Genomic DNA, 72,089 nt, shown 5'->3' with positions numbered 1-72,089 from the left:
TGGCCATCACGCACTCTTCCCATTTTCCGCGTGACAAGGGGGCGGCGGCGGTGTGGAGATGGTCATCACGCGTGATGGTGTTCCCATCACGCACCACCCCGTCCCCTCTAATCATACAACTTTAAAATATCTCTTTTCAACGTAACACAATCAAAATATTCATTTATTACAGGATACATAGACGTTGTTTATAGAGAAAGCTGTTTTTGAGAAATTTTAATAATTTTGGGTTTTTGTGCGAGAAAAAAACAAAGGGCCTCTAAACATAAGCTCGATAATTCAATATCTCATATATAATTTAGACAAATTAGATAAACGACAATAATAAAGAAAACAAAAGTGTTTGTACCAAAATGATATAATTTAAACACTTAATGAATCGTGAGACTCTCATAACATTTTTGGAAGCAAAATTCTTGATCAACTCTTTGTAACCCGTATTGTCTCGCTTTCAATAACTATAATTGTCAACCCGTTAAGTTTTTATCTGGGCATTTTGGATCGTAAGAAAACTTTAGTTTATGAAATATTTCTTTTTATTGAGAAACTCTCCTAGCAATTTTGAAAACAACGTGGATGATCAAATCTTCAGTATTATATAAAAATACAAAAACCTTTTACAAAACCAAAAGTTTGTTTGTTTTTGAAAAAAAAAACCTACTTGGTTTTTTTGATAAAGTTTATGTTGAAATGTTCAGAAGAAAAGACATTGTGTATTTTGTTTTTTCTAAAGTTAAGGAGTATAAGTTATTTTAATAAAATTAAATATAAAATAAAATATTATAAAACATGAAACAGAAAATAGTCGTTTTGATATAAACCGTAGAAATAATATCCAAAATAGAAGTTTGCTGTTTAAAATAAATAATAACGTTCAAAATGCTAATTAATCATTTTAATCCTGTATCTTTGATGGAGTATGCTTAAATAAATTAAAATTATTACTTATAAGTATGCTTAAATAAATAGAAAAAAAGCTTAAAAATGTTTTTTTATAAAAAAAAAGCTTAATTTGTTTATTTCTTATATATACACACATACAATGAGAGAAACATATAACTTTTTGGGCCCTAAAAAATCTGGGCCATTAGCGATGGCCCACCTGCATACCCTTTGGGCTGGCCCTGTTCCCAGAGAGACTTCCGACTCCAAACCATATCCAAAGATAAAAAATTGACAAGAGTTCTTGCATAAACCCGAACACGCCACGCTCATTCAAAAATGGCGTTTGGAAAGATAAAAAATTGACAAGAGTTTTTGCATAAACCCAAACACGCCACGCTCATTCAAAAATGGTGTGTGATACGATCGATATATTATTCTTGATTGTATGTAAACAACACAATCATGTGTCTATATATATCTAGTGTAAACCAAAACTAAGAACATTAACAGCCAACAATGTGACCTTTGATTCCAATTCTTAAATGGGTCATATATCTTAATATCTTAACTCAAATCATATGTTTATAAATCAATGACAAATTAAGCCAATTTCACGGTCTCAATACTCAAAATTCCATGCTCTACTTGTTGCGCAAGTACAAAAATGTGACAACCACCGATATGCCAACAGCCGCCACCGGAGCCGCCCAGTATTGCTTACTCAGGTCAACCAATTTCTCAGGGATGTAACCTTTTTGTTTCTCTGAAACAACTTTAAGTTGAGGGGTGTCTGTCGGGTCAAGCTCGCCAACACAAAAAGTCTCCAGAAGTTCCCTAGCAGTCTTGCTATGGCCCGCGTCTTCAAATTCATCTGTCGCGTCTTTCCCTTCAAAATATAAAGTTTGTGTTAAGACTTGAGAATGCAGTTGAAGCAGAATGTGTTTCATTGTTTCCATGTCATTTAATAATACTTTTATATGATTCTAACTTAATAGGATTAGTGTTTCATTGTTTCTTGAACATAGAGTTGATATATGCATACACTCGACAACAAATACACCTAACTATGGCACCCACGTGCTTATGATGGTCTTTTAAAAGAATAATCGATCTAAATGCACGTGATGTACCTATGTTAGTTAGTACCAGTTTTGATTTATTGGAAAGTAGTCATATTTTCACGGTTCGGTGACTTCGGTCATGATTGTATAACTTTGCTAGGTGGAGTAATGATAACCGATCCCCGAAAATTTAACACAACCCCTGATTATCTAAATCAATAATTCTTGAGCATGTGATATTCACCTGCTAACATGTTTATATGTCATATGTGTGTATATATTCAATGATGTCGATCCCGTTCGAAAGTCATTTCTTAAATACAAGAGTAATATCAGTAGTGTCGTAACACCTCGGAATTGTGATTCATTATATTGTAAAAATAATAATAATAATAATAATAAATATGAAGTAATAATCATAATAATAAAGTTGTTATATAGTAGTATCATTTATCTTTAAAAATTTTTAGACAACTAAATGAAACTTGATGCATTTAAATTTATCAAAATAACAAAGAAAAAGTGAAAAATGAAACTTCACCCATGTTCTGAACCAACAACTTCTTCCGGTATTTAGTATTCGGTTTCAAACTGAATAAACCGAAAATGAAACCGAATTTCGTAAACAAAATATACCACCTCTAAAACTCTTCAATAATAACAAAACAAAACATCTTGTAAACCAATTATACCATCTCTAAGGCTGACAAGTGATCCTAACTTAAGAGAGTGTAAAAATAATGATGCAATTACCTGTAGCCTGTAGAATGACATCATCACCACCAGGGTGTTCATCCAGATACGAAGACACGTCATAGACCTGCCAGGTAAAGTGGTAATGCAAACACTAATGTTATTTCCGTTTCAGAAACAGTACATATAGATGTATCCATACTAATTATTAACTTGTATCAACAAAGCAATCCATTCAGTGAGTAAACAACTCTCTTATTAATTATTGTGAATTGCATATGTAATCAAACAACCGCAACTACTTATATAAGCATTACTAACATTATTTTAGAATCCAGGGGTTAAATAAGTATACAATAGTGTATTGCATAACTTCTTACTATGGATCATCAATGTTATAGCTATTAGCTTCTTCCTACTATCCAGAACTACTACTTCATATATTCTTTATGAACCATAACTAGGGGTGCAAACAACACAAGCCAATCACAAGCTACTTGAAACGAGACGAGCCTAGCATTATCGAGTCTGAGCTGAGCTCAAGCCTCACATAAAGCTCGTTTAGTTATTGAGTCTGAGCTCGAGCTCGAGCCTTGTATGAGAAGGTCATTTAGGATCGTCGAGCCTTGTATACTTTCAAAATTTAGCTCTTTCAAACTTTATGTATTAATTTCACATTGTATAGCTGGCTCGTTTAAGATACTACGCACAAGCTCAAGCTAAGCTCATGGCTGTGGAAATAGCTTCTAGACGCTGATTAAAAACCAATTAATCACTAATCAGTACCCCTTGACTAGTTGCCAGTTAATCACTATTTGGTCAAAATCGGTCAAAATTAAAAATTTTAATAGTACAACACGGCGAGCTTAGGCTCGTCTAAGGTTTTTGTCAACATAAAAGAATAATAAAAATGATTATAAAACAATTAATATATAATAAACAAATCAAGCTCGAGCTTTAGAAAAGAGCTCAAAACAAGCCAAGGTTGAGCCTAGTCAAGCTCGAGCCTTGTAAACTTTCAAGTTTAAACCTTTTGAACTTTTATGTGTTAATTTCACACCGTACAGACAAGCTTTGGCTCGTTTAAAGTACTAAGCACGAGCTCGAGCCGAGCTTAGGCTCGTCTCAACAAATAAAAATAGTAAAAAATGTTAATAAATTAAGTAATAAATAATAAACTAGCCGAGCTCGAGCTTGAAAGACGACTCGTGAGCCGAGCTCGATCCTTTAGGATCGTTGAGCCTTATATACTTTAAATTTTTTTCAACTCTTCTAAAATGTTATGTATTAATTTCACACTGTACAACTAACTCGTTTAAAGTACCATACACGAGCTCGAACCAACCTTAACCTCACCTAAAGTTTTTCTCAACATACAAAAATAATTGTAAAAAAAATGTTTACAAAACAATTAACAAAAAATAAACTAGCCAATCCCGAGCCGAGCTCGAGCTTTTGAAAAATAATCTCAAAACAAGCCAATTTCGAGCTCTCGAAAGTCAAAATTCAAACTCTTCTCTAAACTAGAACAACTTCACAATCATAATATATTAATATTATATAAATTATATAATAAATAGACCTATATAATTATATATCAACAGCATATATCAATTGAGATATAAGATAATAACCTTGCCGTCGATAACGATCCAGCAATCACCGGCGGAATTGTGCTCGGAAGCTTCTTTCATCGAGTACAGCTTCGTTAAAGTCGGCATTTGTTCAATTAAACAAACCAGATAATAATAATTGAAGGATTGAGATGATGAAGTATTTGATTTGATTATTAGTATAACTCGTTCTCAATCCTTCAATTGTGGAATGAATTTGGACTTTTGTTGACTTGCAGGTGACGATAAATTGGGGATAAAAGCCCTAATTTTGAAAGTCAAAAGACTTGGGCAACAAGAATACAGATTTGACTGTTTTGTTAAGATGGGCTCACTAGGCCCATTTATCTCAATAATAATAAGCCCAAACATATAAAATCAAAAATGAAAAAAAAATCAACTAGTGAAATTTAGAGGTGCACAAAAAACCTGAACCGGACCCGAAATAAAAACCCAAAACCGGTTTTTTTTAATACCAGAGTTTTTTATACCCGACCCTACCCGTAGGGTACGAATAGGGTATGCCTATCGGCACTAAAACCCGACCCGAATCGGACCCGATTTATATCCGGTAATACACAAAAACCCGAACCGGTTCCATACCCGAAACCGGATTTTTCCAATACCCGAAATCGGGTATTTTGAATACCCGATGTATACCCGAAAAATACCCTCTAAAAAGTGCAATCTTTTAAAAAATTCAATCTATACCCGGAAAAAAAAACCCGAAAACCCCACAAATAGGTTTTTCAATACCCGAAAATAGGGTATTCAAATACCCATACCCGGTTTTAGTATACCTGGTTCTACACCCTACCCGAACCCGATGCATATGGTATGGTTTTTAGAGGCAATACCCGGACCCGAACCTGACCCGGTTTTTACCAATACCCGATTTTCTAATACCCGATCATACCCGAACCCGGTTCCATACCCGAACCCGAGTATTTGAAACACTCGATTTGTGCACCTCTAGTGAAATTAACCTGATCCGGTTAGCCGGTTAGTAACGGGTTTTAGTTCTAAAATGTATAACAAGTTCCTAAGTCCTAACCATCGGTTTCAATCAATTACTAACCGGTTTCTAGTATACCGGTTAATAACCTGTTTCGGTTCGGTTTCGGGTTTCTGTTTGTAGCTCTACCAAAGATAGTGACTGGTTTCAAATATATACGGTATAGTCATATTTCGGTTTTGTTGGTTTGACATAGGGATGAGCTCAAGTCCGGTACTGAAAATGAGATGCATGCAATTACTTACAGATAGATGTTTCTTTTTATTTATATGATTTGGACATCATTCCAAAAGTGGAGTTTGGATTTGTTAAATCCGGATTTCTCAAAGTTTACCTTTGTTACTATGCAACAGAAGTACAGAACATATAGATCACAAAATAATCACAAAAACATAATTGTCACATTAACTTAACCATTCACTTCTAACTATTCTAGAATGCATGACCTATGGCCTATGGTATGTCACACCTTAAATTAAATTAATTATTTTTTGTGATAATCATATGTTTCTCAAAATTCAGCATTGTATCAAGAAATTACATTTATTCCTACAATTAGCAATTAGAACAAAACATGGTAGCTATTAATGATATTGGTAGATGATATTGGTAGATAAATAATAATAATAATAATAATAATAATAATAATAATAATAATAATAATAATAATAATAATAATAATAATATAGAACTAGACAATAACCGAAGAAACTATAAGTATCATGAAAATTTATGAGGTGACATATTACTAAAAATCAATCATCCAAATCTTCTTGTTCTTCTTGATCTTACGGTTCGTGCATTCTCTAAAAGGCACGTCCAGACTGTAACATCAGGAACAACTTTAACATTAGGAACAACACGGTGTTGGTTCACACCATACTGAACCTGTTGCTGTCGTTGTCGTATAACAAAAGCTCTTCCAAATCCCTTTTCTTCATCCATCATAACAACATTTACGTTCTCTTCATGGTCCCCCCTTCGTTACTCACCGGCTCGCTTTCAACACGAACATTATTCTCACCACCTCTTCGACGTTGATCCCATACTCCCGCTTTTCAACTGATCCACGACTAGTCACTCGAGTACTCGAAACGTTAAGAAAAGGCCAATCTTCAACCGATAGCTCACTTTGAACATGAAGAGTAACACATTCTTGAACATCCATTAATTCTCAACCTTAATGTCAACAAGCAAACAAAAGAATAGATATTATAGAAGTGAAGTAAGGTGTAAGGTTATAATTAATTTCTATTTCAATAGAGGCCTTTATAAAATATAAGTTTCACCGACTCGGTTCTATTATAAATCGATATGGATTCAAATTAACTAGATAATGATAAACAATAGGATAAAGTTATATCCCTAACATATATTAGCTAGGTTTTGACTTTAAGTTTATTTATTAAATTTTATGCGACACATTTTTCAACTTTTAAATCATCACTAGGGTGCTGTTTGTTTTTCAGAGGTAAAATGTCAGAAGACTGCGAAACCACATCTGCCAACATCTGTAGTAGAAGAGGTGGACCAAAACTCTGCAGTCTGCAACAAGAAGACTGTTTGTTTTTTAATAACTGCAGACTACCAAAACTATTCTAAATCTAATCTAATCTAATCTCAGAAGACATATAACAAGTTAATGTTTGATATATTAGCTAGCATTCACAGTTCAAGTAACTTCAAAGCAATTATCTTTTCCACAAACTAACGCCTAACATAGCAACAATTATCAAGTAAAATCATGAAAATGTTTATAGCATAAAAATAACAATCAAAACACGTATTCATTACCACGAGACAAACAAACACACACTCTGGTTCAATAAGCCCTAACAATCACCAAAATCAATCAAAACATGTATTAACCACTACGAGATAGCATAATCTGGTTCAATAAACCCTAAAATCACCAAACTCAATAATAATAGAACCTACACACCAAACATCAATAGTAACAAAAGGTATGAAATTAAACCTGATATGGGGGAATAGAGGACGGCGGGGTTGCAGCGGTGGGGCGGCACTGGAGCAGTAGAGCGGCAGCGGCAGGTTGCGGCGGTGGGGCGGCGGCGCTGGAGCAGTGGAGAGATGGGGTTGCAGCGGTGGGAGAGTTGGGCGGCAGTGGAGTGACGGGTTGATGGTGGGTGAGTTGGGTGGCAGTGGAGAGGATGAGGGGATTAGGGTTTGGGAGTGTCTGATGGAATAAGAAAGATGGAAAGAAATTGGTTAGAAGAGGTGAGAAGTAACAATACCAACACTTCTGGGAGAAGAGGGCGCGCAGACGTTTTTTAATGAAACGTCTTCGGAAAAACAAACACACTGCAGAGCCCAACGTCTGCGCGCCCTCTTCTCAGTGCAGATAAAAGAGGTGGAGAAGTGCTTTTGAGGAAAAACAAACAGCACCTAGCTGTTAAAACTTAAAACTTAAAAATAATGCTTATAGAGAGGATTTACGTCATATGGGGACGAACTGAAACAAAAACTGATGGTTAGGTTTTATGTTTTTATAAAAACCGAACTGACAGTTCGGTTTTGGTTTTCCATGTAATAAAAAACGAAAAAATCGGGCCGACCCGAATTCCTATTTTTTTTTATTATTTTAAGTAATTTATATTATAAGAATTTAATAAATATGTAACTCGTATATTTTTGGTCAAATATATAATAATCTATTAGTTAACAATGAACAAACTTAAATTAATTATTTTTTGCTAACCTTTTTTTCGGCCTCAAATTTTCAAGATCAAATGACAAAAACCGAAACCGAATCGAAACCAAAATGAAAACTGAAAAAACCAAAACCGAAATAACTGAAACCGAACGGTTTCAAAAAATCCAAGAACCGAAGTTTTGGTTTTCGGTTTGATTTTAGCCTAACCCGCGCCAAATCATACCACGCACACCCCCCTATTACGAGTTGTCTGCATGGATTGATAATAAGCATGCATGATTTATAGTGGGTTAATAGATGATAACAAAGATGCCTCTTCATCACATGCTAGAAACGTACAGACATGATTTGATTTGATAATATGTAAAAAAACACACACATCAACAGAAGTCGAACCCCAAACAAACTACAACATGAGGGGCCACATGCTCTACCACACAAACTACAAACAATATTTGTTTTATGTTAAACAGCTTTTATGTCAAAAATTAGATGATGCATGTTACAAAAAGTAGTAATCTCACTAAAATTAAAAATACTAGTAATCAATTTTTCTAAATGTCTAGTTGAAGTTGATTATTATTATTTTTTTCTGTAAAGTCATTTAGTTTTCATTATCAATTCCAATCTTGTGAAAAAAAAAAGTTGCAAATGTTTATTTATTTTTTTAAATCAATGTAATTAAAAAAAACTTGGTTATCAGCCTAGCAACAAAGTTTGTTGCCCATTTGTCTTATATTTCGATGTAACAGAATATCTTTGATATGATCACCTTCCGATTTTCCAATTTGAAAACTCACAATTATAAAACGTAGTTATTGTTTAGTGCATTTATTTTATTCACCATTGCCTTCTATTTTACATCACTTGGTTTTCAAATACTTAAAGCATTTTAATAAAAATCACAAGGTTAGAAGTTAGAACACCTGATAAAAGTTTAGTAAGTTGTCTATTGATAATCTATGAATTGCTAGTATATATGTGTATGTATCCGTATGCGTATATATATATAGGTGAACCATTTGACCCGTCAATTGGCTTGGATCTTATTGAATGTAGCTTGATTTGAATTAAGAGACAATATATACACTAATTGGAGTAATTAGGTGTATTAGAAAAATGGGTTATCATGCTTAATTGGCTCCATAGTTGGGTGCAGTTTTGCGATGAAGCTAAAGTTGACTGGACCCAGTTAGTTGGGTGCATTCATCATTTGATGATATGATCTACCCATATATAGACCTCTATGAACAAATCATTAGATTACCCACCTATTTATTAACCACACAAAAGTCATATTAGAGTCAATCACGGTGATCTATTAATTGATAGTTTTTTGAAAAAAGTATGTAACATATTAGAATAGATATATTAGACTAAAAACATGTGTGCATCATCATCATATGTAATAGAAGAGATATATTGGGATAGTCAAATCATTCCAATAAGATATAGAATAGATATATTGCATTTTAACAAAGCTAAAGTTTGTTTGTATAGATCTAAGAAAATGGAAGTAGCATTCTTAGTTGGAAAGCTTGAGTGGGCCTGTTCCAGTAGATTGTAGTGTATATCACAATATTAAGTAAAAGATTAAATATCATCAAACTATTACAATAATAAATACACATGCAGGGAGGTATATATGCCATGAACAAAGTAGTGTCCTATAATTATGCATCAAATGTATACAATTACACAATATGTAAACATTTACGCAATATATGTATACGATTGTAGCGTGCCACATGTGTATCATTATATAGTGTTGTGCATCATTATGCATATATATACACACACATATTAGTTTTCAATGTTTTTGGAGCCGAATACATACAAAGGTTTTGATCGAAAAGGGTATGGGATAGCTCATGACATGTTAAAGTATATGTGATAGTTCATGGTTCTGTGATTACTAAGGGGGCTTGATGTGGGCACATGGGGTATGGTTATGTGTTGATGTAATCATACATGTTACTTGAAAAGTTAAATTTGTTTATATGATTATGAAGATGACATGGTATTAATGTTTAAGTCTAATTGTATAGTACGCCATATAGGACGTGACATGAGTGTAGTCATTTGAATTGGCATGATAAATGTTGTAGTCTTGCATGATGATGTTATATGCGACAATAATATAATGTGGTTTAAGTGATTATGATGATTTACACTGAGTTTAATGGTATATTTATAGAGAATATAGCATGTGTGTTGTCGTGGTTATAACATATATGCCGATTGATATATATATATATATATATATATATATATATATATATATATTTGAGATAATATCAACAAAATCTATGTGTTTTTCTAATTTAAGATTTTCTTAAAAAAAAAAAAGAACTTTTCCTACCTTCTAATTGCTACATCTTTTCGTTATGTCATCCAGCTTTTGAGAACGAGATACCCAGTGAACTGTGAACCAATAATTCAACTGTTATTTGATTTTAAAAGGACTTATTATACATAGCTAGATATTTTTATGGACAACATAAAAAATCTAACCTTTTGCAATATTATTATCGAATAAAATGTTTGTGACACTCATTGAATTTAAGTAGGCAAAGTTTGGTCTTTGAATTATCTAACTCGACAAAAATCTAAGTGAAGAAAATGATGGTAGTTCACATGGGTTGATAATTGCCACTTCTTGACGTTTTGGTTAGTCTTGTGAGAAACTCTATAATCATGTTCTATCACTAATAATATCACTTTCTAATTTTTAACTTATTATTAAAAACTCATAATATAAACGAAATAGAGAAAGAAAAACAATTATTATTAATAAACTACATCGTTATCACTTATCACCACTTTGATGAATGATCAAATGAGTTTTTCTTAAATTCATCTAAGGGTTTATTTGGTTTGATATTGTGGGTTCGAATCCCATTCATGTGTCGTATTCTTGTGTTTAAGCTTGGATGACGCATTACTAGGTCAATAAGATCTTAGAATATCGAATCCCCTTGAAAGCTTTTCAGGGCCGGGGTTTAGCCAAGTGTTTGTCGTTAAAAAAATATTTAATAAATTATATCTTTCGAAATGCTTAAACATATATAAATCACTAGTTTAATCCTCCCGTGTTACGCGGGTTTATTCAAGTTTTTGTTATAATCGTTTTGATATTTTTTGATGATATATTTTACTTTTTAACGTAGTTTTGTTTTAATTTAATACATATATATTAGTTTGTTATTATATTTTTTAGCGTTTTGAGTTTTCTCAATTGAGATGTGTAAGTTTTTTAGATTTATAACGAACAAACATAAACGGACACGAACATGTTGATTTTTTTAAATGAACAAACATGAACACAAAGTCTAATGAAAAATGGGACGTTGATGTAGTTGACAATTGTGGGTAGTATCGAAAGTTAACCGACGATTGAGATGAATAGCAACAGAGAACATGTAAAAAAGATAGATTAAATTAGGTTTAATGATGAAAGTGTTTACCAATAAATGAGATCTTATAACCCATTTGAGGGCTATTAGGGTTTGGTAAGACCCATAACCCGTGAAAAATATTCTTTAATGGTTAAATAAATGAGATATTATAACCCGTTTAGGAGTTCTTTGGGTTTGGTGAGACTCATGACCCGCAAAAGTTATTGTTTGATTATGAAAGAGTTTCATAAATATATGAGATGTTATAACTCATTTAATTACTATCCGGGTTTGGTGAGACCCATACCCACGAATTCGGGTTAAATGCATGAGAAACCTCCATTTAGGTGCTGTTTGTTTTTCCTCAAAAGCACTTCTGCACCTCTTCTGTCTGCGCCGCGCAGACCACGCGCAGACGTTGGGCTCTGCAGTGTGTTTGTTTTTGCGAAGACGTTTCATTAAAAAACGTCTGCGCGTCCTCTTCCCCTAGAAGTCTTGTACATGTGACTTCTCACCTCTTCTCCACTTCTTCTTCTTTGTTCCTTCATCATCAGACACTTCACTCCAACCCTTTCTCCTCTCCAACCCTAACCTCTCTTCCTCCACTCCTCCACTGTCTCGGCCGACGGCGGCCTCCACTCCACCGCCTCCACTCCTCCACTTCTCCACCGCCGCCTCCACTCCTCCACCGCCGGCCCCTCCACTTACCATCAAGCTCAATTAGGGTTGACCCGGATGGACCAGGTTTTCACCCGGTTAACCGTATATCACAGGCGAGGTCATACCCGCACCCGATTGTAGACACCTCCTTCTCAGCCGCTGATTGAAGATAGAAGAAATTGTTCTTGTAAATTGACATCGGAATTCTCGAATCAATTGGGGTTTCTGGGTTTTGGAATTTATTTATTTATAAAATTGGTGGGTGTGAATGCCAGGTGGAAATTGATTAGTTAATGGTGTTTACCCATAATGAATGATATGAACGTAAATGGTGTAAGGGATTGAACTTTCGGACCCAAATTCCTTTATCCGGAGCATGATTTTGAATTGATGATATCTCTCAAATTAAGATGGTGTTTGGGATTGCTTATCAAAACAACTTATTAACTTTTAAATTTTATAAATTAAAAAGATGTATGGGTAACGTTATTTTTTAACTTTTTAAAGAAGGAAAAATGAGTTTTTGATAAGTCAGAAGGGAATGACTTATCAAAACAACTTATAAAAGTTAAAAAGAGGTAATATATAAGCAATCTCGGCCTTATTAGTCATTTTGATTGGTTACTTACGCTAAATTTAGATTTGTGTTTAAACAGCGGGAGTTGAAGTTGAAAGGTACTTGCTTTTATATAAAGGTTTTGTTTTTAATGACTTTATTTTAACAGTTTGTAGACGTTAAAAAACAAACAGTCTTCTTCTTACAGTCTGCAGATGTTTGGTCCACCTCTTCTGCTGCAGATGCCTACAGATATGGTCCGCAGACTGCAGATGTTTTACCTCTGAAAAACAAACAGCACCTTAGAAATCAAGCAATCTGGTGACTCTAGAGAATGGGGGGGACAACTTGAGAGCGACACGTAGGATTTTATGGTAGAGATAATTAGATTTATCATTAATGATTATAATTAATTCATATATCATTTAAGCTATCAATCATATCCTTTTGAGACTATTTTGTCAATCACCGTTTTAGTTCATTAATTGAATGTGTCCCACCCGGACCTTTATTACAACATAGCTTAAAAGTATTACTTTTCATCATTATATATTAATACTTCCTCAAGATTTGTAGTCATTCATCTCTTTTTTAATACATATATATATACAAATTAGACCTATAAAAGTATAAAGTTTATAATAAAGTGGATTCACAAATTCACTGTCTATCATTAATATTTTGCACGGTGCATCAAGTAAAAAACAAAATCAATTAACTTATGATCAAGAAAAATAAAAGCAAGGTTAACAAAAGTGCTAAAGATGAACATCAAATTCAAAATTCAAAATTCTTTACATGCATGTGAATACATGGTACGGATTATTAACTAGGGTTTTATGTTGCAAAATAAGTGATTGCTCAAGAATTTGAACCTGAAAACACACACTTTACACTTAGCTAGAGATTGGTGCACCTCTCTTGATGCTAATATCCATACATGTGCTTTCATAAACAGGTAAACCACTTGAACAATAACCCAAATCACAGTTTGTTAACTCAAAAAGATCAGAACTTGAATCACTATCTCCACCTTCATCATCAAGAAACCTCTTGTATTCTTTAATATCTTCTTGTTTTTCATCATAAGTTTTTACTTTCTCCAAATACCCATTATGGAAATTTATTTTTTTGTCAGCAAGATTATTTATGAGAGTGAAAGTTTCAATCTTGTTGAGGTTTCCAGTGATGGGTATTTTGGTAATTTGAGTTGGTGAGGGTTTGAGATATGAATAGGGTTTAGTCTTTGTGGGTGTGTTTGATACATGATAAGGAGGTGGTGTTCTAAATCCTGAGCTTATTGATGTTGAAAATGAAGATTTCGAATCATTCGTGGTGGCGGTTGTGGTACTGGTGGTGGTTCTACTAGTGAAATTACTCATGCTACTCCTTCTCTTCCTCCTCCAACCACTAGGACTTTGATCCTCATCCTTTGTTGACTTTGTTTTTGACTTTGACTTCTTTGAAGATGTTTGGTTGAATAAAGAGTTCAAGAAATGAGCCAATTTCCCTCCTGGTGAGCTTGGTTGCTTGGACTTCTCTTTGTTGATCATCATCCTATTCTCCATCAACATGGATTGTAATGGAATAGGATTATTATTATTATTCTCTCTATGGTTTGGCATGTCAAGACTCATTCGTCCAAAAGGTCGTGTGTTGTAATTAAAATTCCTGGCTCCGCCAGTGCTGGTTTTGTAGGTGGCACTGGAGTTTTCAGTGCCACCTGAGAAATAACGAGCGGCTTCAAACACGTCAAGCTCGTCTGAACCGTTCCTACGATGGTACGGTTTCTTGTGTTGAGATGAGACCGGGATACTCACCGACATTCTTGAAGTAAAATTGACAAAGTTCTCTTGAAAGAGTGAGTTACAAACAACTAAACAAGATCCAAAAGTTAATATATGATATGTATTAGACTATTAGCTTGTTTGTGAGATTAAATATGTATCTTAAGTTGGAGAGGAGTGAATGGAAAGCATTAAAAAGGAAAGGAAAAGAGTGTTGTCATGAAATGATTAAGGGTAGTGGAATAGTATATAGATTAATGAAGATAAGTTTGAGTAAAGTTTGCCTTTTATAGTAATGGTTGTCATCCATGTGTTCAAGATATGTGAACAGTGTCTACAAATGCACAACTATTTATGCATGGGGTATAAGTTTGAATATGGGATTAGTGAAAATGGTCTGGTTGGCAGTTGGATATGATCAATTTTGGTGGTTTATATGACTATATGAGGTTTGAGTTTAGATGGACAAGTAGGGTAGAAATTCAAGAATGGAGAAGAAAGGATTTTTGCTATGAGTTGTAGGGGCAAAGGGTGCTCCAACCTCACTTGAAACTTTAGCTATTATTCAAACTTGTACTTTCACAATATGGACTATATTTTAAATGTGGTATGTTTTGTTAACGCGTTTTAAATTATGATTAGTGGTGTCCAACATTTGAATCGGACTCGAAAAACTTAAATTTGATTCAAATTTTTAATCGAGTTAAACAAAGATAATCACGTGATACTTGTATAACCCTTTTCAAAAGTGAAACAAAGAAGCATATATAACTATGTATTAATACGTTTAAAAGTATCGTATAATAGTAAACCAGGTGTAACCCTTTTCAAAAGTGAAACAAAGAAGCATATATAACTATGTATTAATACGTTTAAAAGTATCGTATAATAGTAAACCATGTTAGAAACAAAATGACATCACAAGAAACATCATGTTCAATCAGATAAAAGTCGTAATTATGATAAGAACTTTGTATGATTTATGCGTGATTTTGGACCCTACTTACTGCTTATTAGGGCGTTGCTCCCTTGAATTCCCAATCTCTTAGGGGCCGCTTCTCTAAAAATCATAGTAAAATCAAACAAGCGTGCATCCCGCATCCTCTTACATGTTTGATAAATTATAATTAATATCAGTCAAAAGTCAATTTAGTTACACAAAAATATCGCCATCTATATAAATATAAAGCATCTAAAACTAATTGCTAGATGGACAAGTGCAAATAAAATTTCAAATTTTGTCCACTAGGGGCCTAACATCCATCATTTTATTTTGTCTACTTATCTATCTGAAATTCTACTTTAGACCTTAAACTCCAATACCAAGAGCTTGGTCATAAATACATTTTGTTGTCATACATTCAAGTAGAGATGGTCAAAAAAACCGGTTGGGGAACCGGTTTAAACCGGAAACCGGTTTTTACGAAAACCGGTTTTTTAAAAACCGGTTTGACCGGTTTACAAACCCCCGGTTCGTATTTCGGTTACAAGTTTTAGATCCAAAACCGGTTAACGAACCGGTTAATGGAAAAACCGGTTATTTTTAAAACCGGTTATTATGAAAAAAACCGGTTATTAACCGGTTATTTTAAAAAAAAAACCGGTTAACCGGTTATTAACCAGTTCTAACTGGTTTCTAAACCGGTCCTAACCGGTTAGACCGGTTAGGGTTTTGATATACAAAAACCGGTTATTAACCGGTCCGGTTATTAACCGAACCGGTTTTTTTCCGGGCCAAAAAAAACCGGTCCGGTTAATAACCGAACCGGTTTTTTTAAAAAAACCGATTTGTGCACCTCTACATTCAAGTCCACAAATATGAACTTACATGTAATAAAATAATAGTTTATAGTTTACATGTCATTGTTTCAATGATTTGTTATTGCCGGACAACAAAACCCAAGTGAAATTAGTGAATTATTATGGAGGCACTATAGTTATAAAAAAATAAAAACAGTTATTAAAATTTAAAACATATTTCAATTTCTAATTAGAGCATCAACAACGAAAATGCCGGCCAAGAACGATCCGCTAGCTCCGTGCCATTGGCACCCCTTCTCTATCTAGTTACCATAAGATGAGCCAAAACCACAAGCCACCGAAGGCTGAATCGATCGATTTAGGGTTGTTTGGTAATTTCTTAATGATTTCATTAAGAAGCCTGAGGCTACATCTAAATTAGTTAACATTAAGTGTGTTTGGTTTATGAAGAATGGCACATTTGAATTGGTTAGCAAACCTCTTAACATTAAGCTTCGCAATGATATTGAATGAAAAAAATTACTTCTTTGTCCTTTCACATGTGCTCACAAACCTTAGTTACGCACCACATCCTCGACCCACCATCACCTCCTCCTACGCCACCACTCACCACCAAATCGGCGTACTTAACACTTATACCAATCAGATCTCTTATTGATTAATTCAATACTTACTGGTACAGATGCGGTTGTAAAAATTTCGACTATGTGCCAGTTAATCGCTAGTTCCGCCCTAATAGCCGACTAGCGATTACTACAACAATGAGTGCAGATGTTATCAAACAACCCCTTTTAACCTTGTTCGGCATATGTCTTAAATCTTATTTCTTTAAAAAGCACCACTAATAATTGTTAATTTCTTTTGGATTGAAGTTTGGATAGTTAAATTTATGAGGTGTGTGTCCGCACGTGATGATGGAAATTGATCCAAATTGTAGGACCTTTCTTGATGAATTTTGTTTGTTGCAACTTGGAATAGTCTTATTCTTAAGGTCACTTAATATAGCCCATGGGAACTGCACTGTCACCATCACCTTTCATCAAATTTTGGTGCAAATCAGCTTATTGTGGTCAGAAATTGCTACATGATTAGATACGTAACATATAATGTATGGTTCTTGATATATACACTCTTAAATATCAAACAACATATGGCATAAAATGGTGGCATCCTTTTTATTTTTATTATTTAGTTTTTATAATAATTTATATATATTGTGTGGATTTTGTTAAACGATCCACAATTACCCATATAGCGTTATGTTGTCGAGTCGTCTTTGGGAGTTTGGTTATGAAGTCCATGGTTATCAACTCCCACTTCCATACGGGAAGTTCGGGTTGCTGAAGCAATCCCGAAGGCTTTTGGTGTTCAGCCTTGACCTTCAAACAAGTTAGACATTTCGCGACATGCGAAGCGATGTCCTTTTTCATACCATTCCACCAGTAGTTTGATTTAAGATTTTGATACATTTTTTCACTACCGGGGTGCATCATATACGTAGACTTGTGAGCTTCGTTCATTATCTTCTCACGCAAGTCTCCAGTGATTGGTACCCAAATTCGGTTACCCATTCTTAGGATACCATCGTCACCTTTGACGAGCGAGTCAATGGTGCCGTTTCGTTTTTCATCGGAGATCTTGTTTTCATTTATAGCTTGAATTTGAGCGGATTTTATTTGGTCAATAAGATCGATTTGGAGTTCTAGCCTCAATGCTCGGACTCTTTTTGGCTTTTCGTGCTCTTTACGACTTAAGGGGTCGGCCACAACGTTAGCCTTACCTTCGTGATAAACGATCTCGCAGTCGTAGTCGTTAAGAGTTTCCATCCAGCATCGTTGGCGCATGTTAAGTTCTTTTTGCTCAAAGATGTGTTTCAAGCTTTTGTGATCGGTGTATACGATAAATCGTACTCCATAGAGATAGTGCCTCCATATTTTTAATGCGAAGATTATGGCACCTAACTCTAGATCGTGAGTTGTGTAATTCTTCTCGTGCACCTTGAGTTGACGAGAAGCGTAGGTGATTACTTTCTTTCGTTGCATTAGCACACATCCCAAACCAGAATGGGATGCATCACTAAAGACGACGAAATCTTCGTCACCTTCTGGCAAAGCCAGTATAGGAGCTTGGGTAAGCTTTGCTCCCCATTCATACTTAATGTTTTTACGAGTTAAAGAAGTTAGGGGAATAGCGATTCGAGAAAAGTTCTCGATGAACCTACGGTAGTAACCGGCCAATCCCAAGAAACTACGTATCTCGGTTGGTGACTTTGGGACCTCCCACTTAGAGATAGCTTCAATCTTAGCGGGGTTCACTTGTATACCGTTAACGTTTATGATATGACCAAGAAATTGCACTTCGTGCAACCAGAACTCGCATTTCAATAACTTGGCATACAACTTCTCGGTTCTTAGAATTTCAAGTAAGGTTCGAAGATGATTCTCATGATCGTCCTTAGACTTGGAGTATATAAGTATGTCGTCGATGAAGACGATAACAAATTTGTCCAAGTCAGGCTTGCAGATACGGTTCATCATATCCATGAATGCGGCCGGAGCATTAGTAAGTCCAAACGGCATGACCGTGAACTCGTAATGGCCGTACCTTGTTCGGAAAGCGGTTTTAGGAATTTCGTCGGATTGAACCTTGAGTTAGTGATAGCCGGAACGAAGATCGATCTTTGAAAAGTAGCTAGCACCTTGAAGCTGATCAAACAAGTCATCGATACGCGGAAGTGGATAACGATTCTTGATAGTAACTTTGTTGAGAGCTCGGTAGTCGATGCACATCCGCATGGATCCATCTTTCTTTTTGACGAAAAGTATCGGCGCTCCCCATTGTGATGAACTAGGTCGTATAAAGCCTTTCTCGAGTAGTTCGTCCTATTGCTTCTTCAGTTCTTTCATCTCGGTTGGCGCAAGGCGGTAAGGCGCTTTAGCGATCGGAGCAGTTCCCGGAATCAGATCAATTCTAAATTCTACTTCACGCTCGGGAGGAATGCCGGGGAGTTCGTCGGGAAAGACATCGGCATAATTAGAAACAACGGGGACGTCTTTGATTTCCTTGGTTTTGGATTCTTCGGTGACGTAGGCCATGAATGCTAAGCATCCTTGGTTTAAACACTTGTTAGCCCTTATCATGGAGATTAGGGTAACTTGGCCCGCGTCTTTATCTCCTTCAATTCGTATTGTACGTTTATCAGGGGCTTGGAGTTCAACCGTCTTGCTATTGCAGAGGATACGAGCATGGTTGTCGGATAACCAGTCCATACCCAATACAACATCAAAACCAGCAAGAGTCATGGGTAATAATTGAATAGGCAAGACATAACCGGCTAACAAGATTTTTCCGTTTTCTAAGGCTTCGGAGATTTTAACAATATCGCCATTAGCGGTTTCGACGCTTAGAGTTTTATTGAGTTTGATTAAAGGTTCGTTTAATAGACTACAAAACTTATAATCTATAAAACTTAAATTGGCTCCTGAATCAAAAAAGACTCTAGCATAGGCGTTGTTAACGAGAAACGTACCGGTTATGGTTTCGGGCATATCAGCCGCTTTCTTGGTGTCGAGGACAAAGACTTTTGCATTTCCCTTCTTTGGATCGTTCTTTTGACCGTTACCACCCGCACCACCAGTCGCGGGTTTATTCTTGGGACACTCAAAGCTAAGATGCCCATTTCTTTGCAGTTGTAGCATGTCATTTTCTTCTTCCAACAGTCAGCCGCAGCGTGGCCGGGTCTACTGCATGATTCACAAAACTCTTGAAGCGAAGATGCATCTACCTCTATGATGTTTCTTACAAATTTTGCATTGAGGGACGCCAAGATTGGAACTAAACATTTGTTGGTCAATTCCTTTACCCTTGAAACGGGTATCTCCACCTTTTCTTGAGTCATGTGGCGGTACAACTTTCTTATCTTCCTCTCTATTGCGGATCATTCCGCCCATCAAGTATCCTGCTAACTCCATTGCGGAGTCAGCAGTTTGTGGCAGGTGCGATCTCACCATGTCACGAATTTCACGAGGCAGTCCCCATATATAACGAGTAACCTTGCTGGACTCGGGGGTAACCAGCTGGGGAACTAATCGACAATACTCGTGAAATTTTGTATTATACTCACGAAGGTTCGTTCCGACGACCTTGTGAGTCAAGAACTTTGTTTGGATCTGGTCCGTTTCATGCATCGGACAGAACTTGGACAACATCAACTCTTTAAACTCGTTCCAAGACAACTTGTACATTACCTCCCTTCCCCTACTCATTAGCAAAGCGTTCCACCACTCAAGCGCTTCGCCTTTAAACATCAAGGCGGAGTATTGTATCTTCTCTTCTTCCGTGCACTTGCTTGTGATGACTATCGTCTCTATTTCTTTGAGCCACCTCACGGTATTAATGGCTCCTTTTTCGCCGTGAAATTCCTTCGGCCCATAGTATTTAAAGTCCTTGAAAGAACATCCTCCTATCTTGAGTTTCTTAAGTTCCCTATGGACCCCTACATCAGCGTTCGATTCATGCTCGCTCTCTTCCGCGCGAGAGGGTTGGGTACGGAGTTTGGAAACGGATTTGTGGGAAGGATTTTCAGAACGTGTGTGTTTTGTTTGTCTAGATCGAGATCTATTTTCAGATTCTTCTTGAACAGCTTTCCTAACCATTTGTTGGATTTGATTCAAGTATTTGTCGGGGATTGGTTCCTCTCGTTCGGGACCTTTCCCTTTGATTTCACGCCTTTCGGCTTCTTTTCGTGAATTTTCACGGTTATCACTTTGTCTAGATATTTGCTTTTATCTTTTCTTTTAATCTGAAATTTAACACATTTCTTTCTTTATTATAAAAGTTTTATTTATTTCACATTCATATACATATCGTAAACGATATGTATATCATTGTTACAACATCCTATCCATACTATACATATATCACATATTATACAACTATTTTACACAAGTAACACCATCTTCAACTTCTCAATCCTTCATAAACTTCTTCACAATCTTGGTGAGCTTGTGGCATTTGCGAAGAAGCTTATCACCTATCTTCTTCTTTCTTTTCTCATCCACGTGAATCTTTTTCCTCAATTCGTCCGTCTCTTGAAGTGCTCGGTCCAAATGCTCCTCTTGGGATTGGGGCATATCAGTTGGATACCCATATCTTAGAGGTGGGTCGCGGTAACTGTGACATCCGGCATTTTTAAGTTAACTCTGTTAACTAAACCCAGTTAAATCCTGTTGACTATGTCTATAAACTCAGTTAGTTCTGTTAACTATGAGTATGAACTCTTGTACATGTGATATCATGTATGCGTATATTTAAGTCAACGTGTCATTGGTGACTTAAACAAGGATAAGTGACTAATTATAACTAGGATAATAAACTCGTCTTGCATGTTATAATAAACATGTATGATAAGTATAATGTGCTATGTGATTAATATGTTATATTATGGTTATTACATGATGATGTGATTGTAAGTAAGCTAAATGATTAAATAGGTTATATTGTATGTCATGTAACATGTTTATTATTTAAATGGAACCTTAGGTTATGTTACATAGAAAATGTTTATTAAAATATGTAGCATGTCACACATGAGTTAATAAAAGTTAACCTAGTAATTTTATTCATTAAATCAATCATAAAGGGTTGTTAATAACAAGGAGGTTACAACTATTGGATGCCAACACCTTTTCCTTTCCCTTTTCCTCTCTCTTTGGCCGTGATACTCACACACACACACATACTCTCATTTTCTTTCATACAAACAATCATCTTCTAGTATTTTCTCCATAACACAAGAGTTGGTGATTTTGGTAAACAAGGGTTTAAGCATTTGATCAAGCAAAGTGAGTAGATTATTATGTTTATATGTTTCTTTTTCTTTTAATTCATATGAACCTTGTATCCAAATGGTTGGATCATGAAAGGGGATGATCAAAGTTTGACAAGTAAAAAGGATTTTTGTATGTGTCTTGATTAGTATTTTTGAGTCTTTTATAAATACATGTGTTTTTACTTCTCTTATGAAATCAAATGGATAAAAATAAGACATGAAATTGGATTTGGTAAGAATTTTTCTTGATGATTTTGAATCATAAATGTTTCTTGATGATTTTGAATCAAAAGGATAGAAAAGTTGTGATTTGTAGTGGATTGTGCCTAAAACTGCTTGTTGGCAGACTTGATGTTCCGGATTGCATTGTGGATAACTTGATGATATGTTTGAGTTTTTGATCGATTTTTGATTCTATGAACATGTACTTTGAATCTAGTTTTCAGAAAGTTCGGAATCTTAATTTTTGGACTCTGTTTGAGTACTTTTTATGAATTTATAAAATCAGGATGCAAAGCTGATTTAGGGATAATAATTTCTGAGTTGAGTTGTAAATTTCATAACTTGATGATAAAAATAGATATGGATATAATTCTAATTCTAGGATGTTTTAAATTGAATTAGGAATCTAGTCCAATTGGTCTTGCATCAATTGGACAAATATGGAATTTTTGACAAATTTTTAATTACTGCTATGTTGTTGTAGAAATATAAATCATGTTGTTGTAGTATATGAATATTCTGGACGAATTGGTAAATCCAAAAATTGTGAGAAAAATATATGTTGAACCTAATACTGATGTGTACATGTCTGATTTATTTGGTAATTTAATTGTGAGTTTTGATTGATGAGAAAAATCGGTTTAGGTGGTATAAATTGTTAAAGGTGATAAAGGTGTTGGTTGAATTGAGATAAATGCAAATTGTGATATGTTAGTTGTGGTAAATTAGAACTTTGACTTTTTAAGTCAACTTAGAACTAGTTGACTAAATAGTTAGTCTTGCTTGTGATGTTGTGAAAGTGTATTGATCATAGAATTGCAAGGAATATGGCTAAGTGTGTATACTTGATGATTGATTAAGTGTGACTATAATTATAAGGTAAACATTCTAAGTCCAACCTTTTAGTCAAAGGTCAATATTTTAGTCAAAGGTCAAAACTTTAGTCAAAGTCAAAACTTTAGTCAAAGTCAACTTTAGTCAAAGTCAACAAAAGTCAAACTTTGGTCAAAAGTCTTTTTTTAAAAACAATGGGAGATTGTTGGATACTAGTGGTTCTAGGAACCATCCCACAAGTTACTTACGTACTTGCATTTTTAGGGTCTTAGCACGTGACGCATTTACTTCGGTCGGATTTGTGTAATACCCGAAGCACCAACAAGGTGAGTTTACGGCCCCACTTTTATACTCTTCCTTTGGGGGAGGAAACATGCAAAACTGTTTTACTTTACTTGCTCTAAATCTTTACACAACCGTTTGGTTGCTTATAACGTAGTGTTTCTTTGCCATGGAAAGTCCTCACGAACATCGGACCGTTAACTAAGGTTAACTGGCGTGGTAAATTTAAATAGTACTATTGGGTTTGACAAACCCCACCCTGCATTATTCTCGACTGGAGGTCGAACGGGGTGTAACTTTGACCAAACATTGTTAAGTTTTGGCAATACTTGACTTGAGGAAATAACTAGTCAGCTTCGGTCGTGATGGAAACATAACACTATGCGGCAACGAGTTAACTAAGTGTAGTTAACCATGGGCCACTTTTATTTATAAATGTTTATGAACGGGTAGAGCATAACTTACTTTGAAAACCTGTGATCTCACCAACCATATGTGTTGACTCTTTTTAGCATGTTTTCCTCAGGTCACTAGCAAGCACTTGGATTAGGATAACATTGCATGCATGGACTCGCATTGGTTTAAGTTTGAAAACATTTATTTGATATTGGTTTTGCGCTTGTAGCGCCATGAATTATTTAAACTTGTTTGGGAGATGGCTCCCGCACTTTGTTTAGCTTCCGCACTAGCACTTAAGTACTCTGAACATTTTATTTTGATTTGTTAAAACTTTTAAGACCATATAGATGTCGTTTGGTGTGATTAATGTGTTCGGATCCTGGTTTGTCACCCGCCTTACGGTAAAACTCCGTTAGTGGAAATTTGGGGGTGTGACAGTAACCCATCATTACAACGTCGTAGTGGTCTTTGGGATCTGGGTATGGAGTTGCCGTCTCCTCGGAGGGATAATTAAAGAAGGCATCAGCGGCCTCATTCTATTCTTGGATTTCTTGTGCTTGCTCTTCAATAGACGGAATCTCGCCTTGGTAGGGCGGAAAACTTGACGATGCTTGACCCTTGAGTTCGTGGAGAAATTTGATGTATGGGTCGACAGATCCATAGCTTGGGGTGGTGTGTTGTTCATCCGCCGGTGTGGTTACTTCATTTGGATTGTCCGGGTATTCTTCTTCCTCGGGATCAGTCTCTTCCATTGGTTCTTCTTCTGTCATTTCTGGGTCGGTTTTTTCTTCCGGTTCTTCCTCCAGTTCTTCTTCCGTCATTGCCGGCATGTGGATCGTCTCATGTGGCGTCATTACCCTCATTTTGGGTTTTCGTGAGGGTCCTCCATTGTTGTGTTGTGAGCTGGTAGAATCCATGGTTGATGTGCCGGTATGCCACCTTCGTTGATCCGAGTGGCATTGCATCCAGTCGGATGAAGAAGAAGATTTCGGTTCCTCCTTAATTGGTAAGTTGGAGAGGAATGCATACGTCGGGTGTGGATTTGGCGGTACATAACCAGTTTGGTAATATTGTGGCACTTCTGTGGGTTGATAGGTAGGAATTTCTGACGGGTGATATGTGGGTATTTCGGATGGTTGGTACATTGGCATAGTTGGTGGATGATAGCTCGAATGCCTTGGTGCCTCAACACTTGACCTCGGTGGTTTATAGGGGACGTTGAGTGAATAGTGCCTTGGGGTTTGGTATTCTCCATGTGGTGTGTTGTTTGGACTTGGATTGGGGTGTTGTTTGTGTTCTTTGTTGAAAAAGGATTCGAAGTAATCTTTACTCATAATGTCTTTTGGAACTTGTAGTATTTCCTCGCTCTTCTTGCTTCCTTATCATAATATTCCATTAGTTCTTCGTAATTCATCTTTAGGTGGTTTAGAATGTAGAGAGGGAAAGAAAGGGTTACCAACCAATCTTATTCTTATTCAAATAAACAAGTAAATGTTTCCTATGCTTGAATCGAAGCTTGGGTATTGTTTTATGATACCCAATTCGCTAAGATCGATGGATCTGATAACAACCAGTCACACCCCCATTCTAGGCCTAGGAGGCGTGACTTACGGTTGGTACCGTTTTTGTAAATAAATCAGAGTTGCGGGTTTAAGCGAAAGTCTTTATAAAACAAAGGATCGTTATCATAAAATATTTACATTACAAAAGAACGAGACGAAAGCCTCGTTATAAGTTTGCTTGTTTATATGTTTTACAAAACCATCATGTTTTATATTTACAACAAAATTATCCGAGTCACCGGATTCTTGAGCTTCTTCGTCTTGCAAGCTCTATTCTTGGTTACCTGCAAAATGTTAATAAAATACATCAGCAACGAATGCTGGTGAATATGCTGACGCAAAAATATTTTCTTTACTTAATTACCCCTCAAGACCACGTAAGCCTCGGCCCATCTTGGCTTAGGAATAATCAAGTTATAAACAACCATTATAAACTCGAGTCTATGCTTGAGATCACCTCAGCGAAACACCGCAACGTTTATGACATAACTTAGGTACTATAAATATACACATGGCCATTCCCCACTCGGACATAACTTAGGTCCGGCCCATCGTGGCTGGAGGTCGTGACCAAGCGTGGTGCGATATGCCCACCGCGTTCCACATATGTAAGGATCCAGACAAACGTATACCATAGCCTGAGGGCTGGCTTATACTCTTATTTATAAAGTTTTTAGAGACACGTAGCCTCATGTAAAGTTTGACACATAACATGTTTGTTTGTTTGTTTGAAAACAAGTTTGTAAAAGTGGGGCGTATTCACCTTTCAATGGGATCGGCTTCCAACACCGTCCGTTAGTTCTCCTTTGCTATCTCGCACCTATAGTACGAGTATAACATTCATTAGTCGGATACACGATCCGGCTTTAAGACCTCTAGTCTTATCATCTCGATGAACCTTTAGTTCATTATTTTACTTTAAAACCATTAGTTAAAAAGTAATATTTGATAAACCTTTAGTTTATAAAACCCGACGTTTCTTCTTCTTTAAGAAACGTATTTCTTTATTTAAGTATATTCATAATACTTAAATATATTTCTATAACAAAGAATAATTTTATCATATATATATATATATATATATATTATCTTTCTTTTCTCTGTTATATATTTCTTTCATTTGTTTATCACCGAGTATAACTTCGACTCGGGTATTAAGCCGTTATAATATTTTATTATTATTTTGGTCGGGCATTATGCCTACCTTGATTGGCTTATAAATACCCTCAACAATCGGGCAGCACTTCGACGCTACTCGCTTCTCGGTATTCACTTTATCAATACTCCTTCCTCACTTGGCACGTTTCTTGAGACAACCTTGGCATGCACTTCGAGACACACTTGGCACGCACTTCGAGGTAGTCACCGGTTCGTCGGGGCAGCACTTCGGGATGGTACGAAAATCGAGGTAACGGGTACGGAAATCAAGGTTTCGGGACACGTTTATCGAGACGGATCGTTGGCACGAACTTCGAGGTAGTGAGAGAAAGCTAGAGAGAGAGTAAATGTGTGAAATTTAGGTGTGAGAGGCTGAGCTCGTGGCTGCCCTATTTATAGCCCAATTTGGATCCTATCGCGATACGCGATAGGTTCCCTACAACTCTATCGCGTATCGCGATATAGGGTTGATGACACAGGGGGTGGACCTGCCACGTGTCGACACGTGGCAGGCGTTGTGACGCGTGGCACAACGTGGCGGCACGTGGCACACGTCATGCCACCGCTTGACACGTGGCACACGTGTCACAATGTGTCAAGCTACGTCATCGCGATACGCGATGACGTTGGCTCAACAGCGGTACGCTCCTTCTGGAGGGTTTGGCCAAGCCCTATCGCGATACGCGATGGTCTTGTCTTTTGTCCCGTCGCGTATCGCGAGAGTACAAGAAATCAGAATTTTCAGTTTATTCCCTGGGGTTTGTAAATTGGCAGAATTGGTCCCTTGACTTTAGAAACTTGACATTTTTGGCCCGAATTTTACGTGATGTTACACGCATGACCTAATATTAATATTAGTCTATAGTAATTGGGCCTTATTAATCTAGACTATAATAATTGTTTGATGCAATGAACTTGTGTTTTTGTTTGGATAGACCACAACATGGCCGGTTGCTAGAATTCTTGACAACCTCATAGCACTATGTCCAAGTCTCTAACGGGTTGTTCTCCACTAAAGTGAAAAGATTAAAATTGTGTATTAATTTTTAGACAGGCCAAGTGTTAAGATAAGACTGTTATGGTGAGCATTGGCGCCTCTCACCCTCCACGTGGACCAAATTAATTGGGTTGCGGCAATAGGGGGCTTTGGAAGGTGGTAGTTGGGCGTTAATTGCTTGACGAGAGAGGGAGAAAAAAGGTGACACCAGAGGTAGAGATGGCCAAAAAAACCGGTTGGGGAACCGGTTTACCGGTTTAAACCGGAAACCGGTTTTTACGAAAACCGGTTTTTTAAAAACCGGTTTGACCGGTTTAGAAACCGCCGGTTCGTCTTTCGGTTACAAGTTCTAGATCCAAAACCGGTTAACGAACCGGTTAATGGAAAAACCGGTTTTTTTTATTAACCGGTTAACCGGTTTATAAAAAAACCGGTTTATAACGGCTATATGCCCGTTTTTTTTGTTTTTGGACCGTTTTTTTTTTTTTACCATTTTACCCCCACAAACATCTATATATAGTTTAGGTTGGGTATTGGTTAGATCACACTCGATTATACAACTCCAAACGCTCTAAACGTTTATTTCATACGCGATTATTTTGTTATCTCACGCTCAATTATACCACATTACCACTCCATACGCTCTTATTTCGTAGTCGTTTATTTCATACTCGAGTATACCACTCTTATTTCGTAGTTGATTATCATGGCCTCCCAAAGTGCTGCTTCATCCGTCAACATGGGTGCCTCGAACACGGGAGAAACGGTCGTTCGGGTCATCCCCACGAAACGAAACCATGATGTTTGGCAACATTTCGACCTATGCGAAATGTCTAACGGTAGCCAAAAAGCTCGATGCAAACATTGTTTGAAGTTTTATGGCAAAGATGCAAACTCCAGTTTAAAAGCGCATGTACAAAGGCCCTTTTGCAAGGCCTTGAAGGACGAATCGGGAAGTAGTTCGCAGCCGGAGATGACGAATCAAGGAGCGGTGTTTACGTACGACGTTGAAGCGGTACGTCAACAGTTTTCAAACTTTGTGATTCAACAAACACTTCCTTTCAACCACTTCGACAACCCTCAATTCACGGAGATGATGCAAAACTATGTTCAACCACGCTACCAACACGTAAGTCGTTCGACCCTTAGAAGAGATTGTCTTAAAGCATGGAAAAACGCTAAATCCGAACTAATTTCATACTTTTCAAACTTACAAACTGGTGTAAACTTAACAACGGATGTGTGGTCGGTACCTCATGGTTCGCCCGACTCATACATTTGTGTGACGGCTCATTGGGTTGACCCCGAGTCGTGGCAAATGATGAAACGAACCGTTGCGTTTCAATTGTTTGATTACCCGCACACGGGTAGAAATATTTTTCAAATCTTGGATAAAGTCATTCGACAATACAAGATTGAACATAAAATCTTTTCAATTTCGTTTGATAACGCGTCCAACAATACGGCCGCGGTTGGCCATTTAAAATTAAAGTATAAACCTATTTGTGATGGAGCGTTTTTTCATAGCCGATGCATTGCACATATTATCAACTTGGCCGTGCAAGATGGGTTAAACGTGATCGAAACGCAAAGAAACAATTTTAAAAGAATGTTACGAGATGTTTTTAGCAACAATAAAACATTTTCAAGATACAAAAAATTTTGTGTAGAAGCTAATTGTCAATGGTTGGGGCCAAATTGGGATTGTCCAACAAGATGGAACTCGACTTGTAATATGTTTGAGAAAGCCATCCAACAAAAAGAATAATTAATTGCGTTTCATCAAATTTTGTCAAGTAGGGGTAAATGTGCACCGTACGATCCTAGAAATTGGTTATTGATTGAGATCGTTACGGAGGTCCTTCAAATTTTTAAATCTTGCACAACTAGTTTATCCGGGGTTTACTATCCAACAAGCCCCATTGCTTTACCAAAAATTGCTGTCATGTGCACAAAGTTGAGTGAACTTCATTGTAAGGGTGCACCTTATTTTGATATGGGTGTAAAAATGAAAGAAAAATTTAGAAAATATTTTCAAGAACTACCCGCTGTTTGACATGTGCTGCTGCGTTAAACCCTTGCATCAATGTTGGTGGTGTTGAAGCTTTAATAGAAAAAATTTGTGATGAGCTAGGGTTAAACGACGATCAAAACCCCTATTATAGCCAAACTTTAAAGAATGCTTTCAACACCACCTTGTCAAACATGTATGATGTCTACCTTACAAAATACGGGTCGTCTTCCCAAATTCATGACTCGTTAAGAGCTGTTGCCCAATCCCAATCCCAAACCGACCTTGAAATGGGGATGTACTACATGATTTGGGAAGACGCCGGTAAACGTCAAAAGGTAAACACCCCAAGCAGTGAACTTGGAAGGTATGGTGGTACCAACTTTGTGAAACACATGACTCCGGATGAATTTAGAAGTCTTGATTTGCTGGCTTGGTGGAGAGGTAAGGAGGATGAGTTTCCGATCCTCGCCGCCATGGCCAAAGATTTACTAACGGTCCAAGCTTCCACGGTAGCTTCGGAGTCTGCTTTTTCTGTTTCTGGCAGGTTTATATCGATTAGGAGGACTCGACTCACTGCACCAGCTATAGAGATGTCGATTTGCTACAAGGATTACTTGGACTCTTTAGATAGGGCACAACATCAACGCTCACTCGAGGGGGAAATGGAGTATGAAGCGGGCTTGTATGAAGACGAGGTCAATGAAGGACACACTCAACCAATGACCGATGAAGAAGCCGCGTACGACGATTACCTAAGAAATAGCTCGGGATCGGGTAGCGAAGAAAATTAGTTAAAGAAACAGCAAACATGGAGGCAAATCATGAGTAAGAAACAGCAAGTTGTTCATGTAATCGTGTCTAAGCATTCTTTTTCCTAATATATGCTCTTATTTATTTGTTGATTTGGATTTTTCTAATTTAGTTAAAGAAACAGCAAACATGGAGGCAAATCATGAACAAACTGCGATTGGGAACAACAGGAGCATCTGCTAGTTCACGATTTAATGTTTGTATTTTTGAGTTAAATCATGAACAACAGTTCTTGGCAGAGATTTCTTCAGTGTTAATGATTTAATGTTTGTATTTTTGAGTTACGAATATGCGATAACGATTTAATGTTTGTATTTTTAATGTAAAAACTATAAATGAAAGTTATGTGTTTTTAATCTTTGGTTTGTTGAAAACACATTCACCAACACACACTCATACTCATCTTCCAAGCAAAGAACCCTAACAACGAAAGCAAAGAATGGCTTCGGTCAGTCCGTTTTGCCTTGTAGTTACCGTTTTGCCTTGTAGTTACCGGTTTGTTTATACTGTGAAAAAATAATGGTCTTCGTTAAGTACAAAATATAAAAAACAAATATTCGTATTTGAAACCGCGAAATTTAAAAAAAAAAAAAAAAACCGGTTTATTAACCGGTTCTAACCGGTTTCTAAACCGGTCCTAACCGGTTAGACCGGTTAGGGTTTTGACAGCAAAAAACCGGTTATTAATCGGTCCGGTTATTAACCGAACCGGTTTTTTTCCGGGCCAAAAAAAACCGGTCCGGTTAATAACCGAACCGGTTTTTTTAAAAAAACCGGTTTATGCACCTCTAACCAGAGGTGTTATGCGTGAAGGTTGGCTAAGGTGGAGTGGTACCCATCCACCTCCATTAGTCTCATGGTATTTTTACTTTTTCCTATTTTTATTTTTTACTTTCACTTGTTATATATTCGTTAAATATTATTGAGTTTATTGTAATGCAAGTCATGATGTTTATATCTTATCTTTAAACGGGTCATAAAATCTCATTAAATTAAAAATTAGTATTACTAAATATTTGATATGAAAATTTTGTAAAATAAGGATATAATTAAAATTAATATCCAATTTTTTTTAAAATATATTATTTATAATTAGGAAAACAATTTTATAATAAAAAAATAAGCGGGTCATGGGTCTCATCAAATTCATATAGTTTTTAAATTGGGTTATAACATCTCATTTATTTGTGAAATAATTTCATATTATTAACTTCCTTACAATAAATAAAATTAAAATTCAAAAAATATATAAATATTATAAACGAATTAAAATCCAAAAAATATATAAGTATTATAAACGAATAATGTGAAATAACCCTATAATACCGGGGGGGGGGGGATCTTTTTAATTTCATAAAAACTATTTTCATTGATATAAATCATTTTGTACTTTCAAATATTAACAAACTTAATATGAATACTAAGTGCATAGTAAACAAATCTATGTGAATATAATTAAAATAAATTATATTTTTAGATTGTTTTAGTGCAAGATAGTCTCAATATTAGACCATCTGTAGTCATAAAGCTCCACTACCAGGGGTTATGCGTCACGTGGCGCCCAGTCAGAGTTATGGTTTTGTACAAAAACAGGCTGTAGTCATAACTCTCCACCCCCAAGTATTATGCGTCACGTGGCGCCCAGTCACTATTAATTTTATTTGTTTTTTTAAATAATAATTCATTTAAATAATTAAACATAAATTTAAAAAACAACATTAAAATTTAAAATATACATTAAACTTTCAAATAAAAACTAAATTAAAACAAAAAAAAATAAAATAAATTAAAAAAATGTACATAAATAATACTAATAACACTACATGTTGTATTTTTCTAAAATTTTCGTTTCATTAGCGCTTAGTTAAAGTGGGATTGGGCTTTGAGGGCTTTTGTTTTTAATATATCTCAAATGGGCCAATTTAATTTGAATGGGCCCAGATCCAACTTATTACATAGGGAGCTAGGGTTTTATTTTTTGTTCTTCCTCTTCCTCTGGTCAATTATCAACGCCTCTTCTCTCTCTATGCAAGATTGGAGCAATTCTTCAGGTTCCATTTTCATCTTTTTAAATAATTGATATATATATATATATATATATATATATATATATATATATATATTTATGTATGGATATATATATCTTCCTTTTCGACGCGTAACAATGCAACGGTCAATTTTTTGGATGTTTGTGCCTTTTCCAGCGTTGTAATGAAAACGCAGCAAAAAAAAATTGCAAAACGCAGGGGGGGGGTGTGCCCCCGCGTTTTCACCCACAAAGCAGGCCACAACGTGACCAGTACACATGATCTTAGAGGCCATGAGCGATAGATTATAAAAATGTAGAATGAGTTAGGTAACATAAATGATGGTTTTTTGCTTGTTTGTTTGGAGAGCAGAGTTACAGAGAATTACAACAAACGATGCGTTGATAACAAGGGGGATATCGATGGTAAACGACCGTTGTTCAATGTTGGCATTACAAGGGAGTAATGCTTAACTGTGAAGTAGTCAAGGATGTGTGGAGACAAATATTTAGGTAGATAAAAAGTACACAACCGAACGGTTATGAGCCGATTAAATGTTTTTTGATTGAAGTTTGTGGTTTAACTTTAATCAAGTGATAGGTTGATGTAAATTTTGTTTGGGCCCGTCTTAGCTACTCGCTTCAGTGGTGGGTTGTTTATTGTTTATTAAAATACCGCCATTCAAAATTTTTTTTACTTGATTTGTAAATATTTCGTTGATAGATGTTCGTTTTTTTGTCAATGAGCTGTTGATGGAATAGTAAGGGAGAGACTCGGCTTTTCTAAGTGACATGTGTTCGATTCTTGCCCCCATCATCCGTTGGTAAATGTTCGATCCATTAATTGGATCATTGAATTGAGCGGGTTATATCTCACCAAATTGTCGTGCCTTCCGGCGAGTATTCACGTACGTGAGTCTAATTATGTGAGGGTTTTTCCCAGATCGAAAGATGAGTGTATCCAATGAATATAAGTAACCCATTTAACTGATTTGTTAACCTCTCAAAAATAAAAAATGCTCGTTTTCTTGTAGATATATGTATGATTATAAATAAATATGTGTATGATTATAAAACAATATTTGAAACATGTTTGAGTTGTCTCGACCCATGGTGTATAGATTCTGCCACGCATTTTGAGACATGATCAAGCATACAACGAGCAACACGATCAAATCCTTGGAAAGTTAACATTTAAACGTGGCAAACCTCTTTCCACAAATATGCCCTCATATATTTACTTTTTTAATGTATAAAAATTATTAAAATAAAAGGTGGCATTTTCTATACACTTTGGGAATTGATTGTAACTTTTAGTATTAATTAATATGTAACATGTTAAATCGGTTCCTTCCATGTTATGTCATTATTATCATCATTTCTGGTTACATGAAGATCTTCTTTTGACTTTTAGATATTGGTGATATATTTTCGGTTTGGTTTCTTGGTTTGAGCTCGAGTCTAAACATATTTATTCGATAAATTGGTTTGACTGGTCATGCATATTTTGTAGGTTGGACTATCGAGATCTTGCTCCGCTAACTACATGACTTCTCTCTCCTATTCAAAGACCGTACTCTCTCTCTCACATACAGATGGGATTCCTCTGGCATAGAAGGTCTTTGGCCACAAATAGCTATCACCCCTTCTCTTTCTCTCTCTCTCTCTCCTTGTCACGTCTGCATTACTCACGCCCCCTCTCTTCCACCTAAACGTATATGAGGTCAAAGCCTTGATGAGTTGCGGTTGCTCAAAGTCCATTTTTGTATAAAGGAGTGACAACCTCGTTATGAGAGCCTTGACTGCTAGCTTATGGCCTTCACACACGTGTTATGTTATACATTTTTTGTGTCAAAGTTTCTCAAACGTTCAATAAAAAAAGTCTTTTATTTTTATATAACTCATACTTTTTTTATATATGACAATATGATCTACTACTAATGATATTACATAAATGTCCACCGCAAGATTCAAACCCTTTACCTCCAACGAAGGGAGCACCTTCTAACACACCAAAATACTATTGGGTTGGTTAATACGTTTTTTTTTCTTCTTATGGTTTAATATTGACTTATGTTAGAAATTAATAAAATCCTACACGTTTTTATTTACGAGCGGTTATATAATGCAGAATGTTACTTACACTTTGTTTTATTCATGAATATCTAGTTTTAAAATTTTAAACTACCATTGCATTTATAAGGATGCAAACATGTTGGGCCGTTGGAGGTATGAGAAGAACTTTGCTAATCTCAGTCTCTTACATGTCATAATTGTTAAAACGTAAGACATTACATACACACTATCTATTGTGTTTGTTCGTGTACCTTTGAGCGTTAGATATATTATGGACTGCATAGTTAAAATTACCCTGTTGGGATGTTTGTTATCTAAAATATGATAATAAACTCGCACGGAAACTGACTTAAAAGTATAAATATTTAAAACTCCTAATAATTCTAGAATTTCAATAATCTCATGAATTTTAATAACAACTTCAATACACTATTTATTATATTTTTTTTAAAATTATAACAACAGTTTTAAAACTAATCACATCCTTGTCTGATACCAAAAAACATAAAACACATTTTGTATCTAATTTGAATTAATTTGTCATATCTATACATGAACACATGTACTTCACTTCAAGTGCTATCTACAAAGTATAAACTTTTGAATCTCCCATTGCGTAAATTGATGATCAAATAATAAGATCATAAAATAGTATTTTACCATGTATAATAATGTTAACGCCATGATCCATTCAACTCACCGAGCCAACATGAGCCGTTAGTGGGCTAGGACGTGGTTAGCGCATGGGCTTCAGTAGTCGATTAAGAGTGCGTTTTAGGCCCAATAACTTGGGACCACAAAACCGGGTGGCCCAAAAACAAATTGTATATTATATAATGGTTAATCCAACGAAAATGTCGCGAAACCAAAATAGGTTAGTTACCGGTATAGTAGAAATCGGTTTGTAACTGGCATTAATAGTTGGTTAGGGACCGATTAGGCATTTCCAAACGCAAACCAATTAAGAATCGTTGTTTTTTCTATTATAATAATGCTAGCATTACCTTTTAATCGTTTAAAAGCGACTAAATAGTTGTTACGAAGTCATGAGAGATAGGTCTTTGCCCAATTTCCCCGTGTGTTAGTATAAATAGGTATTTAGTGATGGGTTTGATTACACTTACTTCTCTAGCACTCAAAAACTCTTAAAAACACAAAAAATGTTCAAAATCTCTCAATTCTAAAAGGCTCAAATGAAAATTGAAGCAACCGTAGTGTTGATCTGAAAAAGAAAAAACAACCCAAAATTTAAAGTCGATTTATGTATACTGTTCGATAATACTAAAATGGCTTCTAGCAAAAATTATATCATTTTTCTTAAAGTCACGTCGAAATCCACTTTAAGAGATGTTATGGATATCAATGAAAGAGTCTATGATGGAATACTAAACGACATCTAAAATCTACATGCCTATTTGTTAATTGAAATCAATATGAACCCGCACACATTTAAAACCGACATTCAACAAACGATTAACCCAATTAACCTAACCAATTTTCTTGATAACTTACTCTTAACTTTAAACCCAACACCAACCTCCTGTTAAAAATTTGAGAAATTTGTTGTTTCTCAACACCGCTTATTATAAACCCTTAAACGAGCAACCAATAATTGAACCGAGCTAGAATGATTCGACTTCAGGTTTGGTGAATTCGGGTTCAAGTTCCATGATACGAATACTTTTGGGTTTCTGAGAAAAATGACAAGCCTAAATTTGTTAACTGAAATCATTTTCAACCCGCACACATTCAAAACCGACAATTAACAAACAATTAATTGAAACATGCCTGTAAACTAACCGAACGTTCAGTAAACTGTTCATGAACCGTTCGGCGGGAAGTTATTTTATTTAATAAACAAACGGACATGAACAAAAAATTGTGTTCGTTTAATTAAAATGAACGGACATGAGTACATGTTTCGTTCGTTCATTTATGTTCGTAAACGTTAGTTTATGTAAGTTTATTTATGTTCATTTATGCCTATGTGTTTATATTCGTTTACATATTAATAGAAAATTAATTAAATATTGTCCAAAATAGTAATATATTTAATGTTGTACATTTGTCTACTTGTGTGCATTTTAAGTGTGTTCATTAATGTTCGTTTGTGTGTTCGTTTACATTTGTTCATACATATTCATTTATATTTGTTTATCTTTGTTCAGTTTTGTTCATTTATGTTCGAGAACTGTTCGTTTGGATTTTAAACAACCGAAAATAAACGAACACTGACATGTTCGTTTCTTAATTTAACGAGCACGAACACATTTAAGGTTAAATGAACAAACAAGAATATGGCCTCGTTCGTGTTCGTTTGATTCGTTTACACTTACAGGCCTAAACTGAAATTGACCAAACCGTTTTTTCTTGACAACTTACCCTAACTTTAAACGCAAACACCGAAGTCCCGGTAACTTACGTTGAACCGGTTGGTTAGATTTATTTGAAACTCCTAAGCTAGAATAGTTCAACCCCGGGTATGGTGAATTTAGGTTCAAGTCCATGGATACAATAGTTTCTAGTTTCGGGTTTAAGTAAAAGCGACAATCCTAAATTTATTAACCGAGATAAATTTCAACCCGCACACATTCAAAACCAACCATCAACAATTAACCGAACTAACCGAACCATCTCTCCCGATAACTTACCCTAAACTTCAAAACATATTATTATTCCTCCCCAGCGCTTAATTCGCCCGCCACTATTTTCGCAATAAAAATCCCCAAATTCACATTCACATAAACCCTAACATTCACAAAACCCCCAAATAATATTCATTCAATCGCTCAATAAACACTCACTCCGATTCAAATTCAAATCGATTAATATCAAATTAGATCACCAAACATGTCGCGTGAGAAGGAGATTGGAATGCGTGATATTATTAAAGCTAGTCTGGTAGTTAGTGATCGAATCGGAAGAGATGTATCGGCACAGCTTGATTTGGAAGAAGCATTGGAAGCTTCGAGATATACGAGTCATCCGTACTCTACTCATCCTAGAGAGGTAGTAATAGTGATAGTAATAGTAAACCCTAGATATTTGAATGACTGTAATTAGGTCAAATTGTTTGTAATTATTAATAGGTTTGTGTAATTAGGGTTAATAGAAGTATAGAACTGGTGTTTACGAGTTTGAGTCAAATAGTCAAAGGTTTTAAGTTGATAGTTGATATGCATTTATTTGTTAGGGTCAGAAGTTTGATTTAGTAAGTTTGATTATTTCGGATTATGCGGTTTTTCGGTTGTTTCGGTTTTAATGCGAGATTTCTTGTATAGGATGTGTATATAAGTTTATGGAATTTAAGTTTTTATTTATTTATTTTTTTTTTGATAATTAATATGTATGTTTAAAAGTTCTAGTGTGGTCAGTCTTTTGGGAGAAAACTGTAGAAATTGGATTGAATTTACTGGAATAAGTTATAGTTATTGCTATAGATTAATTTAAGGAATTTAGTTAAGGACTTAAGGGCTTTAATAGAAGTATAGAACTGGTGTTTACGAGTTTGGTTATTGGGGATTGGCAGTTTACTTAGTGCGGTTTTTCTGTTGTTTCGGTGTTAATGTGAGATTTCTTGTGTAGGGTGTGTATTTACTATCTAGGTTTGTAAAAAGTTTAAATTCTTTTTTAACAATTAATATGATTGTTTAAAAGTTGTTGTGTAGGTTACTTGTAGGAAGGAAAGTGTAGAAATTTGGATTGAATTTACTGGAATAAGTTATAGTTAATACTAGAGATTAATTTAAGGAATTTAATTGAACCGATCTTGAAGAGTTTGACTTAAATAATCAGAGATTGACTTAGTTATGTTGTTATGGTGTGTGGTTTTTCGGGTGTTTCGGTTTTAATGTAAGTTTCAGGTGTCATAATTGCGTGCACTAGTTGCCGGTCTTGACTTCATTGATATCTGTTTAAGTTTTGTTATGTTTTCTTGGTGTTATATATTTTTATAATTAGGTTTATAAAAAGCTTAAATTATTTTTAAGAATTACTGTGTTTATGCAGTTAGGTTAATATTACTCAAATTTGTTCACTAGATACTGATTTAAGGACTACAATAGAACTGATCTTTAAGAGTTTGACTCAAACTGTCAAGTCCAGAAGTTTTTGTTATGGTGGATTGTTGGTTCGCTTTGTGCGCCTGTTGTTTTGGTTTTGATGTAAGATTGAGGTGACATAATTGCATAGAGAGGTAAACCTGGAATGCCTGTTTTATTAGTTTTGTTATTTGTGTTATTGTGTAGGATATGCAATTAGATTTATGAAAATTTGAGTTTATATAAAAGTTGTTGTAGCTCATTTTGAGGAAGAAAAGTGTAGAAATTTGGATTGCATTAACTGGAATAAGTTATAGTTATCACTAGATAGTAGATACTTTTTAAGGACTTCAATAGTACTGACAATTAAGAGTTGACTCAAATACTCAAAGCTTCTAAATTGATATGCATCTATTTAGGGCGAGAAATTTGATTTAGTAATCTTGTTATGGTGGTTTACTTTGTGTGGTTTTTCGGCTGCTTCGGTTTTAATGTAAGACTCAGGTGTTATAATTGCATGCCCTAATTAATACTCTTGTGACTTGATATCTTCTTAAATTTTGTTTTATTTTTATAATGTTATTGCAGTGGCCTCCGTTAGTTGAAGTGACAGATAGCAGGGAGTTGCCATCTGTACTTATAGAAAGATATAATGCTGCTGGCGGTGAAGGCACCGCCTTATGTGGGATATTTCCTGAGATTCGTAGAGCATGGGCTTCTGTTGATAATTCTTTATTTCTCTGGCGGTTTGATAAATGGTAAGTATTATGATAATAATTCATCGTTTTCATGATGTTTGTAACCGTTTTAAACCTTTATTTGTTTTGATTTAGGGATGGCCAATGCCCCAAGTATAGTGGTGAGGAACAAGCTATATGTGCTGTTGGTTTGGTCAAAACCAAACCCGGAATATTTGTTGAGGCTATTCAATATCTTTTAGTTCTAGCAACTCCTGTGGAGGTAATCAGTTATACCGTTTTTTTTAAATATTTAACTTAATTAGTTACACGGTATGTGTTAAGCTTAAATTTTGCTTGTACAGTTGCTTCTTATTGGAGTATGTTGCTCTGGAAGTGCTGATGGATCCGACCCATATGCAGAGGTTTCTTTACAGCCATTACCTGAATACACTATACCATCTGATGGTGTTACTATGACATGTATCACCTGCACAAATCGAGGTCATATTTTTTTAGCGGGCCGTGATGTACATATCTATGAATTGCATTATACCACTGGTTCGGGTTGGTATAAACAGTGTCGTAAAGTCTGTTTGACGGCTGGCCTTGGTAGTGTTGTTTCAAGGTACAATATACGCCCTGCTTGCGGTGCGCGCATATAATGTATATATGTGTGAACCCTCGGGTGGGCAAAAGTAAAATTGCACTAATTTTGACGTTATTGTATTAATCTCGTGAAAATAACGTTAAAAGTGGCAGAAGGTTAATCAGGCATCATGTGGTGGCGTTGATAGCCGAAAGACAAGGGCACATGCACCGATCAGCCGGTGTCCCGATGATTGAGTGCTATGTGCCTTATGTCCAAGGCTTGATGCAAAACTACTATCGAGCCGGGGGTCTCACCGGAAGCAGCCTCTCTATCCCTATGGGATAGAGGTAAGGCTGTCTACATCTTACCCTCCTCAGACCCTACCATAGCATTGCTATTGGTGGGATATACTGAGTACGATGATGATGATGATGATATTTTACTATTTAACTTTGGTCTATAATTCAGCATTTATGCAATTTCTTCATTATACGTTTCAGATGGGTGGTACCAAATGTGTTCAAATTTGGGGCAGTGGACCCCATTGATGAAATGGTTGTTGATAATGAGAGACACCTTTTGTATGCGCGGACTGAAGAAATGAAAATTCAAGTCTATTCATTAGGTCAGGATGGTAACGGGCCACTTAAAAAGGTGACAGAGGAGAAGAATTTAATCAATCAGCGGGAGCTGCATAGTGGCGGCAGGCAGGCGGCAACATCACGGGCTCCCGCCAGATCAACAAAAACTTCTATAGTTACAATATGTCCATTATCTACTGTAGAGTCAAAGTGGTTACATCTTGTTGCAATATTATCTGATGGTAGAAGAATGTATCTTACAACTACTAAATCCAGTGGAACGTTCGGTAATAATCTTCAAAAGCCTAGTTGTTTAAAGGTTGTCACGACTAGACCTGCACCTCCATTGGGTGTTGGTGGCGGGCTATCATTTGGGCCGCTTTCGCTTGCGGGTCGGTCTCAAAATGAAGATCTTTCGTTAAAGATTGAGTCAGCACATTATTCATCTGCCACACTTGTTCTTTCTGATTCATCTTCTTCAACTACTTCATCACTTCTAATTGCAAACCGAGATTCAACAACACAGTCAGCATCTTCATCCAGTAGTTTAGGGACAGGTGTCAGGAGTTCAAAGGCGTTAAGAGAATGTGTTTCTTCTTTACCGATTGAAGGACGAATGCTGGCGGTAGCTGAAGTCTTACCGTTACCCGATACAGCTGCAACCGTGCAATCATTGTATTCACAGCTTGAGTTTGTTGGATATGATCATTTTGGTGAGTCATCCGAGAAGTTAGCCGGGAAGTTATGGGCTAGAAGTGATCTGCCAACTCAGCATATACTGCCACGTAGGCGGATGATTATCTTTAGCACAATAGGGATGATGGAAGTCGTGTTTAATCGACCCGTTGACATTTTAAGAAGGCTGCTTGAGTCAAACACGCCAAGAGCAATACTTGAAGATTTCTTTAACCGATTTGGGCCTGGGGAGGCTGCTGCCATGTGTCTAATGCTGGCTGCACGGATCATCAACACGGAAAATTTCATAAACAATGTTGTTGCTGAGAAGGCAGCTGAAGCGTTCGAGGACCCACGGGTGGTGGGTTTACCCCAGCTTGATGGGAGTGGTGCATTGGCTAATACCCGTACCGCGGCCGGTGGGGGTTTAGTATGGGTCAAGTGGTTCATGAGGCTGAGCCGGTTTTCTCTGGTGCACATGAAGGGTTATGTTTGTGTGCATCACGATTGCTTCTGCCTGTTTGGGAGTTGCCTGTTATGAGTTCTTCTGATGCTAATAATGAGAATGGAATAGTTGGATGCAGACTTTCGGTTGAAGCAATGCAAGTTCTAGAAGATAAACTTCGGTCTCTTGAAAAGTTTTTAAGATCTAGAAGGAATCAAAGAAGAGGACTTTATGGTAGTGTTGGTTTGGGAGATTTGACTGGTTCTATTCTGATGGGAACTATTGCTGATGTGGCAACATATAGTTCTTATGCTCATAGTTTACAGCCTAGTGATGCTGGCACGTCTAATAAAAGGCAAGGGCTCCCTTACAGCCCTTCAGAGTTGGCTTCCATGGAGGTAAACAGTTAATGCATATGTTATATAACATCTGCTTTTAAAGGATGCATTTTTATCAAAATAATACTAATAAAGATATGTGGAATGTAGGTGAGGGCTATGGAGTGTGTAAGGCAGCTGCTTCTTAGATGTAGTGAAGCTTTATTTCTCCTCCAACTTCTTTCCCGACACCACGTCACTCGGTTAATTCAATCGTTTGACTCGAGTACAAAACAAGCGTTAATTCAGTTGACTTTCCACCAGCTAGTCTGTTCTGAAGATGGTGATAGGCTTGCTACACGGCTTGTATCTGCTCTAATGGAGGTACTTGAATTTGGAACAAAATTTAAAATTTACTATATCTAGTTTAGAAAACCCTAATATTGGGTTTTTGAGTTTTGCATATTACACGGGTCAGGATGGTAGGGGAACAGTGGATGATATTAGTGGCAGGTTACGTGAAGGTTGTCCAAGCTTTTATCAAGAGTCTGATTATAAGTTTTATCTGGCTGTTGAATGTCTCGAGAGAGCTGCTGCTGCTATTAATAATGATGAGAGGGAATCACTTGCTAGAGATGCCTTTAGTAAATTGAGTGGTGTTTCTGAGTCTGCAGATCTTCAAACTGTCTGCAAACGCTTTGAGGATTTGAGGTAACTTTTATTCCGATATTTTGTTATCATATAAAGTTGTTGTGTCGAGTAAGATTGCATAAAATACACTTTGGGCTAGTCTGACTAGTTTGGCTTATTTCATTTAGCGGTGTGTTTCTATTTGTCACATTTGTGACTTGCTAGAGATAAAACTTCTTTTACAGGCTTTATTAATTAGTGTGTCAAACTTTGATGTATATGCTATTTTATTAATAAAATAGCTTTTTGAATAAAGGGTTAAGAAGTTTTTTTTATTAAAATACACTTTGGTCTTCGGGTGACCTTGAACATAGCCCAACTTGACCCATTTACAAGTAAAAACCAAATATTTGAATTATTATTTTTTTTGCTAATTTTGGATTATAAAAAACTGCAGATTTTATGAAGCTGTGGTTCGTTTGCCTTTACAAAAGGCACAAGCTTTAGACCCTGCAGGGGACGCAATGAATGAACAAAAAGACGCTGGAGCCCGGGCCCACGCACTCGCTCAAAGAGAACGGTGCTATGAAATAATTACAAATGCGTTACGGTCTCTAAAAGGTGAAACTTCACAGAGAGAATTTGGCTCACCCATCAGACCATCTGCACAATCTTCCCTTACTCCAGCTGCTAGAAAGAAACATATATGCCAGATCATCCAACTCGGTGTCCAATCATCTGATAGAATCTTTCATGAGTATTTGTACCGTACACTAATCGATCTAGGGCTTGAGGATGAACTGTTGGAATTTGGTGGGCCTGATTTAGTACCCTTCTTACAGAACGCGGCCCGTGAGCCCACACTGGCTCCTTCAGGACCACTTGTTCCTGTTAACCAAACAAAATATTTTGAGCTTTTAGCACGATACTATGTGCTAAAAAGACAACATATTCTTGCAGCACACGTACTATTACGGTTAGCGGAAAGACGGTCCACTAATTTGGAAAATTTCCCAACACTTGATCAAAGGTATATTATAAGCTATAGTATTACTTTCAGCCATCTTTTACATATTAATAACTGTATATATTTTCAATTTCAGACGCCAATACCTAAGCAATGCAGTTATTCAAGCGAAAAGTGCGGGTGATGACGGTTTAGCAAATTCTTCTAGAGACAGTGGGCTTCTAGATTTGCTTGAGGGGAAACTAACTGTTTTACAGTTTCAAATAAAAATTAAAGAGCAACTTGAGGGGCTTATTAATAAGTTGGAATCTGCTCCTAGTACTTCTGAATCTGCCTTGAGAAATTCTGAAGCTGAATATCTTCAAGCTGTGAAGGAAAAAGTGAAGGAGTTATCACTTGATTTAAAAAGCATCACACAGTTATATAATGAATATGCTGTTCCATTTGAGCTTTGGGAGGTATAAATAATTAAATATAATAATACTCTTCCTTTTCACTTTTCACATTTTTTTTGACTAGTTATGGTGTTTTTTTACTTGATTTGTTCAGATATGTTTAGAAATGCTATATTTTGCAAGCTATTCTGGTGATACTGATAGTAGCGTTGTACGGGACACGTGGGCTCGGCTAATGGATCAAGCGCTTTCAAACGGTGGTATTGCTGAAGCGTGTTCAGTATTAAAGAGGATCGGTTCACATGTCTATCCTGGAGACAGTGCGGTGTTATCTTTAGTTACATTATGCTTACATCTCGAGAAAGCTGCATTGGTATGTACCCTTTTGTTTAATAGCAGGGTTGTAAACGAACCGAGCCAGAGCTCGTCTAGGCTTGAACCCGGCTTGAGTTGTATTTTTAAGTCTTGAGCTTGGCTCGTGAGGAGTTTTTCAAGCTTGTGTTTGGCTTGGGCGTTTACATTTCTATTATCAGGATTTATACTTTTATAGATTCTTGAGATGTGTTTAAAATATTTGATAAACAATTAGTATTATTATATTTACAGGATCGAATGGTTTCCGGGGCTGAAATTGTTGGCGATGAAGACGTTCCAAGAGCTCTTATGGCAGCATGCAAGGGGTCAGTCGAACCAGTTTTGAACACATATGATCAGTTGTTATCTAGTGGTGCGGTTTTGCTGTCACCGACGCTGAAGTTGAGGCTTTTGCGATCGGTGCTGGTTGTGCTTCGGGAATGGTCTGTGTCTACTTCTGCTCGTGGAATAGGGTCGAGCCCAATTGGGGCTTCACTCATTCTTCGTAGCCCGTTTACAGTGGATCAAAGAACCGTTATCAACCATGGGGTTCGTGATAAGATTACAAGTGCAGCAAACAGGTAAACTTTCATTGATTAGATTATAACATTAACAATAATAAATAGTTAATGTGCTAAATGCTTAAATGCGATTATAATGAACAGGTATATGACTGAAGTGAGGAGACTGGCATTGCCGCAGGGCCAAACAGAGGCGGTTTAACCGAGGTTTTAAAGAGCTTGAAGAATCACTTTTGACTTCTTCGTCGTTTGAGCGATTTTAATGTGTTTTTCGTCTTTGGTCATTGTTATTTTTATTGTATGTGTCATGTGCTATGATTATATTATTCAAAAGAATAAAAATTTTGTCACTAGTGCCAATATTTTGCTCTTCTTGTTTGTACCATTTGTTCAAAAGACAAAAAAAATGAGACATTTGAAACATGTTTGATCTAAACAATTTTGAGATGTTACACAAATGTCTTATTTTGGTTGATAAAATGTTATGTTGATAATATTTTTTTTGTTGAATGTGTATGGAGTCTTACCACTCACCCACCACCTTCTCGACCCACCACCAGTTCCTCCACCATCAATAACCACCACATCGACGCACTTAACATTTACTGGCTTAGAGCCTCTTAACCATTTCAAGTGTCTTACCGATTTAACACAAACTGATGTTGAGGTTTCCAAATTGCCCTTGAATCAAGAACTAAAGTTTGTATATCAGGTGGTTTATCTGTTAATTTAAACAGGACTTGAATTCGGTTTAGTTTTCAGTTTTGACTTAATAACTGTTTTTTATTTCTTTAGAGTAAACTACGGTTTTGTCTTTGTGGTTTGTCTAAATCCGCGATTTTAGTTAAATAGTTTCAAATATTCGATTTTCGTACTTGTGGTTATATTTCACTTTCAATTAAACCCAACTAATGCCGTTAAGTATGATCGTTAAATCCATTAGTGCGCCCTTCACGTGAGGGGCAATTTTGTCATTTTTTCCTAAATACACGCCAACCCCTCACGTGAGAAGGGCTTGTGAATTAGGGTTGGGGTTTATTTGGAGAGAAAAAGGAGAAACCTGCCTTCACGTGAGAGGCAAGCTGATTAGTTTAATGACCAGACTTAACGTGGCTAGTGGAGTCGGGTTTAATTGCAAGTGAAATAAAACCACAGGGACGAAAATCACAAATTTGAAACTATTGGAATAAAACCGCATGTTTGGACAAACTAGAGGGACAAAAACCGCAGTTCATTCATTTCATTAAGTTATAGAATTGGACTAGGTCAAATTTGTAACTGGATTGATCTAATTGACAAGACCTAATTAATCATTATAAGGTTAAACCGAAGTCAAATTTTGTGAAACCGATACTCAAATCACCAATTCTCTTTCCGTTTAAAACCAAATTACCAATTCAATTGCGGTTTAAAACCCCAATTATATAAAAGATTATCCAATATGGACTCATTTATCGTACGAACTTAAATGGTGTCCAAGTCAAGCATGATTGAAAAGTCAAAATTGAACACATAATTTCTGGATGATGAAGACTTCACAATCGTTGCTTATTCATAGATTCCCGTTGAATTTAAACTTTTGTTTTTATTCATTATTTAAATATTGTATTTATAATTTTATATACACTCATTATCCATTTTTATTGGATAAGAAAACATCTTTTGGTGGATATTAATTGTTATGTCAATTGTCACCTACTTTAATAATCACAATGAACAAACATTCTTTATCTAAATGTTCTTTTTCGTTTTAGCAAGTGTATATTTGTCTTAATATGTTTATAATAATATAATATACAAAAAAAGTGTCAAATGTATGTGTTGAGTTGGGTAGCACCATAACATATAACATGTTAAAATTGATAATGTAAAAACTATGTGGATTTAGAATGGGTTCATACAGGTAAGAATGTAAGTTTTGTGTTTTAGGTATGTCATGGATATTTTTACGAGTCATGGATATTTTACCTTTCAAATTAAAGTAGTTAGACCGTCCATAGTTGTAGCGTTGTGATGGTGTTTTGGAGTCAAAACGCCGGGAACACCGCCCCCTCGGCGTTTTGGGTAACTTTTTGGTACCGGCGTTTTGTACATAACGCTGGTGTGGCACAAGTTTTGAGGGTTTTGGAGAGAGAGGGGAGGAGAGAGAGGCAATTTAGGGGGCATTTTCCACTACACTAACTTTTTGCAAAATGTCCAAAAGCTGACTAGACGTCACATGGCGTTAATGCCAGGTGTGTCTAGTTTTGATTACGCATGATCTTAGTGGGTTGACAAAATCAATAGTGAGATAAGACAAACATGTTTATTCAAAGAACGAGGCGTCTTTTTTAAGAAAACTTAAAAGTTTAGTTAACGTATTTTTACGTTAAATCGGATTACATAGACCGTCACAACCTTTTAGTTGGTGGTTAACAGTTAATGGTTAAGTTAACATCAGTAAAAACTAAAAACATTAGTACTCATTTGGTTAGACTTTCACTATTGAACTAAGTTGCCCGATGATCAGTTACCTCTTATCAATTTAAAAGTAGTGATTAGTTTACAATAATTACCATTAACCACCATTTTATCATGCAACTTTCAGCCATCCATACCGCTTTCATAATTTAGAAACATTCATCGTAACTTATTTTATGTTAAATAAATACTTATTTTTCTTTTTAAAAAAATGTTAATTAATAGTACTAAATTTGAATTGAACGGTTTTTATCTCGCTGTAAACACAGTCATGCCTTCGTGTAAGTGTTCACGGGGCGTTGCTCTTAGGTGCGAGTTTTCTCCGAATCGAAATGTGAGTGTATCCCTGTGGTGAATTTTAGAGTTGTAACCGAACCGAACCATGCAAGACCTTGTCCACGTTCGTCCGTTAAACTTTTTTCAGACAAACAGATAGTTTACAAACACTCTACCGAACAAAAATTTCTCCCCGCCTCTGTCCATTAAGAAATTGAGTTTTGCTGAGCCAAACGGTATCCGTTATTATTATTATTATTATTATTATTATTATTATTATTATTAGGGATATTGGTTTTGAATGCTCCTAACTTTCTCTCATTGGTAGATAACACTTCCAACTTTCGATTTGTCACCCACCACTCCCAACTTTCATCTATTTTCCTGTACCACTCCCCGTCTAAATGAACACTAATCTCGTTAATGTTTTGGACTAAAAATGTCATTCAAATTAGTTGAGGGGGTAAAACAGAAATTTTATTTTTAACACACCCCTCCATTTTCGGTGACCTCGTTTTTCCGGCGACCTCGTTTTTTTCGGCGAATTTGAGTTTTCCGGCTATCTCGTCTTTTAGAACACCATATCCATCATTTCATCGAGCTTCACATACGAATTTGAGTTTTCCGGCGAGTTGCAGGTTTCCGGCGAACACCATATCCATCATTTCATCGCCCACCGCCCCAAAACCGCAACCCACGCCCCCCGCCACCACTAGTGTCTCACCCAGCCACCTTCCGGGATCGCATGCGTGCCGAAAAATCGAGTTGCAGGTTTCCGGCGAGCACCATCTTCATCATATCTCCATCGGTGCACAATCTTCATAATCTCTATCACCTTTTTACACCTCTGAACCATCTCCATTTTCAGAAAGACGAGAAGCCGAAAAACTCAATTTCGCCGAAAAAAACGAGGTCACCGGAAATGGAGGATGTGTGTTAAAAATAAAAGTTTTGTTTTACCCCCTCAACTAATTTGAGTGACATTTTTAGTCCAAAACATTAACGAGGTTAATGTTTATTTAGACGGGGAGTGGTACATGAAAATATGGTGAAAGTTGGGAGTGGTGGGTGACAAATCAAAAGTTGGGAATGTTATCTACCAATAAGGGAAAGTTACGAGGATTCAAAACTTATTATTATTATTATTATTATTATTATTATTATTATTATTATTATTATTATTCCGTCCAAATCTGAAAACGCCAAAAACACCCCTCGGAAAATAAGAAACCAAAAACACACACAATTTATTATACTCTCAATTCAATCCTCTGTTTTGCCCTAATTCTATTTCCAATTCCAATTAGATCCACAAATTCACTCAATAATCCATTCAATTCATTCACCGTTTCTCTTAATTTCACATCACATGTTCCAATTCGATCCAAAAATGATCACAAAACGAATTTAATTATTATTATTATTATTATTATTGTTGTTGTTGTTGTTGTTGTTGTTGGATTCAATTGATTATATGGCGGACGGTTTCTCAGCGATTCCGGCAGCCGTGCTTCGGAATCTGTCCGATAAGTTATACGAGAAACGGAAGAACGCTGCGCTTGAGGTTAATTACTTAGGGTTTTGTTACGTGTTTTTATTGTCAATTTGTATATGAATAATATTAATTGATGATTGTGATGTTGTTGTTTAGGTTGAAGGAATTGTAAAGCAGTTGACGGTAGCTGGAGATCATGATAAGATTAGTGCTGTGATTAAGCTGTTGGCAAATGAGTTTACTTACTCTTCGCAGGCGAATCATCGCAAGGTATCATGTGATGCTTCATTGCAGCTGTTTTTTAATTATTATTATTGTTATTATTATTATTATTATTATTATTATTATTATTATATTTTGTGATTGAATTTTGGTTGTTTGTTTATAGGGAGGGTTGATTGGATTGGCTGCAGCTACTGTTGGTTTGAGCTTGGAAGCTTCGCAACATCTTGAGGTTTGTATTTTAGTTTGTGATAATAAGAACTTATTTTAGCTGATTATGTTTAAGCTGTAGTTGGGTTGTAATTGATTAATTGTGAGTGTTATTTGATACACCACTTAGTGACTTGAGGAATAGTTGATTGAGGTCTTAACTTGTTAAATAGTATTTTTCTAATAAAACTAGAAATGTAAGATAAGTATTAGAAACAGTAGGTATGATTTTCGTTAGTAGTAGTTTATGAGGGACAGATAACTTGAGTGGTTGACTTGTGCTTGGATCAATGGGAAATAGGAAGAAGAGTGAACAAACGAGTCACTAACTCTAAAATGAACTTTAACAATAATACCATTCAAACTATGACGGTAATAGATATTAAAATTTAATACAAATAATTAGCTAGAGCAGCTGGTGTTGTAGCGAAAGTGTATCTAATTGTATTCCACTATTCTGCATGTCAAATACACATTGTAGGTCATCAAGCAGGCATAAGTTGAATAACAGTAATAACCATATCACATAATGTTGTTATCATATAAGCCTTCTATGCATGTGGATTTCTTACTATAGAATATAGATACCCTATTTAGCAACAATAATTCGCCGAAATGATTTGAGTGTTAATGTAATTGAGACGATATCATATTTGTTTGCTGCTCGAAGCTTTGAATATGTTGAATACATACAGTTCAAGTAGTTAGTTAAATATGGGATACGGTGGTCATCTGAGTTTTAAGATTCCGTTGACAGGCCTAGTAGACAGCATCCTTAGAATCACAATAAGTATTTACTAAACTTAGGACTAAGTATCTATTTTTTATCAGCTTTGTCATGTACACAAGCAACATAATGGAAAGTTCAGATAATACATGCCACATGGAATTGCTAACTTGTTGCACAATGACATGCATCACCCGTCCTCTAATAATAAAAAAATAGTGATTGTTCTTACATACACCATACTCTATTCTGTATTTCTGTGTATGCATGCTGCAAAGTTATCAATTTGCTAGAAATTTTAATAGCTTTATATATTACATTGATTAACATTAGTGAAGTTTTTTTTGTATTTTCTCATACAAATACAATACATCTTGCAGCAAATTGTACCGCCTGTGATCAACTCTTTCGGTGATCAAGATAGCAGAGTTCGTTATTATGCCTGTGAAGCTTTATACAACATTGCGAAGGTGAGAATGAATTCTGACATTAACTTGTTATAATGTATAAAGCAATACATTTTGGTTTAGCTTATGCCCTTTTGCAGGTTGTGAGAGGAGACTTCATCGTGTTCTTCAACCAGATATTTGATGCTTTATGTAAGCTTTCAGCTGACTCAGATCCCAATGTACAGCGTGCAGCTCATCTTTTAGATCGACTCGTGAAGGTAAATGACTTTTTAAAATCATGTTTCATAAAGCTAAATTGAATATCAAGGGAAAATTGATGTTTTTATTGGTGGAAACAGGACATTGTGACAGAGAGTGATCAATTCAGGTGATTATTTTCAAATTTTGTAATTATAATATGTATTTCGTTCGGGTTTATAATTAGTCCATTTTTTGGTTTTTCTCTTTTGTCAGCATTGAAGAATTTATACCTTTGTTGAGAGAGCGAATGAACGTGTTAAACCCTTACGTACGCCAGTTTTTGGTTGGATGGATCACAGTGCTGGACAGTGTTCCAGACATAGATATGCTCGGTTTTCTTCCAGATTTTCTTGATGGTAAATGATCTCACTTCAATTAAACGGTATTACCCGTGAATGTGCATGTTTTTGTCTCGGGCCTCTGTTGGACTCAACTGATTTGTGGAGATCTCAGGTTTATTTAATATGTTGAGTGATTCCAGCCATGAGATCCGGCAGCAAGCTGACTCAGCACTTTCAGAGTTCCTTCAGGAAATCAAGAACTCTCCGGTATGACACCTGTAACTATTTTTTTAATCATTTCTTTACTATTTGTATTATATGCTGCTTGCTGATATGCTATCTAAGAAACAATAGCATCTTTTAGTCTTCTATATTAGTGTCAGCGGATTACACATCTTTCATATTTTTACTAGTAGCAAATATTTCATCATTTATTTATAAATTTCTGACTCTAGCAGTGCTACTCATGAAGTCTGTAGATTATGGGCGCATGGCAGAAATACTTGTGCAGAGAGCATCTTCACCTGATGAATTCACTCTTTGGACTGCAATCACCTGGGTAAGGTTACTTTTTATTAATTAGAATGTGCTAGAGTCATTTATAAATGGGTTGAAATTGCTACCTATTAAGATTTTTGAAGGATATAATTGTAGTCTTTTGTGTACATACTTTGATTAGAAAACTTATTTCTGCAGATAAATGAGTTTGTAAAACTTGGTGGTGATCAACTGGTTCCTTATTATGCGGATATATTAGGAGCTATCTTGCCTTGCATAGCTGATAAAGAAGAAAAGATACGAGTTGTAAGTTTATTATTATCTTTAATAATAAGAATGCTATTAATAATTGTTATTGTTATTATTATCATTAATATATAAATACAATTTGAAAAATAAAAAATTATCAAAATGACTTACACCAGTTGATTTTTTGTTATATGCATGTATATTATAAAACAAAAACGTTATGGGACTTTCTTATTGAGATGATTAATTTGGGGACTTATTTTTGAAAATTTGCAAAGTACAATGAGTTTTAGCCCTATTTTTGAATGGTATGAAATTGTAAATTTTTGGCTTTTGTGACCATCAGGTAGCCCGTGAAACAAATGAAGAGCTTCTTGCAATTAAGGCTGATCCTGCTGAAGGGTTTGATGTTGGAGCAATCCTCTCCATTGTAAAGAGGTCAGCCATTTTTTTATATTTAATTTATATAAGGGTTTTAGGGCTTGCTTATCGGGTTTATGAATCTTTTTTCTCTTTATTAATAATAAAGGAAAGTCAACTAGTAAGTACCCATATTTAGATATTTTTTGCTTATACATATATATTTAGTATCATTATCCATTATTTTTCCAGGCAGTTGTCTAGTGAGTATGAGGCCACTCGGATCGAATCATTACACTGGATTTCAACCCTTTTAAATAGACATCGGACAGCGGTAACCTTTGAATATTATTTCATTATTCAGTTTGCAATTAGTTTTATGTATCTCTTTGTTGTAACAGGTCCTGTCGTTTTTGAATGATATATTTGACACGCTTCTTAAAGCATTGTCGGATCCCTCTGATCAGGTAATCTTTTCATTGCTGCTTCATTACCTCTGTTAAATAATTTCATCTAACTGTATATTATATATTCCAGTAAAAAGTTATATTTATATACTTGGCTTGTTTATATGGTAACTTGTCAGGTAGTACTCCTAGTACTGGAGGTGCACGCATGTATAGCAGAGGATCAACATAACTTTCGTCAGCTTATTGTTTTCTTAGTTCATAAATTCCGGACCGATAAAGTACTCCTGGAAAAGTGAGCTTCATTTTCCTGTTAATAATAAACAAAAAGACTTGTCTGATTAGTTATCCTGTATTATTTTTTAAACATTCTTTTATAGGCGTGGTGCTTTGATTATCCGCCGGCTTTGTGTACTTATAGATGCTGAAAGAGTTTACCGGGAACTATCCACAATTCTTGAACGGGAAGCTGACCTGAACTTTGCATCCAATATGGTTCAGGTTCTTAGTATCCAAATTTAAAAAATTATATTATTAAATTCAAAAGAAGTTAATAATATGCAGTTTCTGACCATTTTGTTCTGCCAGACTTTGAATTTGATTCTGCTCACTTCTTCTGAGTTATCGAACCTTCGTGATCTTTTAAAGCAGTCACTAGTAGATTCTGCTGGAAAGGATTTATTTCTTTCACTTTACGCTTCATGGAGCCATTCGTCAATGGCCATATTAAGTCTATGCTTATTAGCACAGGCAAGCGTTTAACAATTAAAATGAAAAAAGGAAAAAAAAATCACAGAGCTAAAAAGTTAATACCGTTTTGTTTTTTGTTTTATAGGCTTATGAGCATGCAAGTTCAGTCATTCAATCTTTAACCGAGGAAGATATTAATGTCAGATTCTTGATTCAGCTCGATAAATTAATAAACCTATTGGAAACTCCAATTTTCGCTTATCTTAGGCTGCAACTTCTTGAACCTGGAAGATATATATGGCTGTTAAAAGCATTATATGGTCTTCTTATGCTGCTTCCTCAGGCATGTTTCGTACACGTTTTTATGTAATTTGCCACTTATATTTGTTGATATAATATTTAACGTGTCTTTACTCTTTTCTACTTACTATTGCAGCAAAGTGCAGCCTTTAAGATCTTAAGGACTCGTTTAAAGACCGTGCCTTCATATTCCTTTGACCTGGAGAAAGTCAACCATACATCATCTGAAAATCCTTCCAATCCTTCCATTCATAACGGAATAGACTTTGCACCGTGGCTGCAAAGATTCCAACAGATTCAACAAAAACATCACGCACATGCTAAATCACAAGTGCGGTCACATGCCACTTCGGCTTCCACACACTCATCAAAGGTTTGCCCCCTTTTACCTTTACCATTAAAAGATTTTTTATAAATTAAAATGGCTTAAATTTGAATAACTTACCTCTATGCAGGTGAAGGAGGTTCAAAAACGCGAAGAGTTTAGAGGACCGACTGTGCCAGAGTTGAACAGGGCTCCTTCAAGATTATCCCGTAAAGGTCGTGGACAATTATAATTATGATGGCGGATGTTGACCAAAGGGTCGAAGTCGGGTATGGTTTGTATATTGTATATCTTCGTATTCGTTATCATTGAACTCGTGGAGGTGTTATCCTATTTTATTGTTTTTCGATCCTCAGAATCGTGCTGGGATGTGTCCCGAGCTATTATTCTTTACTCTGGACTATTTTATCGCCCTTGTGGTTGTGTTGTTTTTATTGTAAACCACAGGACCAGAGGTTGCAGATCCTTCAGGTAATATTTTTATAATAAGAATTTTTAAGTTCTTTTATGTTTGGGACATTTGATGTTAATTCAAAGTTTCATTTTATGTTACGTGTCTATGAATTGTAAACGCGTTTGGGGTGTCGTTTGGGATTGTGGGAGTGTTAAGGTGCCAGGGCTAAATAAGTTTAACCATGAGGTGGTCACAATGATCCGTTATCGAAACAAGTATATTGATATACTAAAACTTGTGTCCGGCGCATTCTTATGATGCATCGAAGCACATAATGCAAAGATACAAAAAGAGTGAAAATGCCTCTTAAGCCACACACAAGGATACAATGTTTAGATCATCGATTTAAACACTTGAAACTCGGATTCTATACATTAATAATATATACATAAACTACAAAACACCCAAGAGATTATCAAATAGATCTCTTTTAACTTTTAAGGATTAGTGGCAAACTCAACATTCACAAAGCGTATGTCTGAGATTCTTTTCGCCATCAGATCGATTCATCATTCGGAACCTTAGCCGAGTAAATCGACCACGAAAACGACTTACTTCCACTCGCCCTCCTAATCTGCCTTTGTGAATCGTCACCTGAAGACCGAAACCGTTGCCTAAAACCAAACTAACACAAGCTCACAAGTGTCCCTACAAGATTGGTACTAAAAAAACTACTTTACATTACATTATTTGATTTGCATGTTTAGTACAGTTTTTTAGTTTATATTTGATCTAAACCCATTTGATATATAGGGTGAAGATCCTAAGAGAACTTTATAAAATTAAGAACTTTGGAAATCATTTTAAGCCAAAAAAAAAACCTCACAAAAATATTAAAAAAAATTATAAAATGAAAAAAACGAAAATTTTAAAAAAGTAAAAAAATCAAAAAAGTTTATTGTCATTCTGGTTTCATAAAAAAACAAAAAAAACATCTAGTGTATATTTGTATGTGTTCCTGAGTTTCATTTAAGGAGAAAAAAGAAATGGAGGAGAATTAAAAGAGAAAAGAAAGAGAGGGGAAGGAAAATAATCACTTCATTTCATGTTCCCGAGTTTAATGAAAAATAGAAGAAAAGGAAAGAAAATGTAGTAGTTAATAGGTAGTTAATGTTATACATAAACATTTTCTCTCCTAATCTCTCCAATTTGGAAGGATGGGTATTAACTTAAGTTTTATAGCCTTTTCTCTCCTAATCTCTCCAATTTGGAAGGATGTGTATAATTTTGCTAAACCGATATTTTGTTTTAAATTTTTTTATGAAACCGGATAAAAAATAATTTTTTTTGGTTTTTTTATTTTCGCGTTTTTTTATTTTATAATTTCTTTATAATTGTTTGAATATAGTTTTTTTTTGTGTTTCAAAATGGTTTTCAAAGTTTTCACATGATCCTAATCCTATATATATATATATATCATTGAATTTAGAACTAGATGAGACTTAGGTCCTATGTAGTGGGCGAAGTTTTGGGGCGAATTCCGATGATTTGGGGCGCAAACACCACCTTCACGGTAATTTGTGGGGCGATGGGGGGGGGGGGGGTTCTCGCTGTTAATATTATTATTATATTCCAAAAGTTACCGTTGGCACCAACGGTCATATTTAAAAAAAAACAAAATTAATTTAAACGATATATATATATATACATATATCATTTCTTCTCTAAACTCATATCCATTTCATACACTACACATAACCAAATTCTTAAAAAAAACAACAAAAATGAATCCTAGAAACAACCCGAACCAACCATTCTCCCCTTTCGGTCAATACCATGGTTCGCAAAACCAACTGAACGTAAACATGCAATGGACCCCGAACACCCGAAAGCAACCGAACCTAAACTATCCGTTTCCTTTTCCCGACCAAAACTTAAACATTTATGCCAACTACCTCATGCCCCAAAACCTCATGCTGGCGTTCTGGTCTACCCAACCGGAGTCGGTGACGGTGCCGGAGACTCAAACAACACGGGCTTCCGGTTCAAGCCAAAAGCTGGCCCGTAAACACAAAAATAAAAAAACAACCGAAGGGAGCCGATGACGCAACGTGATCCATACAAGCAATGAACCGAAGAGAAGGAAGTATCCCTCGCAAGGGTTTGGATCGTCGTTTCGAAGGATCCTGACGTTGGTAAGTTTTTTAATATTAAGTATTTATATAGCTTTATTTAGTGTTTATTAAAAATGTATATTAATTGTGACAAATAATTTTAATTTGTAGCTAATTTTCAAGCCGTCGGGATATTTTGGAGGAAAGTATTTGAAGCTTGGCTCGCGCTAACGGGTAAACCCGAAGACTACCGGGGTAAAGAAGCGGTTCAAGCCCACTGGAAGGTCCTTAATTTCGATTGCCAAAAATTTGCCGGGATATACAACCACTTGTGGGAGTCCGGAGAGCAAGAAAAAATAATACAAAAAAGAGGAGGGTTCGTCGTCGTCAAGATTCAATACGGCGGCCAGTAAAGAAGTCGAACATCTAAACGTGGTGTTTGGTCTTTTTGAAACACATGCTGTGTAAATGGTAAAGGACATGAAAGAATCCAACAAATACCAAGAAAAACAAGCCCAAACGTTGGATTTGCGGCAAATGAATAAAGACTACGAATCCATTTAAGCGGCCGCTGAACACGAAAGAGCGCATTATTGCAACGATGACGACTTCAAAAAAATGCATGAATATTATGAATATTAGTTGTTTTTTATGTATTTTTTATTTCTTTTTTAATTTTAATGTATTTTTATTTAATTATTTAATTTAATGGGTTTTATTTGTTTAGTTTAATTATAAAAAAATAATAAAAAATGGTGACGTGGCAAAGGAGGGGCTATAACACCATTACAACCCAAAACAAATTTCTATCCTATACTGACTAAACGCCACGCGTCACAATTCGCCCTAATTTGTAGCTCATCCATTACACATAGTCTTACAAATTCGCCTTGTTACACACGTTAATAGATATACAAAGTGTGGAATTTTTTGATTCCGTTTGATTTCCTATTTACAAAAAAGCAGATTTACAGGTAGGTGTGTGGCCACCAATGTTACACACGTTAACCGATATACAAATTGTGAAATTATTTGATTTGATTCGGTTTGATTTCCTATTTACAAAGTAGATTTACAGTGTGTGTGGCCACCAACTTTAGACGATCTATTATATTAATTAAAGTAGGGCTGTCGAAACTGACATGTTAACAAGACACAATACAACAAGGGTTTTAATAAGTTTAGGTTTGAGCTGAATATGTGCTGTTTAAGACATGTTTAAATTCGTATCATAACAGGTTAAAGACTTGTTAACTTGTTAATAACCTGAGTGGATTTTTATTTTTAAAAAATAAATATATACACTCCTAAAGTCTTAAACCTAAAGTCATATTTACAAACGACATTTCTTTAATGCCCGTCAGAACCCGATATTATAGTTTTTTATGGATGTTATGATTTGCTTATATGGTTTTTTGTTTCAAGTATGTTATGTATTTGTCGTCTTTTGTTTCAAGTATGTTATGGATTTGTGGTTTTTTATTTCAAATATGTTTTGGATTATCTATTAATTAAGACTTCTATGCCCGTGTTGAAATTTTTGGTTTCGCCACACATGTATTATTCATTGTGTCTTTAAAAAGGTCCCTTAACATGTCTTAACAAGTTAACCTGTTGCTAAACATGTCCGTGTTTGAAAAAAATGACATGATTAGTTATCGTGTTGTGTTCATGTTTATGTTTAGAACAAGTCATCGTGCGTGTTCTACATGTTATGATGGCCCTAAAATAAAGTTTAATATATTATTTAAATTTATCTATTATTTAGTTTTCTTATTATATTCTAATTAGGTTTCCTTATTCTTTATCTTTTACTATTTTTATGTCTTGGTTTACCTATAAATTGTAATCAATCATTGTTTGAGAAAGAATAACAAAACAAAAAAAATGTTTGAAGTTTGGTTTCTCTTCTTCTTTCATTCATCGTCCTCATGCTTCCTTCTGCTCGTGAAAACCTAATCATTGCCATGGTCGACAAAATTAATCGGCTATTGATACAACAAGAATCATCCGCAGCCCAACAAGCCGCCCTAGCCAAGTCCAACTTTGACTCCCTCAATACCACAATGAATTAAATCACCACTAACCTTATCGCCGCCCTCACCAAAATTTTTGGCACCTCTTCGATGATAACCAACCCAAAACAAGCACCTACACCCATAATCCTGGCATCGCCACCACCGGCTTTAACCGCTTTTACTACCACACCAACCCCAAATCTTGATCAGTATCTTATCTTATGGCCTTATATCCTAACTACTCACCACAATCCAACCCTAAAACAGATGTTCCAAACTCACCAACAAAAGTAGCCTTAACCACTCCGTTCACATCGTCACCTAATTCAAAAACCTCTTGAAAACCTACACAAGCCCTATGACCATCTCTAAACTAGCCCAAACACACAGCAAATGCCGTCCTGGTTGAGTCAAGCCGTGAAATTGGTATCTAAAACTAATGAACCCGTTAGCATATGCAACCGGAAGGCGTGAGTGGTTCCCATCATGGCAACTGGTTGAGACTGCCCCGCATGTGGTAGTTCGACTCCAATAACAACCACCATGGAAAACGCGTTCCATTCTTGAGGACAAGAACGTTTTGAAGGGACGAGGAATTAATAGGATCTATGACATTAATTAAAGTTTAATATATTATTTAAATTTATATATTATTTAGTTTCCTTATTATATTCTAATTAGGTTACTTATTGTGGGAAAGTTTAAAATACAAAGGAAGATAAAAATGAGAAGTGTGAGAAGGATTTGTGTCACACAAAAAATCCCAACACAAAAAAAAAATTAAAAAAATATCATAACTCAAAATATAATAAAAAATGATTTTTTTAAAGTCAAATGTTTCCTATGTCATTCTTGGTAAAAAAACGACAAAAAAGACAAAATGCCGAGATTAAAGACACAATGACGAAAATGAACATATATAACTAAAAAAACACATTAGATCGTAAAATGTAACACAATACCGAACAATATATAACAAAAATGTGGAGTAATATAACACAATATCAAGAAAAAAAAAGACAAAATGTCAAGAAAAAAAGACACAATCAATGATGAAAATAAACACAAAACACAATAATAAATAAAAAGACCCAATGATCTTTTTTCTTCAACAATGTGTCTTTTTTGTTTTTTTTTAAACGAGAAAGAACGTGGAAACATTTTTGTGTGGTTATAAATCCTTCTCACCCTTCTCATCCCCCCCTTTGTAGAGTTAATATTCTATATTATTATTAGGATTGTGTATGTTTAGTAATTGATGTATTACGTACCTCAGTACGTTTATTTTGTACGGACGAAATGTAAAAGTTGGAGAAATTGAGAACCTATAAAAGAGTCACTTAACCCATTTCTTCACAAACTTTCCGTAAACTAAACATTCATGGAAATAAAAGAGACACTTTTCTATCGACTTTTTTTCTTTTTCTTTTTCTTTTTTTCTTTTTGAGAGAAAAGTTTCTTTTTATTCGAGCATTTACTTTGACTTGACTCTAAATCTGGGGTCAATGTCTTGCGGACTGAGCACGTCTAAACTGAAGTATACGTCGTATGGAGAAATGATGTTTATAATTACCGTTTTAATTATTTTCTTTGCTATCCTACTCCAAAATGACGTCCTGCTTGCGGTGCGCGCATATAATGTATATATGTGTGAACCCTCGGGTGGGCAAAAGTAAAATTGCACTAATTTTGACGTTATTTTACTAATCTCGTGAAAATAACGTTAAAAGTGGCGGAAGGTTAATCAGGCATCATGTGGTGGCGTTGATAGCCGAAAGACAAGGGCACATGCACCAATCAGCCGGTGTCCCGATGATTGAGTGCTATGTGCCTTATGTCCAAGGCTTGATGCAAAACTACTTTCGAGCCGGGGGTCTCACCGGAAGCAGCCTCTCTATCCCTATGGGATAGAGGTAAGGCTGTCTACATCTTACCCTCCTCAGACCCTACCATAGCATTGCTATTGGTTGGATATACTGAGTACGATGATGATGATGATCCTACTCCAAAATGGAAACCAGTTTTATCCTCATTTTTACATTCCTCTTGTTCCAAACAACTGGCTTAAGCATCATCACCACTTCCTCAAATGTTACATGCATCCCGACGGAGAGGCACTCACTTCTTCTATTCAAACAAAACCTCACAGACAAATATAATCTTCTGTCAACATGGACAGGAGAAGAGTGTTGTGAATGGCATGGAGTTGGGTGTGATGGTAGAAATGGTCATGTAATCAGACTTGATCTTCGACCTCAAGTGTCTTTCGATCCAATATATAATGGCAAGTTTATAATGCATGATCCTGACAAAGACAAATTGCTCAGAGGTGAGTTGAGTCCATCGTTACAGAATTTGAAGCATTTGCGTTACTTGGACTTGAGCTTTAACCGTTTCTCAGGTAACATTCCTGATTTTTTTGGATAGTTTAAGCATTTGGGATGGGTTTCTTCGCTATCATCATTAAGGTACCTGGACTTATCGGGTACAACCATCGGTAACCACGCTGATTGGTTCCATCGAGTTAATATGCTTCATTCTTTGCATACATTAAACCTGGGAAATGCTGAAATCACAAATATCCCTTCCGTTAAATTCGTCAATTTCACCTCTCTTACTTCACTCGATCTCTCTTACAACTTCATCAACTCCACTTTTCCTGTCTGGATATCAAACCTTACCGCTCTCTTGCATCTGAACCTTTGTGAAAACCAATTCTATGGCAAAATTCCTGATTTTCATGGAATTGTCAATCTTGTTCATCTGGACCTTTCGCGAAACATGTTTTCTGGTCCTATTCCCGCAAGTCTTGGAATACTCTTGAGGCTAGAATACCTATATCTTAATGATAATCAACTGAGTGGGAATGTTCCCATGAGTATTGGGCAACTTTCAAGGCTCAAGATTTTGTCGTTGTCATCGAATATATTGCTGAATTTCAGCTCTCGATGGATTGCTACGTTCCAACTACGTTAATTTATTGCAAGTTTCTGTAACATCGGACCCCGCTTCCTGAATTGGCTTCAAACACAAGTATTAAAGATACAATACCACCATGGGTTGAGAACATTATGTCTCGTATTCGATACTTGGATTTATCCAATAACCAGATCAGTGGCAAACTACCGCGAATTCATTTCAACACTACTAACTATTTAGAGGACGGGGTCCTGATGATGGACTCAAATAAATCTGAGGGACCACTAGCTGCATTTCCATCAAATGTGATTCATTTGGATCTCTCAGATAACTTACTGTCAGGAGATATTCCTCTAACAGACGAAGCTATGAACCCAAATCTGCAATATGTTTCTCTCTCTAGAAACCGTTTCACAGGAAACATTCCAGTACCCTTATGGAAGATTCCTAGCATCCAGGTTTTGGATCTCTCAGATAACTTATTGTCAGGACATATTCCTCTAACATACGAAGCTATGAATCCATATTTGCGAGTTGTTTCTCTCTCTAGAAACCGCTTCACAGGAAACATTCCAGGGCACTTATGGAAGAGTCCTAGCATCGAGATTCTGGATCTCTCCGATAACTTACTGTCCGGACAACTTCCTCAAACATATGAAATAAGGAACTCAACGCTGGAAGTTGTTAATCTCTCTAAAAACAACTTCACTGGAAGAATTCCAGTACATATATGCGACAATGATTTACTCGGTGTGTTGGATCTTTCGATAAATAAATTTTATGGAACGCTAGTTGCTATGGATCTTTCCGATAACACCATAACCGGTGTTGTTCCAAGTTCATTGGGTTCTCTTACAGGGCTGGGGTCATTGCACTTGCGCAACAACATATTTGAGGGGAATCTTCCGCTATTGTTACAGAATCTGACAGGACTGGCCACCTTAGATTTAGGGAACAATCTGTTCATGGGAACTATACCATTCTGGATCGGTGAAAACATACCTTACCTTAGATTCTTGAATCTCCAGTCGAATAAGTTTACAGGAAAGATTCCGCTACAGCTTTGTCACCTCAATATTCTTCACTATTTAAGCTTGGCTCAAAACAACATAACAGGAACAATCCCTAGTTGTTTTCGGAATTTAAGTGGTATGGCCACCGATCATGTTAACCTAGAAGACACCTATGATGTTGGGGACTATATTTTTGGAGAAAATATTTTGACTTCTATGAAGGGAACACCAAGACAACACAGTTTCTCAAATCCTTGGACCTCTCAAGAAACAATATTACAGGAGAAATTCCAGATGTATTGATGAACCTTGCCGGATTGAAGAGCTTGAATCTTTCAAGAAACCAACTCAAGGGGCACATTCCACTGACGATTGAAAATCTAAGCCAAATGGAATCATTAGATCTTTCGATGAACATGTTGTCTGGTCGGATTCCTCAAAGTTTGACGAGCTTGAACTTTCTAGGCTACTTGAACCTATCGTTCAACAACTTATCTGGTGCAATCCCGGTTGGAAGTCAGCTCCAGACTTTTGTGGACCCCTATATTTACGAGGGGAATGACGGACTATGTGGGCTACCATTATCAAGGAGTTGCAAAGGAAACAATTCATCATTTAATCATGTTGGCAAAGACGAAGATCATGATGATGACGGCTTGTGGTTTTATTTTGGCATGGGCCCAGGGTTCGTTGTTGGATTCTTGGGACTACTTGGGAGTTTGCACTTCATCAGGAGCTGGAGGGTGGCTTACTTTGACATGTTTGAAAATGTTTACGGTTGGCTAACAGTGTCAACTCTAGTGAATCTTGCTCGCCTAAAGAGGACGTTTTTCTAAGAAGCAGGTACATACTTAGATTCAAATACACCGTATTATAAATGATTATCAGAAATGAGATAGTAACAAAGTTTATTACATAACTATATAAATGTTATTCACACATCATTTCCCTTTACACAAATATAAAAAATTGTCAAAATTATTAACTTAGTGAAAACGTATTGCTCTAGATTTACACACTCATAACTCTATTGTCGTGATTCTGATATTTGTAGATACCCTTTTTAGTGAACGTGTTCAAGGATGATGAACTTATATCATGGACTTCAAAGATACTAGAATTATGTGTTTCATATCTACCTTAAGTATGTTGTTCAATGTTTTTATTGTTGTTAAATATGTTGTTTCAAGAAAATGTTATCTTATTATGTTTGTGTAAGTACTTTGTGTTTCATAGCAATAAAGTGTGTTACTTAATCTGCAAGGTTATTTACTGGTTTTAAATTTCATAATAAGAACTCAGTTCAAAAAGTATAAAACTTTACATAATGTGTACATGTATAATTTATTGGCCCATGCATGATCTTGAATCCTCAACTTGATAAAAACCGATATCATACTTGTTCTTGGACACCATGTTTACATGCACAATTAATTGAATAATAGGGTTACTAATGAATACAAACCGTTCAATCGATCTCTATATAAACTAATGCGTCAATTAGATGAGTCGACGAGGTGAGAAACCATTTTACCATAACCAAATTGATACTTTTTTAGCGACCCGTTTTGAGCCAACACAAAGTGACCTTAACACTTTTGACCTGTTACACGACCTACAAAGATTATCAATGACAATTGTTTATTGTCTTCAGATCATATTTATAGCGTATGAAACTATAAATCACGTACGTCAAACATCCTGATGCAAATGATGATAACTCCTGATGCAAATGATGATAACTAGCGCGGCGGCGCATTCTCATGACACAATAATGCAAAGATACAAAATGAGTGAAAATGCCTCTTTAGCCACACACATTGTTACACCAACAATGTTTAGATCATCGATTTAAACACTTGAAACTCGGATCCTATACATTAATAATATATACATAGCCTACAAAACACACAAGAGATTATCGAATAGATCTCTTTTAAGGATTAGTGGCAAACTCAACATTCACAAAGCATATATCTTTTCCCGATCAGATTCGTCGTCCGAAATATTAGCCGAATAAATCGACCATGAAAACGACTTGCTTCCACTCGCCCTCCTAATCCGTCTCTGAGAATCGTTACCAGAAGGCCGAAACCGTGGCCTAAAACCAAACCAACACAGACTCACAAGTGTCCCCACAAGAATTGGTACACCAACAACCGTAATTGTAACAGCCATCCAAGTACTCCTTTTACCAACCACCACGAAAGCAATCGAACAAAACGCCCCACACGTACTAATCCCCGCGGCCCACATTAGCTTATTAACAATCGACACGATCTGTCTCTGGGCCTGTGTGTCCCACGCCACTAACGTGATTTGAACCACCACGACCGCTAAAGATATAAACAGAGACGTGGCGTTAAAAAGACAAAAGGCCCGAAAAGCTGTAGTGTGGGCTATATGGGCTTCACCGGCCCGTTTATCCGAGTTCCAATACTGGCCCGGGAGGTTAAAGATTGCCAAAAAAGCTATCGATGCGAATAAAACCGCAACGACTGTTAACGAGTTGATGGTGTTTTGAACCGCTTCACGGTGAATCTTTTTGAGTTCTTTAGCAATTCCCGAAACCCGTCTTTGTGTTTTTTCGTTTTGTAACAGTTGCGAGTGGACTTCGTGTTTGATGTCACTAACGGTCCGTTTGAGTTGCATTTCTTCATCAATTCTGCCAACATGGCGAGCGTGTTTGGCACCAGCTTCGGTTAGGGCCTCCATGATTTCTAACTTCGGTGGGCCATAGCTCAGCTTGTCAGCTATATCCATGGCGGTTTCTTGTTGATGATTGATTACATTCACACTAATTGAGGTGTAGCTCAGCAACAGGCTTACAATCTGAACAATTTAACCATAATTTTCAAATAAGCTTTTGAAAAGGGTATAAATGAATGAAATACAACAGTTTTTTTTAACGGGCCGACCCGACCCGACCCATTAATATTTTTTGTGAAAAACAAATGGTGCCAGGCTGGACCGGGTTGACCCGTTAACATTTTTGTAAATATATTTGGATTATATATAGGGCTGCTTAACAGACTGTGCCGACCCATTAACATTATTGTTAAAATTTGTATTATGTGAAGGGTTGCTTAACGGGCTAGGTCGACCCATTAACAATTTTGTAAAAAATATTGGATAATATATATATATAGGGTTGCTTAACAGGCTGACCGACAAATCAACATTTTTGTAAAAAAAGATGGATTCTGTAGCGCTGCTTAACGGGCCTGACCAGGTTGACCTATTAACTTTTTTGTAAAAATTTGGATTCTATAAAGGTTTACTTAACAGGCCTGGCCAGGTTGACTTCTGGATTCTATAAAGGGTTGCTTAACGGGCCTGGCCAGGTTGACCTCTTAACTTTTATGTAAAAATATTGGATTTTATATAGGGTTGCTTAATGGGCCGTGCCGGCCAGAATGACCCGTTTCACTTGATATATCTGTCATTACAAATTTCAAAAAAAAAATGAATTGTAACGGTCAGCCAGCCCTGATAAGGACACATTTCGACCTGAGCCTGTTTTGGCCCGTTTACCCACACGATAAAGACGATGAAATAACCAACAAATTAACAAAATGTACCTCCGGTCGACATTTCCTAACAGCTATATGAATAGCAGTGCAACCCTTCTTGTCACGCTCATTTAAAATCGAGGGATCCGCATTCAACAAATCCTCTACAACATCAGTACTCTGCCCTTTGACCGCCATATGAAGTGCAGTTTGACCCTTTTTATCTTTAATCGCCACAATTCCCGAATCTCGTTCAATAAGCGTTTTTACCATGCTTGTTTTACCGTATCTTGCTGCTGTATGCAGTGCGGTTTTACCATTCTTTCTCACTATCCTTATGCAAGTAGCATCTGCATCTAATATGGCCTTTACAACATCCAGATGATCCTTCACTGCTGCTGAATATAACGGGCTCGTGTTCTTCCCGTCACATACTTTACATAGCTCGGGCCACAACGCCAAAAGCTTTTGAACAATACCTGGATTATAACAACAAATGTTGTAAAAAAAACTCTCCTATTGGAAGGGCCCCATTACTTTGGCAAAGAAGGCCCTACACTCGGGCAACTCCAAGAGAGGCCGATGAAAGAGCCCACCTCGAGTAGAATTTGACAATGGGTTTGAGTCAGTGATTGGAAAACTTCCTTTTCTAGATCTTGATTCACGTAGAAATTCCGCAATTCTAGTCCTAGTTAACCCGGCGAGATTCGAATTCCCCCTGGCAGCATAGAATTACAACAGCCCTGCACGCAGTTTATTGCGGAGAATTGGTTGTTGATTGCGGAGAATCAGTTATTGGCAATTCATTTCTCCCCTAACATGATCTTTTTCTATACCCGAATGATAAAATAGAAAGTGTTTATATCGTTATAGCGGTTCACTGCTTTAACCTAGGGGTGTTCATGGTATGGTTTTGACGGTTTTTGGGTCCAAAAGTGAGTCAAATCATTATTATTAGTTTTTTTACCATTGTAAACCAAAACCAAACCGTTTAAATTTGAAACCGAACAAAGCCACACCGTTACTACTTACTAATGGCTTGGTTTCACGGTATTTTGTCGGCATAGCACAAGAGCTTGAGTCGAGCTTAGGCTTGTTAAGCTTTTTCACAAAACATATATAACAATAGTTAAAAATGCATACTAATTATTTGATAGATAATAAACAAGCAAAACCCGAGCTGAGCTAGAGCTTGAAAATTTTGAAACACGAGTCGAGCTCTTGTAAGCTAAAACAAGTCAAACTCTAAAAAACACTCACGAGCCGAACTCGAGTTAATATATATAAAAAAAACGAGCTGAGCTCAAACTCGAGCTCTTGTAAGTTAAAACGAGCCGAGCTCGAAATCAAGTTCTTGTAAGTTTTAAACAAGCCGAACTCTAGCCTAGTCAAGCCTAGACTCTGGTCAACTCGTTTGCACCCTTACCCAAATATTTCACTTTTAATACAATCAAAAACCAAATACACCAACATCTCACTACCAGAGCTCGAGCTCTTGTAAGTTAAAAACGAACTGAGCTCGAGCACTTGTAAGTTAAAACGAACTGAACTCGAGCCAAAAAAATACTAACAAGCTGAGCTTGAGCTTTAAAAAAAACTCGAAGCAAGCCAAGTTCAATCTCAAGCTCTTGTAAGTCAAAACGAGCCGAGCTTGAACTCGAACTTGAGAAAAAAAAAACTCACACACAAGCCCATGTAAGTTAAAACTCAAGCTTGGGGTCAGCTAGACTTGTTTACACCCTTACCCAAATGTCTCACTTTTGATACAATCAAAAACACCACCATCTCAAATCCCAACCAAACAACAAAACCCCTAAAACCAAATCAATCAATCCAATCAAACTCACAAAACCAAGTAAACCACAAAATTACCTAAATACCCTTTTTCAGAGCTTGAAAAAACAAATTACTAGTTGAGCTCAAGCTCGAGCTCTTGAAAGTTAAAACAAGCCGAGCTTGAGCCTGAAAAAAATACTAACGAGCCGAGCTCAAGGTTTAGAAAAAAAAAAGTTGTAACAAGCTGAGCTAAGCTCAAAGTCGAACACTTGTAAGTTAACTCGACTCGTTAACACCCTACGGACCAAAAAAGTTTCCATCTTGATGCAATCAAAAACACCAAAATCTCAAATCTCAAATCCCAACCAAATAACAAAATTACAAAGTAATAATGTAAATGGGCAAAATTACCTAAATACCCTTTTTCAGCAGCAACATGAAATGCATTAAAATCAGCTTTAGACCTAATTTTCACAACTTCCACATCACAAAACTTAATCAAGTAATCAAACACTTGTTCCGAACCACCACTCTCCGCCGCCGCCGCCGCCGCCGCCGCCACCGCCGTCTCTCCGCCGTCGTTCTGCATCGCCATCAAACCCTTATTATTATTATTACTATTATTATCATCGTCGTCGTTCACGATCCGTTTGATCGTTGCCACGTCACCTGATCGGACGGCTGCGAATAACGCCTGGTGCGTGATAAATCTTGGAGACTTAGATGATGATGAATCCATGGTGTGTACAGTTTCTGTGATCTGGGTTTTTATTATTATTATATTTATCTATTGTTATTCACTTATTTGTTAGTGTTATTATCTTGTTATTGTAAAGTGATGATATTATTCAACGGTGAGAAGGGAATCTTTTTAAGTTTCAGTGATATGTAGAATAATAATAATTGATGGTGGGGGTCCATATGGGGATTATTCTAATAATAATAATAGTATTCGTTTTGTGCTGTAAAATTCAGCGAACTTTTAAACTGATCCACACTTGTTTTACTGTCTGTGTCTATTATTATTATTACTAGTGTCTATTATTATTATTACTAGTTTAGCCCGTGTATCAAAAACAAACATAATATGCTCCATATAAAAACACAATATTTTAACTCTGTAAGTTTATATATAATACCAAATTACTAAGTACAAAACAATAAAAATACAAAAGTGTCACTCGACCTACAACACCGTCTAGTTCAACCGTTCCACTACTCAATTCCTGTATGCTTCCTGCACAAAGTAAAATATATAATGGGTCAATTTGGGATGTGTTTCATTTCAAATGGGTCAAACAAATATTAGCTAAAAAACGAAGCGGGTCAGGTTCTATGACTTGAAAAATTAAGTTAACAGAAATGTTCACATAAGGTTAGTCTAGTAGTGCATTCTAAAATTTTAGATTTTCCAGCATCATAATAACTAATATATTCAGGTGTAAGGCTAACTTTCGTTTTTGGTTTTTCATGTAACTAAAACCGAAAAAACGAACCACACCGAACTTATATATATATTATTTTAATTTTAAGTAACTTATAATAGTTTAATTTTAATATTAGTTCAACCCAAATATTTTAGCCCAAGTGTAAAACAACCAATTAATTATTAACTAACAAACAAATTAGGCCCGAACATAACTATTAGCCACCTTTTTTTCATTTCGGCCCAAAATCGTCAAGCTCAAATAACAAAATTGAAAATACCGAACCTGTATGATTTTCAAAAATTCAAAAACCGACATTTCGGTTTTGTTCAGTTTTAGCCCAAAACCGACCCATGCCACCCTTATTCAATATGTAAAAGTAAATCTATAAATGTTAATAAAAATGCATATGATAGTTTTTTCATGCGCATAAATTGTTGCCTTTAAACCATGTCGACCAACTTTTCGGTTGGCTTGAGTGATCAAGGCAAATTGTACTATCCTTACCTCCACCGTGAAGATCATCTTTTACTCTGTTAGCAATTTTAAATTACTGTAACTCTTCTAAAAACAATAGTCATTAAAATCAATCAATATAACATTAATAAATCATTTATTTAATAACAACAATATGTACCTTGTCAAATGTGAAACACCGAAAGCCATCCATGTAGTCAATATAATCACAAGCCCTCAACTTAAAATATGATAAAAATTGCAGCCTCCAAACATCAAAATCATATTAGTTTGTTCGTTAAAACAATCAAAGCCGATTCATAGCCCGTGTTCCCCACCAACATGATTCAAGGCCTAATACATACAAATATTTATAATAATATCAGTTTTATACAGTGCACCTTCTGTGTCCATTCACCAGCAAAAACATCCATATAAGCGCCAACTAAAGTTAATCTGGAATGCCAGATCCATATTCTCCTAACCACATTCTTGGAAACTTACTCAAAAACTACACAACTAAATCAAGTTAAAACATTGACTGTGAACTTACCAAATAAAAGTTCATCAAAAAGTTTATTCGACATTACCAGTTATGACCCCGAACATAGTTGTAGGAATACCCGGTAGCAACGTCTAACTGGTCAAAACATATTCTAAAAAAATAAATAGTTTTAAAACCATCATTACTCAAATTGATTACGAAGACAATTTTGTTTATTCTTGAAAAACCCCAAATCAAATAATATGAATAGTTTTAAAAACCATCATTACTCAATATCATACTTTCTTTTAACTTTTTAAGTAAATTCATGCTCTCTTCAAATATACGATTAAAAACCAAAGATGCCATTTTACACACCAACATACATGATAAACTCATCACTGATCCATAATCTTATTATCTAAATGAAACACCGAAGTCCAAAAGGTACCTCCTAGAAAGGTAAATGTAATTCCAAACAAAAACACAAAAAGGTACCTCCTTTGAATTATAGATAAACTGGATAACATCAAAAGTGAAGGTGGAAGCAGCTCTTTGCAAACAGGCAGGGAGCGTGGAGCCGTGGATTCTTATTTGATTGACACGATAGCAAAGTAAAGGAGAGTGTGACACGTGTTAAAAATGATCTTCATTTATTATATAGTAAGATTATTAGTATTATTATTATTATTATTATTTTATTTTTTTTGAACGGCCAACTAAGTAACGCCGGGACTTCGTACGCGGCCCCCATTAGCTAAAGATAGCCCGAGCCGGCCACTAGTCTGGATGGACGGAGCCTCTAGCGGTCCACCTATTGAGGGATTCACCGGATAAAACCCGACCCCATGCCCGCCAAATGGCACGACAGCGAGGAGCCGGTAAAACCGGGTGAGATCAGGACTCAAACCCTGGCAAGCCAGGGTCATCCCTCATATATCCCATATAAATTGGTGATAGTGAGTTTTGAACCTCCTACCTCTCACTAGTAAAGTGTGTGCTTTACCATTTAGTCACATCCAATTTATAATAATAATAATTATTATTATTATTATTATAATATTCGTTTTGTGCTGTAAAATTCAGCGAACTTTTAAACTGATCCAGATTTGTTTCACTATAACATTATTATTATTAATTAAATTTTACGGCGCCGGCGCAAAACATGAAACTCACCCTTTAGTTTCATCAATGGATGAGAAGCGTGGGTTTTTTTTGTCCAATATCTCATTCAGACTCTTATTGTATCTGATCCATTCAGTGCTTCAAGATTTCATTCTGTAACCTTTGAAGTTGCCAAACACTCATACATCTGAGCGATTCAGATATTTGCATCTGAATGGTGCCAATAAGAAGTAAACAAACACACCCTAAGTCTGATTTGCACTAATTTTAATAATAACTACCAATATATTTTTTGTTTTTTTAACAAACAAATAAAGAATAAAAAGTCTAGCTACACAATGTACCCCTGTACTTTCTAATGTGTAGTGGTAGAGAGCTTGGGTTTCTTAATGGAGTTATGGAGACTCAAGTTAAACACACACTTACACAATTTTGTGAGGGAAATGGGTGGCTTACTGAGATATATGTGATCTCCGGTTCAATCCCTAGGGCAACCGGGTTTTATCACCAGTTGGCATTTGGGTGGGTGGGTGGGTGGGTTTGACCCGAAACTGGAGATAACTTAGAGACGCTTAAGAGCTCCGTATGGCTGGGTTGGGCCAGCTGGCGATGACCTTTAGCCATTGGATCACCACGTACAGAGTGTCTGGGCATTCTATGTTTATTTAAGTGCTCTTTTTTTCATGCTCACGCTTTTTTTGTGCCTAGAAGATGCCTAGCGCATTTAATAACTATATCAACTATACATCTATGATCACAGGAAGAATTGGGTGGCTCAATGGGTGACTTAATCTCTTGTTTCGAAAAAAAAACCCCGTCGTTTGAGAGGCCACTGCAATAAAACCCGATTGAGATCGGATTCAAACTTGAAATCTTACGCTCACTTCCTATTTTGATTTTTTTTAATCTTTTACCTGTTATTATTATTTGTTTTTTATTTATTATGAATTACTTTAACGTCATTTACATTCTTTACTTTATTATGTATTCCTTTTTTTTCATTTCTTTTCTTAGTATTATTAAACTGAGATAAACAGAAAATGTTGAATAACTTATTATTTTTTTAAAAGTACATGTATAAAAGAATAGTAACATGGCAATAGATTAATACAAGGAGGGGACCTAACTTCAAAGAAACATGAACTATATAAAGACTTCTTTATGTAAAGTCTCCCACGTGGGTAGTAGTAGTAG

At 36.0% G+C, this 72,089-nt stretch overlaps 4 protein-coding genes and 1 pseudogene across 6 annotated transcripts; 2 read left to right on the top strand and 3 right to left on the bottom strand.

Moving 5' to 3' along the window:
• Window positions 1–1,321: 1,321 nt before the first annotated feature.
• Window positions 1,322–4,499, bottom strand: LOC143587146 (cytochrome b5-like). The gene is made up of 3 exons (XM_077068521.1): window positions 4,274–4,499; window positions 2,700–2,766; window positions 1,322–1,771 (listed from the first exon to the last, which is right to left on the bottom strand). Exons 1-3 carry the CDS (start codon window positions 4,358–4,360, stop codon window positions 1,527–1,529), a joined length of 399 nt encoding a protein of 132 aa, XP_076924636.1. The 5' UTR covers window positions 4,361–4,499; the 3' UTR covers window positions 1,322–1,526.
• An 8,762-nt stretch (window positions 4,500–13,261) lies between these two features.
• LOC143587145 (protein BIG GRAIN 1-like E) lies at window positions 13,262–14,841 on the bottom strand. The gene has a single exon (XM_077068520.1). It carries the CDS (start codon window positions 14,379–14,381, stop codon window positions 13,452–13,454), a length of 930 nt encoding a protein of 309 aa, XP_076924635.1. The 5' UTR covers window positions 14,382–14,841; the 3' UTR covers window positions 13,262–13,451.
• A 22,299-nt stretch (window positions 14,842–37,140) lies between these two features.
• On the top strand, window positions 37,141–44,930 carry LOC143587140 (nuclear pore complex protein NUP155-like; annotated as a pseudogene). Its single transcript, XR_013144827.1, has 12 exons — window positions 37,141–37,322; window positions 38,942–39,111; window positions 39,187–39,313; window positions 39,396–39,658; window positions 40,123–41,721; window positions 41,812–42,023; window positions 42,103–42,351; window positions 42,728–43,300; window positions 43,374–43,695; window positions 43,787–44,005; window positions 44,239–44,567; window positions 44,652–44,930. The product of XR_013144827.1 is annotated as a nuclear pore complex protein NUP155-like (transcript).
• A 3,544-nt stretch (window positions 44,931–48,474) lies between these two features.
• On the top strand, window positions 48,475–54,156 carry LOC143587139 (protein VAC14 homolog). Its single transcript, XM_077068515.1, has 19 exons — window positions 48,475–48,807; window positions 48,895–49,008; window positions 49,127–49,192; window positions 50,278–50,367; window positions 50,445–50,564; window positions 50,646–50,674; window positions 50,761–50,903; window positions 51,001–51,095; window positions 51,301–51,387; window positions 51,525–51,632; window positions 51,922–52,013; window positions 52,188–52,269; window positions 52,337–52,402; window positions 52,522–52,637; window positions 52,723–52,843; window positions 52,931–53,092; window positions 53,178–53,375; window positions 53,469–53,705; window positions 53,788–54,156. The coding sequence occupies exons 1-19, from the start codon at window positions 48,718–48,720 to the stop codon at window positions 53,887–53,889; spliced, it is 2,118 nt and encodes a 705-aa protein (XP_076924630.1). The 5' UTR covers window positions 48,475–48,717; the 3' UTR covers window positions 53,890–54,156.
• Window positions 54,157–63,648: 9,492 nt separating this feature from the next.
• On the bottom strand, window positions 63,649–68,195 carry LOC143587138 (ankyrin repeat-containing protein At2g01680-like). 2 transcript variants are annotated; one of them, XR_013144826.1, is made up of 4 exons: window positions 67,815–68,195; window positions 65,697–66,106; window positions 63,884–64,947; window positions 63,649–63,835 (listed from the first exon to the last, which is right to left on the bottom strand). XR_013144826.1 is itself a non-coding variant. In XM_077068514.1 (3 exons), exons 1-3 carry the CDS (start codon window positions 68,140–68,142, stop codon window positions 64,078–64,080), a joined length of 1,608 nt encoding a protein of 535 aa, XP_076924629.1. In that variant the 5' UTR covers window positions 68,143–68,195; the 3' UTR covers window positions 63,843–64,077. The 2 variants fall into 2 exon arrangements, 1 of the variants encoding a protein (XP_076924629.1); XM_077068514.1 differs by lacking the exon at window positions 63,649–63,835 and having other exon boundaries at window positions 63,843–64,947.
• Window positions 68,196–72,089: the final 3,894 nt, after the last annotated feature.

Source organism: Bidens hawaiensis, unplaced genomic scaffold (assembly GCF_021521415.1).
Source record: "Bidens hawaiensis isolate Kalapana, Puna unplaced genomic scaffold, B.hawaiensis_p1.1 tig00035159_1, whole genome shotgun sequence".
In the NCBI taxonomy this organism is placed as follows: Eukaryota; Viridiplantae; Streptophyta; class Magnoliopsida; order Asterales; family Asteraceae; genus Bidens; species Bidens hawaiensis.
The sequence above is the reverse complement of the archived record's forward strand: the minus strand, read 5'-3'. Positions and strand labels throughout refer to the sequence as shown.

Bases quoted from the DNA above. Each gene is read 5' to 3' on its own strand.
- LOC143587146 (XM_077068521.1), bottom strand. From the start codon at position 4,360: ATGCCGACTTTAACGAAGCTGTACTCGATGAAAGAAGCTTCCGAGCAC. The intron at 2,767-4,273 runs GTTATTATCTTA...TTTACCTGGCAG, and splicing joins GGATCGTTATCGACGGCAAG to GTCTATGACGTGTCTTCGTA. The intron at 1,772-2,699 runs GTAATTGCATCA...TATATTTTGAAG, and splicing joins TGTCATTCTACAGGCTACAG to GGAAAGACGCGACAGATGAA.
- LOC143587145 (XM_077068520.1), bottom strand. From the start codon at position 14,381: ATGTCGGTGAGTATCCCGGTCTCATCTCAACACAAGAAACCGTACCAT.
- LOC143587139 (XM_077068515.1), top strand. From the start codon at position 48,718: ATGGCGGACGGTTTCTCAGCGATTCCGGCAGCCGTGCTTCGGAATCTG. The intron at 51,388-51,524 runs GTAAGGTTACTT...TTATTTCTGCAG, and splicing joins TTTGGACTGCAATCACCTGG to ATAAATGAGTTTGTAAAACT. The intron at 52,403-52,521 runs GTAATCTTTTCA...GTAACTTGTCAG, and splicing joins TGTCGGATCCCTCTGATCAG to GTAGTACTCCTAGTACTGGA.
- LOC143587138 (XM_077068514.1), bottom strand. From the start codon at position 68,142: ATGGATTCATCATCATCTAAGTCTCCAAGATTTATCACGCACCAGGCG. The intron at 66,107-67,814 runs GTAATTTTGCCC...GTTATAATCCAG, and splicing joins TGCTGAAAAAGGGTATTTAG to GTATTGTTCAAAAGCTTTTG. The intron at 64,948-65,696 runs GTACATTTTGTT...TAAATTGTTCAG, and splicing joins TTAGGAAATGTCGACCGGAG to ATTGTAAGCCTGTTGCTGAG.